Source organism: Scardinius erythrophthalmus (assembly GCF_964197995.2).
Source record: "Scardinius erythrophthalmus genome assembly, chromosome: 7".
NCBI classification, from domain to species: Eukaryota; Metazoa; Chordata; class Actinopteri; order Cypriniformes; family Leuciscidae; genus Scardinius; species Scardinius erythrophthalmus.
This window is the reverse complement of record NC_138227.1, coordinates 26791209-26863297: the sequence shown is the minus strand read 5'-3', so window position 1 is coordinate 26863297 and position 72089 is coordinate 26791209. Positions and strand designations below refer to the sequence as shown.

The 72089-nt window shown below is 39.9% G+C and overlaps 2 protein-coding genes across 3 annotated transcripts in view; one reads left to right on the top strand and one right to left on the bottom strand.

Annotated features, from left to right (window-relative positions):
* Positions 1-17491, top strand: part of st14 (ST14 transmembrane serine protease matriptase) — a 43868-nt gene extending 26377 nt beyond the window's left edge. For both annotated transcript variants that reach the window (XM_081371662.1, XM_081371663.1), the window contains exons 8-19: positions 6247-6383; positions 7701-7804; positions 8613-8722; positions 8972-9102; positions 9263-9367; positions 10134-10241; positions 10636-10749; positions 11524-11643; positions 12924-13104; positions 14200-14471; positions 14752-14888; positions 17198-17491. In XM_081371662.1, the coding sequence (XP_081227788.1) occupies positions 6247-6383; positions 7701-7804; positions 8613-8722; positions 8972-9102; positions 9263-9367; positions 10134-10241; positions 10636-10749; positions 11524-11643; positions 12924-13104; positions 14200-14471; positions 14752-14888; positions 17198-17359 (1681 nt within the window). In that variant the 3' untranslated portion in view covers positions 17360-17491. The remainder of the gene's footprint in view (positions 1-6246; positions 6384-7700; positions 7805-8612; positions 8723-8971; positions 9103-9262; positions 9368-10133; positions 10242-10635; positions 10750-11523; positions 11644-12923; positions 13105-14199; positions 14472-14751; positions 14889-17197) is intronic.
* A 6621-nt stretch (positions 17492-24112) lies between these two features.
* kirrel3l (kirre like nephrin family adhesion molecule 3, like) lies at positions 24113-66926 on the bottom strand. The gene is made up of 15 exons (XM_081371664.1): positions 66265-66926; positions 40166-40318; positions 39284-39433; positions 37180-37337; positions 35298-35448; positions 34705-34810; positions 34317-34465; positions 33622-33749; positions 31949-32075; positions 31581-31681; positions 29262-29460; positions 27439-27546; positions 27122-27231; positions 26613-26702; positions 24113-26337 (listed from the first exon to the last, which is right to left on the bottom strand). Exons 1-15 carry the CDS (start codon positions 66302-66304, stop codon positions 25840-25842), a joined length of 2268 nt encoding a protein of 755 aa, XP_081227790.1. The 5' UTR covers positions 66305-66926; the 3' UTR covers positions 24113-25839.
* Positions 66927-72089: the final 5163 nt, after the last annotated feature.

Below are 72089 nucleotides of genomic sequence, written 5' to 3'. Positions count from 1 at the left end.
ATACTTTTGGTCAGATGGTGTTGCTTTTTCACTCTAATTGTATCTTTATATATTTTTAGTTTAGAAAAGTATTCAGTTCTTATCTCAGTGTTGTTTGGTTCTTTATGTTTCAGATTTGATAATTTTCTAAGTTGTTTTCTTAATGTTTTGCATTCTGAGTCAAACCATTTTTCATCTTTTGGAGAATTTTTAGTGTATTTTTTGCCTTTCTTTTTCAATTCACTTTTATGTGCTGCTTTTTTAAATATGTAATTGATTTCATTTGTAGCCAAATTAACACCATCTTTAATTGTTTCGAATTTCTTATTAATAAATGTATTTATTAACTGTTTTAGTTCTTCAGAGCTGAGGGCTTGCACAAATTTGTCTGCGCTGTCTGAAGCCCATCTGTACCTCTGCTGGACCGGATACATTTGGCAGGTTTCCGGCCTGTTTTGTTCTGGTGTGTGATGTGTTTTGATATAGATGTTAGTTTGGTTATGGTCGGAAAGCTGAGTTTGCTGTTTGACAGTGAATGCATTGAAGGAGGATGGGTCCATGTCAGTGATGGCATAGTCAACTACACTAGCTCCAAGGCCTGAACAACACGTGAACCTCCCTAAAGAGTCCCCTCTGATCCGGCCGTTCAGTATGTACAGGCCTGAGGCTTAGCAGAGCTGCACCAACTCTCTACCACTTCTATTCACCGTTTGGTCAAGGTTGTTTCTCTGTGGAAGTTTTCTTGTGAGACTCGGGGGATTTTGGCCAAACACATATTCATTGCCCTTTGGATCTATGACATCAGGTTCAGATCCAGTTCTGGCATTAAAGTCTCCACACAGCAGCACATTTCCCTGGGCCTGGAAACGGCTGATTTCTGTGTGGACGCTGTTGAGGTATTCCTCATCATGGTAAGGGGACTCCGCTGGGGGAATGTAGATGGCACAGAGATATGTGTCTGTAGCTGAAATGCCAATTTGGTTTAATTTTAACCAGCAATGAAATTCTCTCTCTCTCTCTCTCTCTCTCTCTCTCTCTCTCTCTCTCTCTCTCTCTCTCTCTCTCTCTCTCTCTCTCTCTCTCTCTCTCTCTCTCTCTCTCTCTCTCTCTCTCTCTCTCTCTCTCTCTCTCTCTGTCTCTCTGTCTCTCTGTCTCTCTCTCTGTCTCTCTGTCTCTCTGTCTCTCTGTCTCTCTCTCTCTCTGTCTCTCTCTCTGTCTCTCTCTCTCTCTCTCTCTCTCTCTCTCTCTCTCTCTCTCTCTCTCTCTCTCTCTCTCTCTCTCTGCCAAGCACCAAAGGAATATTCTGCTGCTGCTTCTGGAAGTCTATAGCAGGCCATAACTGCTTGCGGGAAAATTAAGGAATTTGGCACACTGATAGAGGACAGTATGAACTGCCACCATAGCAAATTTGGAGTCTCTAACTCAATCCCTCTAGCATCACCAACTGTACAAATTTTCTACTTTTGAACCATTTTTCAAACTCCTCCTAGACAGTTTGTCTGATTTTGTTGAAAATTTAATCCAATCTTCTTCAGACAATGCAGGCAAAAAGTTATAAAAATCTTTTTGATAAACCCAGCCGTTATCAAATAACACACAAACTAATTAGTTTAGTTACAAATTGACTTTTGTACGTAGTAGAGATGGGCCGATTACCGGTTTCACTATAAACCACGATAAAATGTACTGACGGTTAGTAATATCGTTTAAAATTTAATTATCATTAAAACCGTGTTTGATTATCTCGATTTTAGATCCGGTTCAGCCAGCAACAGTCTCACGCAGGCTCAGCGCGCAATGTTATTTTTTATATTCAAGAAGGAATTGCGGAAGGCAGTGACCGTGCTCGGGAGATTTTTCAGCCTTTTAAAAGAACCAATTCTGAGGTGTGGTCATATTTTGGTTTTAACAAAAGTCCTGAGGGACACTTAATCGAGGATGGTCACCCTGTCAGCAGAACATGCACAAGAAAAAGTCGCTGCAATAATAGGGGGAAACTTCAGATCTGCCGAGTCGTCTTGTGTGACCATCACCGACTGATGTATAGCGAACGCAAGGCAAGTTAACTTTGACTTCAATACCAAAACTACGTCTGGGAAATAATTGCAGTAGCACCTCAATGCAGTACACAAGATCCGAGGGGAGGAGTCGGATCTTATATAAGGGGTGGAGATTGGTAGGTTTAGGGGTGGAGATGGGTAGGTTTAGGGGTGGGTTTAGGGATCAGGGGGTGGAGATTGGTAGGTTTAGGTATGTAAGTTGGGAGGAGTTGGATTTTATCCGACTCCTCCCCCTGGATTTTATGCTCTGCAGTGAGGACCATCTCAATAATTGGGCATAAAATGCTGTTTTAAGTTGAACTATATATCAATCACTTGAAATAAACGTGAAGCTTCCGCAAAGAAAAGTTTGCAGCAAGTGGCTTAGCCAAAGAAGAACGAACAAGTTCAAACAAGACTATTAAGAGTGACATTTAAGGGATAATGATTTATATTCATTATACACTTATTACACCGATTTTTTTTTTACCACATAATTACGGGGACATTGAATTGAGATTAATGTTTTAAATCTTACCTGTTTATAAATCCATTATGTACAGCGTACAAAACAATCGTTCAGACAAGATGATCACAACAATATGCTATTATCAAACTCTGTAAACAATAAATCAACTCTGATTTAATTTTCAATACAATTAAAAACGGAGACGCAAGACGGCAAGTTCTATTTGAATGAAATGAGAGAGCGCGTCCATTGTGATACATAACGTCTGTCAGAGAGTTTGAAGTCTGCCCAGATGAAGAATACAAGACAGTGCAAATTAACTGGTAGTTCCACGAGACTTTTATAGATGTTTTCTCTCAGTTAAGCACACTCTTCACATACATGTCGAAGAGCGAATGTTAAAAGGGAAAAGAAAACACTCTAAAACACGCTACAAATCAAAGTGGAAGTAAACACATTATAATAAAACAACGGTCAGCATTAGAGCAGTCATCTTCCTCTTTGCGTGATCAATCTCACTCGCACTGTGCGTGCGCGCTCACATAAAAACAGCATGCATACAATAATGTACGCCATAGAAGTTATCTTAAAGGTCCCGTATTATGCCCCTTTTCACAAGATGTAAAATAAGTCTCTGATGTCCCCAGAGTGTGTATGTAAAGTTTCAGCTCAAAACACCCAACAGATCATTTTTTACAGCATGTTTAAATTTTAATTTTTTGGGGCTCAGAAAAACGCGCTGTTTTAGTGTGTGCCCTTTAAATGTAAATAAGCTGCTGCTGGACGACCCAGGGGGCGGAGCCTCATGAGCTCGCGGTCAGTCTCTCAGGACAATTTCATCTCACAGAATGATGATAATATCAGAAACTGTCAGTAACGGTGTTCAGTTCGAGTCGGACAATAATGCCTACAGAGTCAGAGTGCTGTATAGAGATGGAACAGGTATAGTTTAGTAGTTTAATTACGGTTATTATAACGTATTTGTCATCTGCTTGTATGTATCCATTATTTATTAATAGCCTACAAGTCAGAGCTAAGTAAACACAGTAACAGTAAGAGCTGAGTAAACACAGTAAGTTATAAGAAGTGGGCAAGTACATACTGTAAACGAATTTCGGTAGAGTTGAGGGAGCATTCCTGTGGGCGGAGGTTAGGCAAAAAAACTGTTCTACTGACGTCATTAAAGAAGGAAGTAGAGGGATGTAGTCCAAGCGGGCCGTTCGATGTAGGCGACTTCTGTTAAATAAAATATCTCGCTTGGCATTGAACTTTGAGCTTTATAATTTTACAGATATTATTTATGCTCTAACAGCAACATTACACACTAACTAAAGTTTGAAACATGGGATCACGAAGAACGGGACCTTTAGGCACATCCACACTCATGTCATGAACACTACTTAACACTAGGTGGTCTTTACAATGGATGTGCGCGGTGTTATAATGCGTTGCTATTGACGACCATCATTATAAGGAAGGAAATGCTTTAAAAAGTGATAGAGCTGCTTGTTTTATTTGTTGTTTGTTGATTTTCAAATATAAAACTTGTTGAAATGTCTTCAGTGTGATTATCAACTCTTTTTGAACACTTTCATCTCGTTTTAACAAAACCGTGATAATATTGATAATCGCGATAATTTTGGTCACTATAATCGTGATATTAAATTTTCATACCATCCCATCCCTAGTACGTAGCGCTTGCGAAAACAAACGTAAGGCTGTATCTCTGCAATGCTTTATCGTATTCAGACCAAACTTGGTACGTCATCACAAGTATGACTTTGGTTTTGATTTTGAATTTTCTACCAAAATGCTGTATTTTACGAAAACATGAACCTATCGTTACAAAACTCTGTAAACAGTACGATGTCCTGAAGGAGCTGGAGAAGTTTTGAACCAGCGCCACCTAGTGGAAAAATATAATGTTCAAATTCACCTTACGGTTTGCGTAGCAATTTAGCAAATTTAGAGTCTCTAACTCAATCCCTCTAGCGCCACCAGCTGTCCAAAGTTTTACTGATGTTTATGCTAATAACTTTTGAACCGTAAGGGCTAGTTGCAGAAATATTTTTTTCCACTGATTCCTTGGCTCAAGCCGATTCAATTGAACCCAATGACGTCATTTTCCATCATGTAAATTCTTCTGCTATTTAGATTTTTTTTTTTTATTACTTTTTTGAACTCGTCCTAGACGATTGCTCCGATTTTTACGAACATTTAACCAGATCATATTCAGACCATGCCGACAAAAATGTATGGAATTCAAGTTGATTTGTCAAACCGTTCTCGAATACGGCGCAAACTAATTTTACGTAGCACTTGCGAAAACAGACTTAAAGGTATAGTGGAGGATCTTTCCGAATTTTAGATAAGATCCGCCCTCTCCACTTTTTGAATAAGTTTGATTGATTCACCAGAATGATTGACAATTAGGAGGACCAATAGTATAGGTGATCCACCTGGAAGTAAAAAATCCTCCGCTATACCTTTAAGGCTGTATCTCTGCAACTCTATCGCATTCAGACCAAACTTGGTACATGTCATCACAAGCATGACTTGAGGCTACATGCTGCATTACGGCGCAGTGCCACCTACTGGTCCGGAGATACAAAAAAAATGGCTATTTTTGCTTATAACTTCTGAACGATTTGTCCAAAAATCATAAAAGTGATCTTGTTAGATTCAGGGCGTCATGCTGAGTCAACTGATATCCAATTTTGAATCCAATTTTTGAATCCATTTTGAATTTTGTACCAAAATACTGTATTTTATGAACATATATCGTTATGAAACTCGGTATGGGTCATCAATACGATGCCCTAAAGGAGGCTGAGAAGTTTCAAACCAGCGCCACCTAGTGGCACAATTTATTTATCAAATGCTTATAACTCTGGGTGTGGTTGACTTATTTTCACGGGAGTCATCTCCTTAGGTTCCTAAATCCTTTCCGAGTCTAACGATACCAAACATGCTAGGTTTCGCCTTACTGTTTGAGTAGCGTTATGATTTAGCGCTTTAAAAACATTTGCCAATATCTTCGAAACCGTTAAACTGATCTAGACGAAACCACCGTAGGAAGTTTGGAAACATAGGCTGTTGTTAAAATGCTAATGCCCATGTGACAAAATATTAAGAGTAATTGGCAAGAGTAAGTTTTTTTATGTGTTTATACATATAAATGTCAATAACTCCAAAACAAAATGAGATATTTTCACCAAATTAGACACAAATTTGATAAAAAAATTTGGGATTTTGCCTTTTGTTGTTGCTATAATAGAATAAAACATGAAATTGCCATTGACCTCTATACAGTATTGTGATTATAAAATGTTATACTTTATGAACACATTAGCGTATCTTTATGAAACTCGGTACGAGTCATCGGCACCATGCCCTGAAGGTACTCAAAAGGTTTCGAGACAGCACCACCTTTTGTTTGAAAGTGATAATCCATAATTTTTTTTTTTTACTGTATATGATTTTTTTCAGCCATTTTGCCTAAATTCATCTTTAAATGTCTTTAATTGCTACTTGCTGCAGTTGGTCTGACACTCCCAGCCATGTTGGCATGTCTTATCCTCTTCTTGCGCTTGGCCCCGCTAATGGCAGGTCGTAGCTGTATTTATATTATATTGTCTTTCATTTTTGGAACAAATATATTGATAATACTCTCTTCACAGGTTATAATCCATACAGGTGTGCAATAATACAATGCTCTTCTATACAGTTGTCACAGTTCTGACACTCTTTCCATCACAGACAGTGTGGACTTCGCCCTCCTACAAATCCTCTTGAGGTTGATTCTTCTGGTAACATCATGCTTGTCAACCTGGTCACAGACGTGGTCCAGAAACCAGGATTCAAAGCGGTTTACTCTGCCATTCCTACTACTACTGGTAAAACTTGTAACCATTCTGTACAAATGGTTAGCATTTTATAAAGTCATCATCCAGTTCAGATTAAGTCTTTTTATACAACAGTTCTTTCTGGTTCTCGAATCTGATTGGCTGAGAGCCGTGCAATAATTCCCCAGTATCAGCGCAGTTTCACCGTTTGTATCGCTCCGCTTGCTGCGACTGTCACGGCGGTCGAGCAAATCCACCATGTTTTTTACAAATACTACTGTTGTTTTGTCACAAAATGTAGTTTTAAGAGTTTTGAAGGCTAGAATGTAGTTATTTAGACCTCAAATATGTGAGTAATATATAATCATAGTGCCTATTTTACAATGTGTTTAGGCGCTTTCGCAGATGCGAGCTCCAGGCCATCAGTGGCCGTTCAGCGCTCATGTACCTGCAGAGAACAGCTTCATCTTGGCCAGTCCTTCGGGAATTTGCTGCTGGCTCTTATGTAGATAGTGGTTAAACATGAGATATAATTAATTTGGGGTATATCAAACTGGCAATCTTTGGTCTTTAATTACGTTTCATAAGTTTATATTTATGCTATATTTCACTTAAATCCTGTAGCCCACTAGAGTGCTACTTTTGTGCGTTTGACTGAATTGTTTGCTTGTTTATTTCCTATTGTCTTTTATAATGGCTTTTGTCATTAATTTAAATATTGTTGTTCATTAAATATTTTATACAAATAATATGCTGTTTAGTTTTGAGAAATGGTCCGTTAGTGATCGTGATATGGACTTTAGTGAAAGTTACATGAATGTTTTGGCATTAGATGCTAGCAAAGATGCAGGTAATGCATTCGTTTAGTCGATCTCTCTCTCTCTCTCTCATAATAGCATAATACACTACTCTACATAATACAATAAGCTTCAATGAAGCGACTCAACATTCCTCTGTTACTAGTTCTAAAGTGACGTTTTAGAATTGGTAACGGAGGCTTGGGCTCAACTGTCAATTTGAGATTTGAATCCATGGTGGAAGTAGTTCTGCACAAAAAAAGGTTTTTAACCTCCATTGTTGTTTCTTATTTAATTACTCACTTGTGCCTTTGAACTGTTACGTAATAATACGAATAAACGTAATACCACACTTGTAGCTGTGCACGCTGTGACGGCCGAATCACAGCCGTGCTGATATACGTATATACGATATATCGTGTGATTATTGCTCATGTAAACACTCGCAGTGTCTGACTTGAAGCATCCTTGAAACTTGAAAAAGAATGTTGAATTGACTAGAAAGTGTTTCATGTTGGTTTCTTAATAACTTTTTCCCATTCATTCCCCCTCCCACCAAATTCATTTCTAGCTGTGATCTGTGGAGCATCTCTGACTGCTTCCAAAGGAAACTTCACCTCTCCGCATTACCCTAGTTTCTACCCTCCTTTGGTGGACTGCAAGTGGAACATCAATGTAAGCTTCACAACACTGTTTCACTTTTTTTGTTTACTAACAGATACCCCTTTTCCACCGACACTGTTCCGGTGCGGGTTCCCAGTCTGTGTCTGCTCGAACCGCTCCACGTATTTCCACTGCAAAAAAGGGGCTTCCGTGCCGATTCTTAATAAATTGCTGATCTTGAACGGAGCCGAGGAGTGGGGGCGGAGAAATGCTGCCGCTGTCTCACGCGCGAGAGAAGACCAGTGTGCAAGAGAGCGAGTGAATTTAGGGTTTCAGTTTCAACTTAGACCGATGAGAGTACGGGCAGGTTATGTGAGCTGCTGGTACGCTAGAATCACTCTCGGTGCTGTGAACAACAAAACAGAAGTGTAGCCTGCACAAACACCGGGACACTCAATGTTTTTTTAGACTGGTTATATTCAGATAAACAACACATAGTAGCACTACATCACCGTTCGTTCCTCAAGGAAACATGCAGCCTGTTCGAGACAGGCTCCGGTTCGCCTGGCCGAGAACACGTTCTGGCTCCAGAACGAGAACCAGTTTTGAGTTCAGTTTTCAAGTATTTCTTAATTTGATGTAATATTGGTTCTCTGTTTTTATTATTTTCTATTTTTCCGGGAAACAGCTAACATCTCTGCATAGTGTTTCTGCCTAACATCTCATTTTGTGTTTCACAAAAGAACGGAAATAATATGCGATTAGAACAATATGATGGTGATGAACATTTTCATATTTTGATGAACTATTCGTTTTGAAGTGTTTGTTGATTCATGTCTCTTTGAAAATAACCCTGAACACTGTCATGTGGATTCTGCAGGCTCCTGCTGGCAAAAGAATAAAGATTGAGTTCACTATGTTCCGTGTGAAAGAGCCGGGGGTGGACACTAACACCTGTCACAAAGACTACATAGAGGTGCTGGGAAAAAAGTAAGTTCTGTCATCTGTCCCGCCATGACAGCCAGAAAGATTTCATTGTTTCTTGTCAGCTTCCTGACAATCTATAAAATGGCATAAAGCTCAATTTACTGTATCTTTAAACCAGAGGAGCAGTCTGTTGGCCATTCTTTTTGTTGTTGTTCTGGTTATTCTTCTTTAGTTGTTTAGTTTCTGTTGGTGATTTCTTAGCCTTTGTTTTATTAACAGCTCTTTCCTTCTTCTTTTTTTTTTTTTTTGAAGGTATTGTGGGGAGAGACGTAGACTTGTGCTCTCTAGCCCCGCCAATACCTTGGAAGTGAAGTTCCATTCAGATGAATCCTACACTGATAAGGGATTCATGATCATTTACACCGCCTATGACCCTGTAAACCGTACGTAAGCCCAGTGTTTCAATATGACCATCTAAATGCAGTGATCAGTTTTTGATCCAGGAATATTTCAAACAGACAGATCATATTATTCATATCATTAGAGCTCTCCTTCACTTCTTCTTGCGTTGAGTCCTGGCTGTCTTCCTGTTTTCTTCTCCAGCTTGCCCTGGTCAGTTTGCGTGCACCTCAGGCTTGTGTATCACGAAACAGCAGCACTGTGACGGGTGGAACGACTGCGAAGACATGAGTGATGAGAGAAACTGCAGTGAGTCTCACCCCTGTCAGGATGTTGTAACATTTAGTTTATACCTTTCAATTTATTAATTAGAGCTTGAATTGGAATAGCCCTGTCTGACGGGATATTGATTTGGAATGACAGGAAGATGCACAACACAGATAATTCATCAGTCAAAATTAATGATAAATAATTGCATCAATAATTTAATTATGTTGATTTCTTCTGTAATATATAGATCAGTATCTATATTGTTTACAAGTACTGAAACAACAGCGTCTTGTTTTCTTCAACTGATAGGACAGATTCCTCCTAATTAAGTTTGGAATAAACCAATGAATATTTTGCCAAACAGCACCTCATTGTTTTCAGATAACTTAATAAGAACATTAACACCAAAATTTGAACAGTTATATTTATTGTGTATTTATTATATTAAATATTATAAATTAAATGTTAAATGTTATAAATTATAGCATTCTGAGAATGTAGGTGTTTTTGGTTCATAAAATGAACGCTATGTTTTGATCCTTTTTGAAATCATTAAATGTTTCTGGAAATAGGAAGTTAATTCATACTGAAAAAAAATACATGTAAATTCCTTAACTTCTGATTTGAATTATAATTCTGCATCCTGTTTGCTACCTATCATTAGCCATTGAAATTGGGAATACTTGGAAATCTGTTATTTGAAATAACCTTTTCAGGACATTATACATTGTACTAATATCTGACAAAGTTAGGTGATGTTTCACATAAATTTTGCATTATTCAGTATGTGTTTTTAATGTTTCAGACTGTGGTGATGAACAGTTCACTTGCAGTAATGGCCTTTGTAGGCCTCAGTTCTTTGTCTGTGACCGAGTGAATGACTGTGGCGACAACAGTGATGAGAAACATTGCGGTGAGTTTCTCCTATTACATTTCGACAAACATAATTATTTTTTTTTATTGCTCAGTTCAGCATTTACATTTCAGCAGTGAACCCCACTTGGAAACCCTGCTCAAAAGGAAGTCAATTTGAAACAAAACCCATTTAAGGATACACTAAGCATTCACACAGATCAAGCAGTGGCCTAGTAAAGCAGGATCTTGATGAGATCACACGATCAGCTGTTTTCTGGGATTCAAATAAACACTAGCTTAAGACGAACTTACCTTAAACTTGGATTTTCTTTGAGAACATCAACATATGTACACCTTTAACACTTGCTTCGTTGTTGCATACTTCAAAAGGCCACTTTCTATTTTACCATTGAAGGACACTTGATAAGGCTTTGTTTTGTTGTTCCTCCTAGAGTGTGGCATAGCTGAGGAAAAGTGCGGGGATGGCGCCTGCATCCCACAGAATTTTGTATGTGATGGGAAAAATGACTGTGCTGATGGCAGCGATGAGGTCTCCTGCTTAGGATGTGAGTGGATTTAACTTACTGATCACTGACTGCCTTTCCATAGAGCTTAACACTAGGTTGATCAAGTTTGTTCTGTATTGCATAATGTCTATTATGAGAACCAGACTTGGTCACAAGCAACAAACTTACTTACTTAGTACCGAGTGAGATTTGGGACCATGCTGTGTGTGTTATCTTAGGGTCTCTATTGTCAGAAAGATCAGTTTAGGTAAAAACTAAAAGATTGTCATCACAGTAAATGGCCAGCCACTGAAAGGGTGAACTAAAATATTAAACGTTTTAGGACATTTCAGAATGCTTTAAATTGAACTTTAATCAGACTTTTTCAGCCATTAAGCTGCTGTATTTGCATCTTCTTTTTTCTTCTAAATAATCTTCCACTGGCTGTGTTTCTCCACTTCTGTAGCTATCAAATTGACATTTACATTCACAATAAATATTGAGTACCATTACATACATTATTAACCTGCTTTTAATTATGCATATACTCTTGTGATGGCAATAGCTTCAACACTTAGGCTGAAACGGTAGTGAAATCACACATGTTGGTCTTTTCCAACTTGTTCAGCCCTTATTTACCTCCCACTCTTTCTATCCCAAAGTTGTTCATTGTTTTTGTATCCTTCAGCAGAGATAAGTGACCTATCCAACAATCAATAGGCCTGATCAATAAGCTGGCTCTTGCTTGGTCTTTCAGGTCTTTGATGATAAAAAGAAGCTGCAATTGATGGTTTATTCGTTCAAGTTTTACTTTATGCTCTCTTCCTCTCTTAGCGCCTGGTCTCTGCAATGATTTCTCCTTCAACTGTACAGACAAGCAGTGTGTAAACAAAGTGAACGCAGAGTGTGATCGCGAAAACGACTGCTCCGATGGTTCGGATGAACAGGGATGCAGTAAGTCACATTGTTTCATGTATTTTTTTCACACACAAACAAAAGTGAAGACGCTCTTTTAGTCTGGACAACACATGGGCAGTAACCATTCAACACGCAAAGTTATTCAATATTAAGAACTTGGATTAATTTGCAGCTGTGATGATATTTAGAACAACAGCACTGTTGCTCATGAGATATTTGTTAAATACATAATCGAACTGTGGTGCTCAGGGGTGTATTTCAGCTATTTCACAATGATTGGCTCATATTCCAGTCATATATTTTAAATTATTTTATTTATTTTGTTATATTTGTTATATTATATATGATACTTGTCATCGAATTCCCAGCAAAAATAATATAATTAGGGATGCATGATATGGATTATCTGTGTTGTTGTTGATTTATAAATCAGTATCAGCCAATATTTGAAGATTTAGATCATCATCTTGAGCTAATTTAAAGATTTTACCCTTAACAACAGACGGTCTTGAAGTGATGTGCTACAGTCTTTTAATTTATTCTAAGATTTAGGTCAACTAGAAGCGATTAGATTATGGCAAAACATAAGTACAGCAGCTTTTATTAATATTAATTTGAAATGCACTGTAAAATCTCTTTTAGAAAAACTCTTTTAGAAAACCCAGCCAATGGTTCAAATCACTTACAGTAGTTATAGATTTAGTCATGAAACAGTATAGATTTATAATATGTAAGAGAATACAATTACCGCCCATGCAGCTCTAGTGTCTTTATTGCATAATTATTTGAAGATAATGAGCTTCCCAGTGTTTTCACAAGCTTTTGGTGTTTCAGCGCATTTCAAAACTTTAAAAACAATTGTCATTTCCAGAAGTTGCTGAATAATCGACAATGTGGTAATTAGTGTGGAAAAAAATTCACATTAAAGCCCAAAGCCATTATACTTATTTTATGAAATTTTACTTGACATTTCTTCATTCTTTCTACTTCTTTAATATGCCTCAGGGTTGCTCGTTTCTTTTTCCTTTCCTCATTGTGTTTTTATCAGCCAGCACGGTTCGTTTCTCCATAGATCTGCCTTATGATTCTGCTTGAGTCCCGCTAAAGGCCGCCGGTCCTGTGAGTCAGAGCAGATGTTTCGAGAAACTCGAACTTTCAGTGCTAACATTTTTTGCAGCTAGCCCTCTGATCTTATCCCTGCTGGTCTCGAACAAGACCTCCTTAACCTCTCATCTCAGCATGCCAAGGAAATCTCTTCCGTTGTCTTTCTTGAAGTCTCTCTTTGTGTTTGAACCATTCCTACAATTTGGTTTCAGACTGTGGAGTCCGGCCATACAAGCACAACCGTATTGTGGGTGGGCAGAACGCAGATGTGGGTGAATGGCCGTGGCAGGTCAGTCTACATTTCAAGACCAACGGACACACTTGCGGCGCCTCAATCATCTCCAACAAATGGCTGCTTTGTGCTGCCCACTGCTTCATCCAGCCTAGTGCAGAGTGAGTCGGTTTATTGCATTTCTGTTTTATTTTAATGTTGTCTGTTAGCTGTAGTTGATATTATCAGAGGCATGAATTAAACATTTGCTAAGTATCTTTCTCCATTCAATTTTGGTCAGACTGAGCTTGTATTTATTCTCATTGGCCAGCAGGTGGAGCACAAGACATGGCATAAAATCATATTTTACCTGGATGAGTTATTCCAACATGTTTCTGAAGCACGAAAGCTGAACTGAAAGATAATTCGCTCTCCTGAGCTATGCTTTCACCATGAAATCAAAATTGACCCCATTTTACTTTGTTAATAAACGTTTCTGGTCTTTTTTTGTGAATGATGCATCAATGCACAAATGTCTTTCTTCAAAATGTAATAACTTGTTCCACCTCTGAAATGACTTTGCTTTTCAGCTGAAATTACCAAGCCCAGTTATTTTTCAATCCCTCTTCATTTACACTACCGGTCAAAAGTTTAGAATAATTAGGATTTGATGTTTTTGAAAAAAAGAAAAGAAGTAGTCTCCGATGCTCACCAAGGCAGTGTTTATTTGATTTAAAAACACTGTAAAGACAGTCATTTTGTGAAATATTCACAATATTAACCTTCCATTCATTAAAGAATTCCATAAAAATAATAAGCAGTTTTTAACATAATAAGAACCATTATTAAAAATTGAGCACCAATAATAAATGATTAATGAGCACAAAATCATAAAAATTTAGAATGATTTTTGAAAGATCGTGTGACACTGATCTTTAAAATATATTCAAATAGAAAACAGGTATTTTAAATTATAATAATATTTCACAATATTACTGTTTTTACTGTATTTTTGATCAAATAAATGCAGCCTTGGAGAGCAGAAGAGACTTCTTTTAAAAACATGAAAAAAATCTGAATTATTCCAAACCTAGTCCTATAAACACAGCTTTTCACAATCCTGACTGTACTTTTTTTTTTTCCTCATTAAATCTGATTTCCTGTCAAAATACAGACTTGAAATGGCGTTCAAATCCATTTGATGTTGACCTTTCAAAACATCTGATTTAAACAACTAACCTCCAAAACAACATTGTGTTCATTTTCTCTTCCAACAGCTACAAAATGACATCCAACTGGCTGACGTACAGTGGTCTGCGGGACCAGAACATCCAGGACGGCTCTGTTCAGCAGCGTACTTTGAAGACCATCATCACCCACCCAAGCTACAGTGAGATGACCTACGATTATGACATCTCCTTGTTGGAACTGAGCCAGCCATTGGACTTCAGCAACACCGTGCATCCCATCTGCCTTCCAGCATCGACCCACGTTTTCTCGGCCGGCAGTTCCTGCTTTGTGACGGGCTGGGGCGCGCTCCGAGAGGGAGGTGAGACAGCTTGTGTGCCTGAGGGCTGCCCTTTGCGTTTGGAGCTCCGCTTTTTCATGAGATACCTTTGGAATTGTGCCTCACAAGTTTGACATTTATCAATCCCTTGTCTCAATGTCACTTAGCACATCTTTTGTTATACGATTTTGTTATTTGTGGAATCGCATAACTAATTCTAATCATTATAATTAGTTATGTTTCAAATTATGGCTGTGAGTAGAGATGCTTTTTGGTATTAGTATGGTTCTCATAGGACTAATGATTTATGTATGTGTTGTAGGAAGTGCTGCAGCAATCCTGCAGAAAGCAGAAGTTAAGGTGATTAATGATACAGTATGCAACATGGTGACCGAAGGTCAGTTGACCTCTAGAATGATGTGTAGCGGCTACCTCACCGGAGGTGTGGACGCTTGTCAGGTAAAAAAAAATTTTTTTTTTTTTTTTATGAAATCACACTGAATCTGATATTTTCATTTCGATCTGGGTTACTTACAGTATATGTACTGTACCGGTCAAAAGTTTAGAAACATTACTTTTTTTATGTTTTAAAAGAAGTATCTTATGCTCATCAGGCCTGCATTTATTTGTTTAAAAATACAGAAAAAAAAAAAATTGTGAAATATTATTACAATTTAAAATAATGGTTTTCTATTTGAATCTACTTTATAAAATATAATTTATTTCTGTGATGCAAAGCTGAATTGTCACATGATCCTTCAGAAATCATTCTGATATCTAATTTGATACTCAGTTGTTATCAATGTTGGAAAAAGTTGTGCTGCTTAATATTTTTTTTGGAACCTGTGATACTTTTTTCAGGACTCATTGATTAATAAAAAGTTTATAAAGAAAAGCATTTATTCAAAATAGAAATCTTTTCTAACAATGAACAGTAGTGTATATTGTTTCAAAAGATTTCTATTTTAAAGAAATGCTGTTCTTTTTTTTAACTTTTTATTCATCAAAGAATCCTGAAAAAAGTATCACAAGTTATAGAAAAATATTAAGCAACTGTTTCCAACATTGATAATGGATCAGAACGATTTCTGAACGATCATGTGACACTGAAGACTGGGGTAATGATGCTGAAAATTATAATAATAATCGATTGTCGAGTTCACGCGCATAGGTTTAGTTACCTATGATCACGCGCGTGAACTCGACAATCGATTACTATGGACTTCGACCGAAAACAGCCCCATTTAAGTCAACAGGGTACAAATTTTAAAAAGAGGATAACACGGTGTAGGCAACACCAATTTTTGTCGTTGTTCTCTGTATTGACAGCACTCCAAATTTACAAAAAAATGAGCTCAATGTTAAAATTGACCGGAGTTCTCCTTTAAGGGCTATTATCCCAATATTTTTCCAAAATTAGCATTTACAGAGTTACAATAATAACACCCTCAATGCAGCTAAAAAGCTTTCTAACTAAAACATGCGCAAAGATTACACATTTATTGAATGGTAATGAATTCAAGGTGGTTTAATAGCCATTTAGATGCATTGTCAAGCCTTTTTCATCCTGTTCTATTCATTCAGAAACACCTACAGTACAAATATGACATGAGCATAATGCCATCAAAGTGTTCAGCTAATGTTGTTGTCTTCCTGCAGTGTGTGTACACCCTCGTAGTGGAGAAGATTAATTATTCTACCTTGTTCCTTGATATTTAAATGAGCTGATTTCCATAATTTCTACTTCTATCTCACTTGTTATTCATCTTGCTTTCCCCTTCTGAACGCTCTGTGCGTCTCTCTTATTCTGAGTGTAATCTTCTTTTCCTCGCACAGGTTCCGGTCCTGGTCTTGTGACTCCTTTCTGTCTTTCTCTCCAGCTATAGGAGCTCATAGATTTTACTCTCACACTCTCTCTCTCTCTCTCTCTCTCTCTCTCTCTCTCTCTCTCTCTCTCTCTCTCTCTCTCTCTCCTCTCTCTCTCTCTCTCTCTCTCTCTCTCTCTCTCTCTCTCTCTCTCTCTCTCTCTCTCTCTCTCTCTCTCTCTCTCTCTCTCTCTCTCTCTCTCTCTCTCTCTCTCTCTCTCTCTCTCTCTCTCTCTCTCTCTCTCTCTCTCTCTCCTCTCTCTCTCTCTCTCTCTCTCTCTCTCTCTCTCTCTCTCTCTCTCTCTCTCTCTCTCTCTCTCTCTCACACCTCCCAATCAAATATGCTTTATTGCCACGTCTTGTTTACATTGCAATATTGGCAAAGTAATTAAGAGCCGAATTGTATTACACACAAAACAAATCATTCAGGAATAATAGTAATGGAATGAAATGACACAGTAAATAAGCAGCTTAAATTAGAGGTACAAAATAATAAATGATAAGTGATTACAATAATAATTAAAATGTTTGCAATTGCTTCACACACCCTCCTTTTTTCTTTCTATTTTCTCACATACATAATCATCACTTCATCTCCACTTTTAATTTCAAGCAATTTATTTGCATGATTGTTTTATATACAATATTGCCAAAGCATTGATATACACAATAAAAAAGTATCCAGTAATACTAAAATAAATAACCACAATAAATATACAATACATTAAAATAATATAAACATTCATTAAGGAACATTCTCTTGAATGGATCAACAGGCAACTCTTGAATATGGTGATCAAATATGTTTTGTTACATAAGTCCTCCATGCATTTTGGTCTTTTTCAAACAGTTTTGGAAAACGTGGAATGATATTTTAAAGTGTCTTTCTTTTGGCTTCCGTAGGGAGACTCGGGCGGGCCTCTTGTGTGTCAATCCGATGTTGGCATATGGTTCCAGGCAGGCATAGTGAGCTGGGGAGAAGGCTGTGCTCGGCGGAACAAGCCTGGCGTCTACACGCGTGTCACCAAACTACGGGACTGGATCCGTCAAATCACATCCGTATAGTGGAGCCTGGACCTGCAATCATACGACAACCAAAGCAGAAGAACAGAAATATTCAGCTCCGTGAATATTTAGTACAGTATGTCAGACCACCTGGTTGTTTTCGTAATAGCATTTTCATTCAGTGTGACTATTCGGTTGGCTTATCAGTGAGGTTTTTCATAGCTGTATCAATCTAAAGTTGAGTTCATCTTTAGTCAACCAAATGAAAAACTTCATAAAATACATGCAGATACAACTCTAATGAGTGTGTGTGTATTAGTGTTGTCACGATACCAAAATTATTGTTTCGATACCGATACCAAGTCAAGTATTGTGATTTCGATACTTTTTCGATACTTTTCCTGAAAAGGGAGAAACACTCTCAAATATCATTGCTGTGCTTTATTTTAAAACCGGGACAACATTTAATCATATAACACACTAATAAATTAACATATGAACAGCAGATATATTAAACATTTGAACAAAATATGAAATATCAAAATATAAAAAATGAATTAGAGCAATGACATTCAAGGTAAAAAAAAATATACATTTAGCAGCATTATATCTCATTTATCATAAGAAACACAAGAGCTTTATCTTGATTCTGAACTTTGAATAAAAATATGAACAGCGATTATATTAAACAATGTTTAATATTGGTATGATAAGCCTTATTGGTGATATATTTGACGTGGGGAGAGAGTTGTGGAAGGCCTATACTTCATGTTAAACATAAAGACAACGTCGGCAGTGTTGACGGCAAAATAGGCTACAGAATAATTCGTTCAGTATTGAGAGGTGCAATATTTGAAAATCGATCATATGTTTTAAATTACATTTTATATTGTATTTGTCAAATCTTTCAAACATCAAAATGTCATTGATTAATATGTATTTGTGTCAAAATGACATAGAAACATCTTTTCCTATTCTATTTTGCCTGGAAACGCTTCCAACACGTGTGCGTGTCGCGTGAAAAATAGATTTCTAGAATGCACGCGTTTTCCGCGCGTCTCGAGCTGCACCCAGACGCGTGTGTCACGCAGGCAGTTAACATCATGGGAGCCGAAATAAAAACGGACACGACACGCAGTGTGTGTCAGGCCTTTACAAATCTGGAACGCGGTCATTCTTAGAAGCGATAGCCTACTAATAAATTAAGGAATCGTGACGTATTTCATTTCCGGTTTTCTTTTGAAGTATCGGTGCACCGTGCAACAGAGAAAGGTAGGCAACTTACTTCCATATGTCACTCCTCATCGCGTCATCTTTTTCTACGAGTCGTGGACCACTTGTGCTCATAGACAGTATGTTAACGATTATGCTCGCACATGCAGCCATCTCTGTAGTGTTTTGTCACATGACACTGACAGCAGCAGGTTCTTTGCTGCGTGCGTCAGGCAAAAAACACAGACGTCCATAGGGAGGCTTTTTCATTTTTTTTTTTTTAAGTATCGATACTGATAAATTTAGGTATCGTGACGTTTTTAATTTCCGAGTATCGCGATACTTTTGAAGTATCGATACATCGTGCAACACTAGTGTGTATATATATATATATATATATATATATATATATATATATATATATATATATATATATACTCACTCATAGTTGTGAACATTATAGTTGTATCACTGTGACGCACTGTTACACTCATTTAGCGTACCAACTTTCATTTGTTTAAATCTGATTTCTTGAACAGTAACTTCATAAATGGCACTTAGAGATCAAACAGTCCTATAATGAGATTGCCAGCAACTTCTGACCTGGTGGAATTCATATTTTCATCTTTATGAATTATGTTCTGTTTTATACAAATCTTTTAACTTTTTCTTGTGCTCAAAACGTGCCTTTATTCCAAAGACTGGACTTTAACTCTTCTCAGAAACAATGACTCTTTTGTTTCAGACTTTGGAGCAAGATTCAGTCCCTACAATTCTTTTCTCTTTTTTTTTATTTTATTTTTTTTAGTGAAGGTCAAAAGCTTCTTTGCAATCTAGAAATTTCTGTAAGCATCCCACTCAGGCTGACCTTCTTTCCTCACATCTGTGTGATCTCGGGACCTCAGTGGCAAAGCTCTAAAATGGAGGATTAGGTAAAAATAGGATATTTCCATCATCCATTTGCCAATACAACCAAGGCCAACATAGGTCACTAACTTCTGCTGCATGTTTAAGTTCCGGCCAATCAATGTCAAAGCAGTTGGCTGAAACAACCTAGCAGGATGGTCTCTGCTTCAAAGAGTCCTGAACATATTGAGGAATCTATAACGCCGGATCCTCAAAGACTTGGCAAGTTTCTTTCCCATGGAAAGTCCACTTGCTTAAGTAGGCCTAGGAATTTCAGGCTTTGTAGTGATATCATTTCCCAGGAGGTACAAGAGACATAAGCTGTATTTTGAGGGATGTCAAGCAATGGATTATATATTTATGTACTACTCGGGTTTCATATAGCATCATGATGTACAATTTTACCTGTTAAAGGGCTTTTGTTTTTAAATTGTGAAAATTTCCAACAGCTTTTTAAATTGTTTAATTACAATGATTTTATATGGCTTTAACTGTCTGGTTGACTAATATTTGTAAATATTTAACATGCTTTTTAAATGCAAATTTAGCAGATTACTTTTTCTGTTTAGTTTAAATGTGTTTTCTGTTTAAACACTATGCACATGTTTTAATGTATTCAAATTTCCCAAGAGTTTACAATGTTCTCTTCACAATAAAATACATGGTGGTTTTACATTGTCATATTTTTTTTTTTTCTTCAGAATACAACATTTTTGCCTAATTTCCATGTAATTTCCCCCTGAAAATGCAAATGTAGTAAAAATAACAGAGAACTGCTTTATCAATATTAAATTAGCTGGCCTTGGCATAACCAACATCATATCAACATTGCCTTCAACAATTATTTGCCCATAAATCAGTGGTCTCCTAATGGAAAAGGGAACGTATATGCTCTTTTCAGTTGATAAGATCGAGAACCCAAAGCGTGACTTTGTTACAGTTGTGAATGTACTTAGTTTTGACCTTGCACCAATTAAAAAGCTCTAAGTTTAATTAAGCGTTGCACTGCACTGCAACAGTTGTTTTAAATGGTTGGCAGAGTATTGAACTTAAGCTAATTACATGCCAGATTTGACCTTGTATGAGCTTTAGATTGGTGCTCAACCTTTTATATTATCTCCAATTGATGTCATAACAACTCTTGCACTTAGCATATTGCACAGTAATATGGTATCTAGGCAGCTAAAGGTATCTAGGCAGCTAAAGGTCACTATCACTTGATTGAAACAAAGAATTTTGGTAAATAAAATGACTGAATGAAATCCAGCTAACCATTAGTTTAACCAATTTTCCCACTTCCGTTAGCTTACTGTTTATGTACAGCCTGACAATAGTTCGCGTCGTTTTAATGGTGAGATTCATCTTGCGTCATAAAAATTCAAATGTATGCAAATAACGTGAAAGTTGAGGTGGGCATCCAGCACGACCAGCAGAGTTGCGTGTTCGGTGAGTAGATTTTTATCTTTTTAAGTTATTTGGTGTTTTTGATCAATTTCATTGTTTTTAATGGATAAACCACGAAATATGGAAATCTGTACTAACAAGACGTTAATAATTTACCGATACACCTCCATAGGATAGCAGGTTTGGCGCTCCGGTCAGCGTTACCTCAGAACAAGATTGATTTCTTATCCCATGTGTGTCATGAGATTAGGGGACTTCTTTAGGGCAAATTAACTCCTTATTCATGGCAGTCAGGGAAAAATGTCATACCTAGGGAGTTTAAATTGTGTGGAAAAATGAATACAATTTTGAAGAGTAGTAATTTATTTTTCAAATACAATGTTTAAACATATTGTTTTATGACTATTCTATCTGTCCAATAAAACGATACGCCTATAAAATGATTATTTCACAGTCAGCTGCAAGTTCAAGTACTAGCCCATTAAAAACCTGGCAATTTGAGTGATTTCCTTTACAACCTTGAAAAAACATACAGACAAATGGTCGCTGTTGTGTCGAATTCTGTGACCCAGGCAGGCACTGTACTGACAAATTGCTGATTTCATTTTTATTTTTTTATTTTTTGTTCCTACGATCTAACTCAATAACAAATAACACATCATACGTGGATAAATAACACACCACCCACAACTGTTTAAGTTTAAATTTATCTTGCACTATTCAGTGTTACACTTACTTATACTGACACCTGTCGCACGTGTGCATGCAGCATCGTGCAAAAGTAAAGGTTTAGTAACTGATAAAAGTTCAACTAACTGATGCGACTGTTAATGCAGTTAAATTTATTTAATGTGGTTTCCTAGAATGGGCAATTTTCATGATCAACAACATTTAGTAAGCACACTGTAACATTCAGTGACACATGCCACTCAAATGCAGGTGTGCCACAAACTGACCACATGTTTGGAAAAAAATATTACTAATTTGTAAATACCTTAAAACTGATTTTTTATGTATTTAGGACTTTACGTCACAACTACACCAGTACAGCTGCTCAACTAATCTGTCTGTCACTACTAGAGGTACCACAACATACAGCGACACGTTCCCCATCATTGTCAGTGGCACATGATGCAATCCATCGGCACGTTACAAGTTTTAGTGGCACATGTCAATGAAAACCGGATGTGCCACTAAGCATAGTGACGTGCGTAATATGCCATGCCACTTAATGTTAATACCCAGCAAACACAGAACGTTGGCGCAACGTACCCAACCTTCTAACAACGTTTTAACAACATGGCCAAAAGGTTGCTATAGCTACGTTGTGTGGTGAAGGTTGTTACAGCGTTGTCACAATGTTGACATTGAACCACCGTTCAGGGCCATTGCTTAAGGTTGTGCCAACGGTGTCTTGACAACCACTGGGCTACATAATGTACTCGTCACTGCCCTGAAGCGCGAAAATCAGCATTTTAAATCCCAACCACCTGTTGGGCTCATTGTGTTGTCTCGTTCTTCATTGAGCAAGGATACATGAGTATTGCGTTTAATTTAACCAGCCTCAGCTATCAAACACAACCTACAACTTTAATTTCTAATGTGATTAATGTAGCCTCGCTTGCACTGTTTTTCATTAGATTTTTCCGCTATTTATGCTGCCTTCACGTGCTATGGAAAAGATGATATTTTCCACTTGTGAACTGGTATTTACCAGTGTGTTGTGTTCAAGTGCTTTTGTTGTCGTAATGTAGTACCCGCAAGGTCTGTGTCAGTAGAGTATCTTTTTTATCTTAAAAAAAAAAAACGGAAATGTGGTGCTTTCTGATCATTAAAACATAATTAATAATTAAAAAAAAATAAAACATGACATAAAATGATTAAATATGAACCAAGGAAATTGCGGCAAAGTTGAAAATTGAGTGTTAACGCATTATATTACAATTGTTAATGACACAACATTGTATAAGCTACAAAAACTATCCGCTAACGGTATTCACAACTCTTGTGTTGCTCTCCGCCATTTTGAAAAGGTCAAAGTTTATCTCATCTCGCCAACTCGTGCATCAAAATATTCTACGAGTTGCCCAGTGGAAAATACCACATGAGGGGGTGTTCATGTGCATTTTCCATGTCGGCTTTTGGTATTTACCATAATTACCATAGCACGTGAAGGCACCATTAGTCTCATTCGTTTCTTTGCTCCTCTCGTCCGGCTTTCGGCTGTCTGCCATACAGAACCGGTTTTGTTCATTAAATGTTCTGATCTGCCTTTGCTTTTTATGTTTCATTTATACTTAAAATAAATTTGTATATTCGTTTATTTCTTTTTTTTTTCTTTCACAAATGTATTACTTTTGGAAGTGCAATTTGATTACAATATGCCGTTTTAATAAAGTTGAATTAACGAAACCTTATGTCATTTTTACTCTTCAAAGTGTACACTTGGTCACTTGCAGGTGTTGATAGCCCCATTAAATAATAATATAGATAAACAAATGATAAAAAGTATATAATTATCTAACAAAATGCTAAATGGGGGATATAGCAGCACATAAAAATATTGTCAGAACGTCGTCTCTCAGTTTGCTGAATGTCGCGCACCAACGTTGCTACAGCCCTGTGGCGTCTTACAATTCTACGTTGTTACAATGTTGCGAGCACGTAGACAGCGACGTTGCCATAGAAGAAATGCAACGTGCCACAGACGTTGCCACAACGTAAATGTGTTTGTTGGGTACCTCCTCTCTCCATTATGTATCAATGCACTCTGTTGGGTTAATTGTGTAGGCCTATTTTTGGCAGTGATAGTTTGCAAGGGATGATGACAGCTGATGGAAACATGACCCTTAATTTACCAGAGTAGCCATCCGTTTTTGTTTTGTTTAGCCATTTGTTTAATGCTGAGTACGTGTTTATGTCTTCAACACTCCCTGCGGTGAAGCTCAGCATGACATGATGAAATCTGAGAGACTGGGTGACATGACAAGATAATGTTGTCACACAACACCCGCTCCGTCAGCGCAATATTTCGTTGCGTTGGGGGAGACGGCCTGTGCCTGCTATGTTTGATACGCAGACAGCGGGAGGCTTGGAAATCTCATCCGTCTTTATTAAAAACCCTGCTGTCGCCGCGGGAATAAGAGAATCAACATAGGCATCACTGCTAATTTATGTATTCATCAACTCGGCAGCCCCGGTATTGTTTGTCCTCATTCCCTCATGACATTTGACGAGACCCAGCGATGTGTGCCAAACTCACTCCAGTCAGAGCAGATATTATTTGAAATGGTTTTATTTAAATATAAATATGTGTACAAAGTTACAAGCAACAATAGCTCATTTTTTAGCAAATAAAATCATTTGAACATTATTAAAAAAGAAACAGAAGGAAAAAGTCAATTAGTTGTGTAACACTTTTCACCTCTCCAAAACTGATAAGTAACATGGGGTAAAAAACCGTTGTGAACCAAATAAAGTCAACTCAAAGATATAGATATATGCACTTTAGAATATAAAGGTACTTTACAATAGAGCAGCTTACACGCTGTACATTAAGGCTTATATAAAATATAAAAATAAAGACAAGCAATGTTTTGTTTCACGTATCTTACAGTTCAATTTGACTTTTTTTATCTTTCCAAATGGAGCCAACCATTCAGGCTTAAAGGAAAATGGCAGTATGGAAACCTCCAAATGCAAGTCTCCATGATCAAATTGACGAAGGGTGCAGTAAGCGATTTCTCACACAAGGAACAAACAGATGAGAAGAAATGCTGAATACGTTCACGTACACACATCATCTGCATGCAACAGACAGGAGTGAATTTCCCAACAATTTGTACAGTCATTGAAGTGGCTCTAAGTGGTTATGGACAGTACTGCATTTTACTTGCTATTTCTTTTTCTGTTTTTTTTTTTTTTTCTTCTTCTATGTAAACATGTTGGTGCTACCTGACGGTGTCAGCAATGTCAGCATGACATAACAGTCACCTTGGCACACTCTGTATTTAATAACATACAGTGGTCACATAAGGAACATTACACAAGAGTGTTACTGCACGCTGCAAGACCGTGTGTTAATTTAGGTTTGCCGTACATGGCTTGGCTTAAGAAATCATGGTCCCGAAATGGGCTCTACTCTGAACTCTGCAACAAATTCTTGAGAGCATCATTTAAAAACACTGCACCTCTAAATTAGCTTCTTTGGGGATTGGCCAATCCTGGTTCCATCAAACAGACAGAAATACATTTTATGGATTTTGTACGCTATTTTTTTAAATTATTATTTCTATTTTTTAACCAAAGCATTCCAGATTCCAGTTTCCTGCACTGGTCCATTGAGACTTTACATAAACACTCACTTGAGAGCCCAACAGCAGTGCAGATTGCAGATAGAGCTTCTAAAGAAATATCTTAGGGTGAGCGCATGCGCTCTGCCTTCTTCTGCTCCCCTGCTTTGTGGATTGAACTTTGAGCCACTTTGTGTAGGCAAGACATGTTGTCATTGATACACAAATGTGCTTACAATTCCATCAGCATGCCAACAAACACATTTTTTTTTTTTTTACTTTTTTTTTTTTTTTTTACTTTTTATTTCATGTAATTTTGATTGTTTCAGCATAGTGTCATGGGCTTGTCCCCATTTACAAAGGTTAGTTCATGAGGGCACTTCACAGCACTGCTCTCTCTCCAAGATCTAGAAGAGTTAGTGCTGGAGAAATTTTGCAGAAATACAGTGCAACGAATTGACGGACAGTGTTCATTTCCCCTAAAGTTCAGCATTTGGGCGAAGAAAATCAGTAGCTTGAAGGTGACTTCTAAGCTCAAGTGGCACGTCGTAGTTCTTTCGAAAGAAGTTTTTCATCGATCCAACATTCACTTCAAGACAGCAATAAAGCTTTTCCGCCTCTTGTATCTCAGTTTAAAGTTTGCTTAATCCCTCCTGAAGCCAATTCAGAAGAATGTCCTTGTGACACTGATCATGCCAGACCCTCAGCAGGGCTTTTAGGGAGCCTTCACACATGAGTCTGCATGCGTTGCTGCGAGGGCCGCCCATAGTCTGACTGCTGTGACGACACCTGCGAGGATGCGTATGAGAAACGGGAGGAGCTAGATACTTTGCTGGCCTGGTCTGAATGCTCATATCCGTCAACCTTTTCGAAGGAGGCGGGTTTGACGTAGCTTGTAAAGGCGCGACCGTAGGTGGCGGGCAGATAGGCAGAGCCTGCATAGACTGGCTCCTGGGGGTAGATGGTGGGAGTTTGCTGTTGTTGCTGTGGTTGTTGTGACTGCTGTTGCTCATAGGTTGTGCGTGTGGCAGGGGTTGTGGCGTAACGCTGGGAGAAGTCATAAATCCGAGGCTGAGTGGATTGTTGGCCGTATAAGGGGCTCGGCGAGGGAAGCTGAGAGGGAGTGTAGACTGGGCGAGCATTAGGGACATATTCGGAGAAGCCAGTTCTCGTGATGTTGCGGTCCTCGTGAGCCCGCACATTGTAGTAGCCATTGGTGGGGTCCTAGGAAGAAAGAAAAAAAAAAACCTTGTCAGAAAAATTTAAAATATTGTACTGAATTAAACACATGCAATTTATTTCAGTTAGGTGCTAGCTAGAAGTTTGTAATTGACCAATAACTGTAGGCTTTCTTGAACATGATCCAAACTTGAAGTGTAATACAAATATGTTTTCAGCAAGTTAGCGTTATTAAGTACAATAGTTTCCTCAATCCTTTGAAACAACCTTTTGCTTTTATCAGATTAACCATCAGATTCATGCTTTGTGAAATGTAATACCTTGATATCTGATCTCTCATCCTCCTCCTCCTCCAGTAGGTCGCTGTGCTCTGTGCGAGAAGTTCCTGGAGACTCACTGCTGTTGGGAGCCTGAGAAAAGAACAGAAATTTGGGTTAGAGACTGTTCAGTGTCTATGGTATGTTAAATGTCATACACTCATTATTAATAGTGTCCCTAGCTCCTGGTCTTATTGTAAACAAATTATCAGTAGACATTTTTAATAAGTAAAATATAATAAATGACTTTACATTTTGGCTGATGTCACTATAAGGCCTCTCATTTTTCTCGACATATTGTTTTCAAGACAAATATAGCCTAGCATTTTGTTTTCTTAATGCATATCCAATTTCCCTTGGAAATATGCAACTATATTATAGAATTAAAATGGGCTGAGAACCCTGTACTTGTTTTTCCTGCAGTATGGCACTTGAAAGGAACGTGATGTAAAAGCTATTCCTATCTATAAGAATATTCTGAGCATTTCTGCATTGTTTTGAGAGGGGCTTACCATAGGCTCCTTCACATCCTCCTCATCGTCATTTCCTCTTGCTGCGTTGTGGTCACTGTGTACGATTTGTACGCGGATGTCGCTCTTAGACAGACGTGTGCCCTTTTTGCCTGGGTGAGGAAATAGCGCAGTGTATAGAGATTAATGAGGTGAACGGTGGGAAGATTTCCAGAGAGGTGAAAAGGTCAACACTGCTCCAGGCAAAGAGGTGGCCCCATAATTAACCTCTGTCTAGTTAGTTTGTTTGATTTCTACTGTATCATGTTTTTTGAGGAGGGAATAAGAACTCTCAGATAACATCTGACCTTTGACCTCACCTTTAGCAGTGTGGCGGCAGCAGATGGAAACCAGGGTAATGACACAAACGATGAAGACGCAGCCTCCGCCCACCGATGCTCCAATGATGATTAGCAAGGGGAGGGCCTCTATAAGGGAAACAGGTATTCTATTAAGCCACTATCTCTCAAATTGCAGAGATTGAAGACAACCCAAATTCAGGCTGCACATGCATTTCACAGCATTACAAGGTCAGTTACAAAACAAGTGGGTTTAATGATTTTATATTTCGATTATATTGGTCACATAGCTTAGTTTGTCCTTCTACTTCACTTTTTATCCTGCCATAATCATATTTAGAGGTTGAAAAAATGTCACCATACATTTTAAAGATCCTAAATAGGGTTCATTTTCTTTTCTTTTTTTGCTTTAAACTTTGGGGCTAAAGTATGATTCAGACATGTTCTTGACAGTTATTTGTGAGATGATTTAAATTTCATATTATCAAAAGGTATGCCAGTTCACCAGGTGATTCAAGAAAGGCTGTCTGCTTGACAAATGCGTTCTACCAGGAACTCTTTTTCCAAGCCACGTCCAAACTCAAGCGCAACATATAGAAATTCATCTAGTGTGATCCGCAGTGGCATCACAGGACCCAGCTATTGTCTCTAATCTCTGGTGGAAGAGGGGTAACCAGACCTGACATGCAGCGAGGCAGCCGACAGTAATCTAATTAGAGATTCCAGGAGATAGCACTGTCTGCCTCTCCAGAGACTTGGCTCTGCTGCCTTGATGCAAATTGCTGGCGAAGACCTTATTTTTGGTGTCTCCCAGTACAAAGGCTCAAGCCGTCTACCACGCTCTTAGTCTTATTTAAGCAAATTTAAGATGGTGCATTGTGCATACAAAATATAACGGCCAGTGAAGCGTCACATACCCATGTTGTACATTAGGTCTTGATTTAATTCATTCAGGCTCAAAATCTATATCTTTGTTATGGAACGAATGTATTCATTAAGTCGACCATCTCCTGATTAAATGATATTGATTTGGTGGTGTATAATTAAGATTAGCACAGGGTTGCAGGGTGTTTTGAGATGCATTCCCTGCATAGAGCTGACTCAAACTGGATTACAGCTTGTCATGACTAATCTTAAATAAAAAACTCTAAGGTGGACCAAACCTACAACTTACTGTCAGTGTTTTAAAATCAACCGTCCTTCAATTATTTAAAGCAATGGTGCCAAACAGAGCTTGGCCCATACTCAAATCTAAAACCCCATGCCACTTTTCTCACTTTACTTTCAGTTGTTTGCTTCTCACCCCTCCATTTTGACTCTCTCAACCCAACATTTCTCAGAAAATCCCCCCAAACATTTCCTCGCTGATCTGCACTACGAGTCAAAAGTATGGACACACTTGACTGAATTTATGATTCTCAAGTCTTCAGAACTTTTTGGAGCTAAAATGCATAAACGAAGAAGCTTAAATGCATAAAATTACTTTTTAGACAAATATAAAGTGTGCCTATGTAAAACTTTCTTAACAAAAAAATAATCAATACTAATTTCAATTCAATGTTTTTTTAAAAGCATCTCAGCTCAGAGATGTAAAAGCATGGGCTGTACACTTCAAAGAAGCTAAAATATAAAATAGTTTTGATTTATTTAACATAAATAATTCATTTGATCATTACATCATTCCCATACTTAATTTCATGTCATTTCATAATTTAATGACCACTACCATTCTAAAAGGTGAAACAAAGTAATAGTAAGGAATTAGGTGTGTCCAAACTTTTGACTGGTACTATATTACTTGAAAGGATGTTTTAAACAGGATAATTTGGCATGAGGACCCATACCTTGCTCTTCAAGAGTGACCAGTGCTGTGCCTGTACCGAAGCGGTTCCAAGCAGTGCAGTTGTATCGAAGCTGGAAATCTTGTGCCAGGGTCTCTGAGAGGATTAGCGAGGAGAGGACCCCTTGGTCACTGTTTACTGTCTGCACGGAGAAACGACCAGAAGAGCCAGATGACAAGATCATGTCCCCAAATGTCCACACCTGAGGAGGAAGAGACAACAAGTTGTAAGGCACAGAGACAATCTTTTTGTACAAAAAGCATTCTCGTCGCTTGATAAACTTATGGTTGAGCCAATGTAGTCACTTGGACTATTTTAAACATTGTCTTTTCTAACTTTCTGGGCCGGCAAGTTTCGATCCCATAGAAGCCTATGGAGGATCCAGCTCTCAGATTTAATCAAAATTTATTTGATTAATTTGTGTTCCGAAGATGAACGAAAGTCTTACGGGGTTGGAACAACATGAGGGTGAGTAATTACTGACAGAATTTTCATTTTTAGGTGAACTAACCCTTTAAGCAAGCATGAAATGTTTACAACCGATTACAACAGTTACAACTGATTTTATTGATTTGATCATGAAAAGGTAAGAGGGATTCTTGATGTCAAGCAGAAAGTTCGTAATTTTTATTTATAACACGCACTATTGAATCATTTACAATATGACCAGGAACATGTATTAAGTAGGGATGTCCCGTGCTGATCTCAAGGATCGGGATCAGGGCTGATTAAGATTTTTTTTAACTGATCGGTATCGGCTATCCTAAGCCCGATCCTTTATTTTAAAACGGATGCCAATGCGGTGTTGTGCAGTAGGTGGTGATATGCATTTTCAAGTGGGTTTTCCAACTGGAGAGAGAGAGAGAGAGAGAGAGAGAGAGAGAGAGAGAGAGAGAGAGCATCTTATTATTAGAAGTATAGGTCTGTGTGTGTGTGTGTGTGTGTGTGTGTGTGTGTGTGTGTATAGGCCTATACATATAATTACTGTAGTAGTAGTTATATTGGAATCACCCAGTTGATTTTGATAATTGAGTTTTTTACCATTTACATTTGAGCCCTGAGAAACTCTCTGCACATCCCTGTATACATTCGATTAATTTTAATACATCGAATGTACTTGAAATTTGCTCCAAGCACTAAGAAAATACAAGTATCAGATCGGAACTCTAAATCGGCAGATATTCAATATTCGGATTGGATCAAGGGGACCTGATCTGAAAAAACCTGATCGGGACATTCCTAGTATTAAGTGAATGGGGTCCATTTTGATTCCAGGTTGACTTAAAACATCATTATAAATTCAACCCTAGTCCAACCAGCACAGCAACAAAAGTGGCATTTTGAGCATAAAAGAATTAAGGACATGGATATAAACAATTGTCAACCCAGTACTAGACATTCAGTGTCTTAAACTCAGTGTCAGAGATTAGAATTTTTCTTGTGCTCGCTGTCATGTCGAGTTGGTTTACCAACAGTGTTGTGCCTCGGTTTGCGAAAAAGAGCTTTGTGAAAAAGCGTGCAGGGAAGACAAGTAGCTCCTGTCTAGCAGAAGGTCAGTCTGAAATCTCAAAGCTACTCAGAGAGAGAGAACAAGCCATTGTTTCTTCACTTCACCTTTCTGGCAAAGAGGTGAAATAGCATCTCAGAGAAGTCTTCCTTGACTGGCCTGAGGTGAAGGAATAACAGGCAATAACACCCTGAATCCCCACCTGTCACTGTTTCCAGGATTAGATTTTTTTCTTCCTCTCTGATTCCTTCTTTGCATCATTGCTTTTAGTTACCCTTGCTTCCATCTGTCTCTGTGTATCTCTATGCTTCCCCCTTCTTCTCGCTGCCTCTCCAACTTAGACCCTAATTATCCACTGAAATGCCTTCCCACGTACTATGAGGTCATGGGAGGTCAGCAGTGCTGTGCACTAATTGCTCGTCGTTGAAGAGGAGCCTAGAGGGCTGGAGGTCTTCTCTGCAGACCCTGGCATTAGTGCAGTTCGCCTCTGCACGCTTGAGGGTGGAAGAGGTGAGATACAGGATCAGCCCTCTCATCGAGCGCTCTCTAATAGGGGAACAGGGCTGTGTAGCTGCGCAAGTGTATATTTGTGTGGGTGTCAGATATGGAAAGACAGGGAAAGAGAAACAGGAGCAAGGAAAGAGAAGATATTGGTGGAAGGAGCGGGGAAGGGAGCTTGAGCGTGTGATGTGCACACATAGAAAGCACCTGCTCAAGGGAGAGGCTCACAAACAAGCTTGTCAGGAATAAGGCTAGACTAAGCATCAGATAGCTAGCAAACACACACATACAGAAAAAGGAGAAAGTATACTTACGATCTTGTCAGGAGGAGGGCTGCTGCCCACCAGACACTCCAGTTTGCCCTTGGAATGCTTGACGGCCTGCTGCGTGGCCTCAGCCGTGATGATGGGAGGGCCTGTTGAGAAAGGGTGCTAATGAAAGCAAAGAAGACACAGAGCTGATGGTCCTTGTGCACTCAAGACTAACTACATGAGTCATGCACATAAAGCTCATAAATTAAGAAAGCATTTCACTGATTAATAGTAAAAATTACAGCTTTTGTTCCAAACCCTAGTAAAAGAATCCAACTCAAAGTTTTGGAACAGAGCATATGGATAAAATCTGGAAAGTACGAGAGGGAAAAAAAACAAACAAATGAAATAAAAAGACAGCATTTGGTTACCATTGACAGTTAGAGTTACATCTCTCTCGGCCACACCAATTCGTGGCACGATGGCTTTGCAGGTGTACGTCCCAGAATCCTCTTGGGTGACTGCCTTCAGCTGCAGGGTGTTACTATTGCTGAGCACCTGTTAAATAAAATTAACAAGAATATCCTGTGTTCAGATATGTTGCTATACCAAGACATTTATCATCAAGTGACCACAGATATAAACATCAGGTAAGAGCTTTCCACAAACCACATGTCAATAATTTATACCAACAGATTACCACACACCAAATATAACTATACACTTTCTATCAAATATCTGTATGATAGTGCCTGTCTATATGTGTTTGTAATATTGATGTTTTTCACTTCCTGTTAAAGTCTTATCTTTATAGCAAGTTGTGGAATGAAAATCATTACAGCATGTCAATATTTCCCCAGGATGATTGGGAAGATTGTGTAGACACACAGCATGATTTTTTTGTTCCAGACAGATCAAGCCATGGCCCTCAGAGATGGCCCCATTAGCACCAGTCATCCATTTTGTAGTTTGTGGCTCACACAAGAGAAAGACCAATGCCACCAATACCAACGGGAAAGCATTGACTCCGCCTGTAATTTCGTCTGCAGCAATCTTAATTACTGTCTAAAGCGCTCCAGCCTGGGTCCTCTGAGTCAACCCACTGCTCTAATTAAACCTACGACAATGGCAGTGCAAAAATTTCCGGAGTGTGAGCAGATACTTGTGCTCCTTCGCCTCTAGTGCACACACTGTGGTCACTTGTTAGAGGCCATTGATCATTAGAGCACCCTCTTCCCCTTCCCCTCCTTCCCCTCTCGACGCCGCCAAACTGTGATTAATCCGTTTAGCACTCGCCTCGATTTTTCATTCGCCGGCACTCATCGAATTAGCCAATTAATCCATATCTTGTGGCGATGAAGTAAACGCTCTACTTGTGGATCAGATCGGCCCATACTCAGAAAGGGCAGGGTGGAGGGATGTAGTCATGGCAAAATTAACTGATTGCCTCATCAGAACCTTCTGGCTTTTCAGCCTTAGCCTCCCACTCTCTCTTTCCTTCCTCTCTCGCTTTTTGTTTGCTTTCTCAGGCTCTTTATGAAATCTGATTAAGCAGCAGCAGAGAAACACTTAGAGCAGAATAGGCTGATGCATTTCACACCCCTTCTGGAGCTAAACTTTCATTTTAGGCTAGCAATCATTTTATCCATTTGCCATATTCTTGTAAATGCACCGTAAACAGAAATGCCATCCATTAACCATCCAGCTCTGAGCAGAAAATCATTTGATATTTTCTGTACAGACAGGGGTTAAATTGGGATTTTGGAGGTGGGGGAAATCTGGTGTTGATTCTGGTGCCATAAACAATAAGATATGACTTGAACATTAATATACTTGTTAATGTAATGAACCTTTTTTGAGTTAATACGTACTAAATGGAGATGGAATATGTGTATTGGATCAAACAAAAACTGGGCTGGAGAAACCATGGATTGTCAAACAAAACAAAAGGTGTTCTGAATCATTGCGACCCAATCATTCCATATCCTAATAGAAATCAAATTAAATCTAAAACTTGTAGAATGATTCAAACAGGACTGCTGTGGCAGTTGTTGAACAGATGGTATGCCATATTTAGAAAGAAGAAGAGAAGAGGTCACCATACCACACTGGATCCTTGTTTGGTCCAGGCCAGAGTGAGGGGAGGGTTGCCCGTCCACGAACAAGTGAAAGCAGCATCCATCCCTATGTCCACTGTCTGGGGTTTGGGTTCTGTCAGCAACCTGGGACCAACTGCAAATGAAAGATGTGGATTCATATTGTGTTCTTGTACATTTCATTACAGTGTGTTTTTGTGTGCACAAAACAAGAATGAAGCCCATTACACTGTTCTCATCTTCAGTCTTATTAAGGGAAATATGCTAGAATACAAGTAGGAAATAAAGGTCATTTCAAGAAGAGATTGTGGGAGGTACGTATGTTTCTATATTTTTGAAGGAAAAGATATGACTGTGTATTGTTTACCTCTTTTGTATATGAAAATGTATAATAAGGTAGATTATACCTAACACTGCTGTAAGACTGAAAATATATCTTATTTAACAGATACTTCATGTTTAAAACATCCACATGAAGACCAAAATACATGGCCAAAAAAAAAAAAGGTGGGTAGTTTATCTAGTACTTTTAATACAATGCTACTTATAGTACAACATCTACATCTCTAAAATACTTTCTTTTTTTTTTTTCAATTGCTTTCTGTAATTTGAGGGGGAAAAGACATAAATAGAGATTTAAATGTCATTACACAGGCAGGCTGACCAATAGAGCTCTTTTTTTCTTTGGCAGAAAAGCACTTACATTGTACATCCACCAAGGTGCTGACATTAGTACTTCCTACTGAGTTGGACACCTCGCAGGAAACTGGGTCTGTGAAGTAAGAGTGATCTACGGTCACCTCGAGGCTGTCGCCATTGGCCTCTGAGATAGGAATCCCACCTTTGGACCATCTGTTTAAAACATGATGATGAAAATGTATTCATTTATAAGATTCACCATTAATCTTCTTAGTGATGTTGCTACCTTTACAATGAAAACTATTATTAACACCAAACATTGAAGCAACTGTGCACAAAGCATTTGATCTGTAAATTATAACCAATTTGGGGTTTACCCTCAAACCCAAATCTGATGGAGTGGATAATCTGGTATTATGCAGTGAGTCTGTTGTGATATTAAATGTGCTTACCTGTAACCTGTGATCTCAGGGTTGGCAGAGGCAGAGCAGATGAACAACACTTTTGCTCCCTCCATCACCGTCTGAGGCTGAACAGACAGAGTCACAGACGGAGGATCTGGAAGGAAACATGCAGGATTAGATTCACTGCAGCAATAGAGGCTTTACAAATCCTTCCCAATGACTTTACTGCCAAGCTCCAGGTGTGTAAATCTAAGTCACAATCCTTTTTTAAAATCCATTTCTCCATCCAATTACACATATTTTTTTACCATAAAAAAACCTGCTAATCTAGAGACAATTGCACAGTTCCTTGCAAACATATTCAAACCAATTCACACATTTATAGAATCACTAATCTTATTCTGAAATATTGCTCCCCATTATATTTTTAATGTGACAAAACATTTTGTACATACTAAACTTTTTCACTTTAGAAAACACTAAGTAGCCATTGTTGTTTTCAAGTATTCAGTATACAAATAAAAAAAAAACATGTGGCCTCAACCTGCAAAATTAAAGCACCACACGTTCTGCATCACAGACAAGACTATTTTAAAAAAAAAATATATATATATATATATATATATATAAATAATACTCACGCTGAACATTGATGGTAACCGAAGTTTGGCGACCTGCAGGGGCAGCTGGGTTTAGGACCCTGCAGGTGTAGGTACGTCCAGAATCGCTGTCCTCAGGCACCATGGGTAGCAAGCTAACCGCTGTTTCTCTCTTTCCATCCTCCATCAAAGTCTGAAAAGACAGTAATACAGTGTGAAAACAGTTAAAAAACAGAGACCGTATCAGTACTGGTGGAACAAATTGCTGTAGTTCTCTGAAAATAGAATGCATCAATGAAATGTTCTGAAAAATAATGTCTTATGGCAGCTCTTAACAAAAGTAATTTCTATTACGTGCAACAGCCTTTGAATTGAAATAAGAAGAGGCATTTGACAGACAGCATGGCTACTGAAATGTTATTTCGCCCTAATGGTCGGTGTACTTCAGATACAAAACACAGCTGTTTCTCTCATCTTGTTATCACTGTTAAAATCACACAGACATGATAATCCTAATCTAATTGTCCTATATTTCCTGATGCAAGTCCTAATTTAATAAGGAATTCCCATGATGCCAGTAATCCCATTTGAGCTCAAGTCTGTGCCAGCACTGTAGGTTGAGCATTGCAGAGAATTAAAGCTGCCATCAGTTTAGTGAGGCAGGTGTGCGTTTGTATTTTACAACGCTGCCGGGACCATTCTGCCGTTAGCTCGTTTTCCCAAAGATCTGTCTATCAGCTCTTCCTGGTGCACATCATCTTCGGAATCTATTTATTGTGTGAATCAATACATTAAATCAATACACCTAAGTAGGGAGAGGTGTACAGTCTAGGTTAATTGCTGCCCGATGAAACTACAAGACAGCCTTAATGGAGGATGAGGCGGAGTTTTAGATTTGGGACGTTTGGAGGGGGGAAGGACACAGTGCTGTACTGGGGCAGGAGCATTATGGGAAGACAGCTCCCTGGAGAGCCTGGGGCGAATCGATGGCAGGTCACACGCTTAACCTCCGACACGCTGAATGCATTTTCACGCTAGATCGAGTCACGATGCCGCCTGTCATCAGCCTTCCACTCACTGTCCTTTTATTATTGCTCATCTGCTCTCTCCAACTACTCTGTCTACCTTTTTCACATTCCTTCACTTTGTTCTTTGTGTCTTCATGTGGCTTTCCATTTCTTTTTTTTTTCTCCAGCTTAAATCAAAATGGCTTTGAGTTTTCTACCTCACTCTTAAACAAGCTTCTACCGTTTTCATTTTTCCCTCATCTACTTTCAGAGTTTCATCTATCTTTCTTTCTCTCTTGCTTTCCTCCTCTTCCCTCGATTCACTGCTCACTTTTCTCCCTTTAAACGTGTCATTTAGTGTCATTTAGCGTGGTCAGAGAGCATGACAAATGTGACACTTTCGCAGTTGCACCCGGTTCATGCTCCACCGCACTTCCCATTGTGTTTCGGCATTGTTGTGGCTGATTTCCCCTCCTCTCCCACCCTCTCTCTCTCTCTCTCTCTCTCTCTCTCTCTCTCTCTCTCTCTCTCTCTCTCTCTCTCGCTCTCTCTCTCTCTCTCTCTCTCTCTCTCTCTCTCTCTCTCTCTCTCTCCCTCCTTTGCTCTTTCTCTCTCAGCGGAAACTGTATCAAACGCTTATGCCTGTCTGAGCTTTGACATGCTCCAGTTATGCTCGAGTATTAGAGCAACAGCGAGAGTGAGAGAAAATAGAGGCACAAAAGGAGGCAGCTTGCGGTGGGGTGATGAGGATGAGACATACAGAGATTGAATTCGAGAGTTTTCGCAACTTTGCTTGTGCACTGTGAGATAGAATTAATGTGAAGGACAGGTAAGAGGCAAGACAGATATCCTAAGTTGTAATCAGCCATAGTGACTGTCATGCCTGTCAGTAAAGACTGATGTGTCCACAGCCTCACCTTTGAGTAGATGGCATCATGCATTATCTCTCCATCTCGGTACCATGTTATTTCTGCGGCAGGTTTGGCTCCAGATGCCCGGCATGTCAGGTTATGAGGGGTGTGAGCTTTCAGCCGAACAACTGGCCCTCCTTCTACTACAGGATCTGAAGGTGGCACTGAAAAAAAAAAAAAAATTATTTGGGAGAAAAAACATGAAGGGCATATTATACTTGCTTTCACTGCCATTTAAAGCCATCAAATGTGGATATATTTCCTATATGGAAATTCCATATACACTAGGGCTGGAATGTTTTTGAAATTAATATTTTGCTGGCAACCAACATGGTTAATAAACATAACAATGTTAAATTCACTTTTAAGTGCCCTAAAGACCAGTAGACTATCCAGTTCAATTCAACTCTATCAAAGAGAAAATGTAGTGTAAATGTAAATGTTCAAAATGTAGTGTATTTTTAAACATGTATAAATCCATACCCTAACCTCTTCCTGACTGCAGTGCTGAAGCATTTAATTTAGCTGGTTTGACCTATACAGAACAGGCTGGTAAATGGACAGAGAGATTGAGAGAGATAGGCTCTCCCTGAAAAAGGTTAAGACAGTACTCATGCCCTTTTAACATGGCTGAGATTTGCTATTATGAGTCTATTTACAGGCACTCTGCCGCAGGCCCGTTTCATCTGAATTACTGATTTGTTCATTTGTTTGCATGCCTGTGTGCAAGCCTTAGGCAAATAGTGTCTGCCACCTTTGATGAAGGTGTCCATCTCGCAGTACGCACAGAAACGCGTGCAAAAAAAAAAAAAGAATCTTTCTTTGGTACACTCTTCCGTCTGTCCTGCTCCTTTTCTCTGAACCAATTTCTGTTTTTGTATCAGAATTGTCAGAGGTCTTTTCGCTGGTCTTGCCCAAGCGTTAATGGAATCCGTGTGCGAGGTGATTCTAATTTCCATGCGGATTCCCTCGACTGCACTCCTGCCGTTGACTTTTTTGACTCTGTTGGATTGCTTTGGTCTCATCCGGCTGCATTGATTTCCCCACATGCCCCTACATGCACGTACACACATGATCGCTCACATATAGGTACACACACACCTCTTTCCCTTCATGCAGGAGCTGGGATATTCGCTACACTCTAGTCTGGGAATTCAAACAGCACGCCAAACATCGGCAGTGTGCACAAAGGCTATTGTTGTAGCCCTACTTTTCTTTGGTGAGTCTGTGTGAGTGTGCCAACTCTGTTCAATTAGAGACAGAATTATTGTTATTTTGCAGTAACAAACTTGGGCTTTATCATTCTCATAGCACTAATTCTTTAACGTCCCATATTTTTAGCCCATGATATACTTATGCTGTGGGGGAGATCTGTGTTTTTCAGATACTATACAATGCAGCTTTGTCCAAGTTGGGCCACCAGGTGTCAGCAATGCAGCACTGAGCTGAAATCCCCAGTGACCCAACACCCCCCCCCACACACACACACACACCACACACACACACACTCCCTCAGTCCCCCCCACATCCCCCCCCACCCCTGTCGCTAAATGCCGGAGAGTATGTAGATCAATCATATTGCGTTAATGTAAAAGCAGCCCTGTGGTTGATGAATTCTGTGAGTCACTGTAGAATGTGCTAACTGTGCAGACTTTGACTTTTAACCATTCACGCAAGTCATTTGTGACTGCTGCAATCACATTTCCTTGGCCCTTCACTGTGTTAAGTGTCAGAAGGCTACAGAGAGAGGGGTAAAGAAACAGTGAGGAGGGGGTGGGACATTTTTTCAGGGTTTATGTTGACTTGGTTTGATAAAAAAAAGAGTCCTGCTGTGGCGTGATTTAAAATTGTGAATAAAAAATGAAGGAATGACTTACGATTGCATGGGGGTGGGATCTCTGAAGTGTTTATGCGGAGCAGAGAAATTTGCAGTGTTACGAATTTGAGGCAGTATTTTAAATACTGTTAATGAAATTGGGGACTATGAGGAATGCTCTATTCCCCCCGCTTTTAATCAGTTGCAGAAGAGTTATATTGCAGTGGTTTCTTCTCACTCTCAATCACACTCACTCATATCACACACACACACACACACACACACAGTTCTTACCCAGCACCGTCAGTTTGGCTCTGTGTGATCGCAGCCCAGCCTGCGTGGCTTGACACTCGTAGACTGCATCATCGCCTAGCTCAGCTGAATCGATCACCAAGCTGTGCTCACCTGATAGCGGGTCTCCCACCAGAGAGTAACGTACCCAACCTGGTCCACACAAACAGCACTGTTAGAGATATGCACCACACATATTGCCATCACAGGTAGGGCTAGTTTTGAGATCCAGTTCTTTGTGCATTAGCGTCTTTGTGTCACTTGGTCAGCTTGAACATGTGAGATGCCTCGCTCATGCAGCCAGCATAGCACACAGAGATAGCCTTAACTGTCCAGGTTGCTAATTTCAAAGCTGCTGGGGAAATCATTTTAAATGTCAGTGCGTGACATGAGCGGTGATTGATTCTCCACCTCAGCCTGAGCAGACGGCTGAAATGATTAGACAAATTAAACGCTAGTTTGCATTAGCCGCAGTGTTTGTTTGCCTTCCCGTTTCTTCACTCAATAGAGCCTAGGAAGTAAGGCTGTGACATTACTCAAACACACATTCACTGCAGAGGAGGAATACTGCCCTTTGAAAAAGATGAAGATAAGAGGACACTAAGCCTTGGTAAATGGACTTCAATAAGCATTGTGTATCTCCTGGGGGAACAGCATCATTTCTGCCTTGCTACTTGCTCTAAATTTGGTTGACATATAGGAAACTGGGTTTCTAGCTAATTACAAACCAGTGCACCATTTAGAAACACCTTGAAAATTAATTACGTTGACTTCATTTTTTTCCTTTCCTTTCAACTCAATTTTTAAAAGTGACTCGATGAAAAGCACTGTTAAATGGAATGACTTTTAACCTCACTGTTCGTTTAACTTTTGAACAACTCTTACCAGGTAGGTCTCGTTCACCACCTAATGCCAGGCCATCTTTAGTCCACTGCACCATGCCCCGATATCCCACAATCACACAGGGCAAGGTTACTGATTGGCCAGCAACAACTACTTGGTCCTGGGGCTGCTGGGAGAAGTAGGCTGCTTGAGACACTGCAGGAGAAAAAAAAAACGTTGGTTGTTGTTTGATGTTGTAAAATATGTATAATAAGCACGCCATATTCCATTATCTTCTTTGACTTGTTCTTGAAAGAAACACCATAAATGTGAGTGCTGCCACCTAGTGGACCCTGCTGTTAATTAAATTTATATCACACATTGTAAAACTGAAGCATCCTTAAAGGGCACCTATTATGACTCTTTTCACAAGATGTAAAATAAGTCCCTGATGTCCCCAGAGTATGTATGTGAAGTTTTAGCTCAAAATACCCAACAGATCATTTTTTACAGCATGTTTAAATTGTAATTTTTTGGGGCTCAGAAAAACGCTCTGTTTTAGTGTGTGCCCTTTAAATGCAAATTAACTGCTGCTGCACGACCCAGCGGGCGGAGCCTCACGAGCTCGCGCTCAGAGTCAGGACAATCTCATCTGATAATATCAGAACAGAAACTCTCTGTTGCGGTGTTCATTTCGACCAGGAGTCGGACAATAATGCCCACAGAGCCAGAGAATATATGCTGTATGGACATAGAACAAGTATAGTTTAGTTTAATTATGGTTATAACTTATTTGTCATCTGCTTTTATCCACTAATACAAGCCTGCTGTAGCAAAACCCGTCCGAATGATGACTAAAATATACTGACGAGTTCAGTGAAGTTTATTGTACATCACACAAAAGATGAGCGTTAGTTTTACTCCAGAGAATCACAGTAAGAGCTGAATAAACATAGTATAAGAAGTGCGCATTAAAGTCTTATCCATAAACTCTCTCTCTCCCTTTCATTATCAACAACATACACAGCGAAGTACACAAAACACTCGTTACAACCTTTTCAGTGGGTGCTAAATAAACTGGTAAACCTTATATCCGTAAAATGACTCGAAGAGCTGTCATAAAGAGCGCGCTCGCACTTTCATTTCTTCCGTGTCCAGTCACGTTAGGCCTGTTGCTCCGGAGAGTGTAAGCTTGATCACAAACAGTACAGATCCATCCTTGAGTAGCAACGGGAGTAAATGAAGACTGCTATGTTCATTCTTACATCCATCAACAACACACCTCAATCGCTTAGGAGACATTCTTGTCTACAGCTGCTCAAGCGTCGAACAATGGCGGACTCTGTGTCCAGCTCACTCAGGGGCGGGTCTATGCTCAAACTGAAGTGTCAATCAACAGTCGTGGGAGGGGCCTGTGCAATTCTACGTCACATTGCGCCGAATCTGAGAACAGCTCATTCTGAGACAGTGCTTATGATTTATTGAGATTGTAAAAAAAAACACTGGGTGGATTTTTTATCATTCTAGGGTGGTGGTTTTGCTCACACACTTAAAAAGGCATGCCCATAGCATTTATTCTCTTCCAGTCATATTGTGTTTTTCTTTAAATGCAGAAGTGGCACCTTTCTTTGCATCAGTCTGCCTACAAGGCTGGCTCTCTGAAATAGACCAGTAGCTAGTTGGATTACCATGGTAAACTACAGTAAGACTCTCCCTCCTAATGCTGAAGCCTATCTGTCATTTTGCTCTAACCAGTCCACTTTCAGGTCAGTGATTTTGCACAGGGAGAGAGATGGCAAAGCACAGAACACATTAGTGCGATAGTATATTAGCGCTGAATCAGCAAGAGCCATTCCAGCTCGCATTCACCATCTCTCTGCAGCTGGTAATACTCTTCCAGTTACACAATGAAACACAATTTTCCTTGCAGTACCCATGCACTGGGCTCTAGGAACATATTACTCTTTTACACTGATCTAAAACCATTTTGCCTACCCAACACACTCTTTTAATTGAAGTTTCACGACTGGTCACACAGTGTGCTCGGTTTTTTTTTTTTTTTTTTTTTTTTAACCAAGCCCAGTGAGTGGCAACTGATTGATGCAGAAAAGACTAATATTGCATCATCTTCCGGTTGGAAGGAAAAAGGCACAGTCCATAACACATTTTACAACAGTTTGATATTCTGAACTTGGCAAGGGGTCTAGGCGTCAGCTGGTCATGACTTATTTAACTCTTTCCTATGCCCATATGGCAACCTGCATAGAATGACATGGAAAGCAATGCCCCGTTGAGCCAGAGAATCTGTTACTTCTTCCCAGGGTGGGGGAAGTGCTGTTTTTTAGTAAAATTGTTGGTTAAACAATCAAAGGAGCTTTCAGCGTCCCATGAGAGCTATCCGTCGTGGGCTAAGAAAGGCACCTGCCACCGCACTGCCTTCCCTCTATTTTGGCTTTGCTGCTATCTTTCTTTCTCCTTTTTAAACACTTTTTACTCTGTTTTTCCTGCCTGATTTGCATATAAGCTCTCAAGATAAATGTGTCCAGACTAAACAACAAACATCCATCTCTCTCTCACTATTCCAATCACTTTTATATACACACATGGTCTTCTTACACACATTTATGTGTTTCTCCATTGCAAGAGCTTTATGATTGGATCTGGTGCATCATGAGCCCTCTTGAAAGTAGAAAGATGGCAACCAGCCAGAAGTAACTAATCCATTCACATGAGATTTCAGAAAGGGTGAGGGAAGAAAGAGCACAATTTGATGGAGGTTTTAGAAGGGGAGGGCTGTTACTGGTTCTTCAAAAAGAAAAGGACCGTCCCCTGATTTTTTCTGCCTTTCCTTTTCTTTGCCCTTTTATTTCTGTGTGGTTTAAATAGGAGAATAGCGTGCCAGTGGTGGATAAAGAGGGGTCTATTCAGCTGGTGCTAAACCCCTCTGAAACTTCTCTCTTTGGGCCAGGGGTGTTTAAACAGACAGGGTAGGGGGCCCCACCCCAGGGGGGCCAGCAAGATGGTGAAAGGAGGGCAACATACGGTGGCCAGAAACACACTATTGTCCCCTTGTCCCTTGGTTTTAATAGGCCTCTTCATTTCCAATCAATCCTGCTAAATGCAAGTTTAATAGCTTTTCAATAGCGGCTTTCCCCCCCCTGAGGGAGCCCAGGATTTTCTTTCTCCTCCATCCTCTCTCACTCTCTGTTGTTCTCACTCTCTCTCTCTCACTTCATCATTCTCACTGCATTTCTTTGAGCTGAAAAGGGGCTTCCGAGCTTGGCTGACAGAGTTTGGTCAAGACTCAATTATCCACTCCATCAAGGGGTGCAGCAAAGACCATCCACCCCCTAACCTCCTACACAACCCCACACCAGTATTCTCTCTCAAAAACATAAGCTTTCTTTCCCTCCAAGGCAAAGGCCAGTGCAGATTTCAGGTATTTTCAAACTAGCTTTTTTCTCCCACTAGTGCTGACAGTCCTCTTTTCTTCTCTTGAGGATGGACAGGAAAAGAAATAGCAATAAAATGGAAGTATACTTCCTTGTCTTTTTCTTGTACTGTCCCAACCTTTTTACTGGACAGACGCATTAAATAGTAGGTAAAAACACAAATCAAAGTAGCCAAATTTTCAAAAACATGCATCATGCCTGACTCTGCCACCTGCTACCCTAATATCACCCTGTATCCCACAAGTTCCCATTCCCATGGGAACTGTTACTGAGAGGAGGATACCAAATGCTCAGAACTAGTGGTGTCTCTTCCAAAGAGCTACCAAGTTTTTTTGCATCATGATTAAATGAGCTAAATATGAGATCAAAAGTGCTAAATATGACTCTTTTGTCAAAAACAAAACTCTTCTTGACATTATTATTAGCGGCAGTATTTCTAAGCCAAGACTTTAAGTGTATGTTCATATAGAATTGTTTTTTTTTTTTTGTACACTTCTGCCATCCCTGGAGCGCCACTTTTATGAGATATTGAGTCTTTTTACAGATACTGTAATTGTGTTGTGCTTCTGGGATTCTCCTTTTTGCATCAGGTACTGGATGAACATCGATTGCAATTAAAGAATCTTGCCCCAGCATCTAAATGTTTACGAGCGGTGATAATTCATCAGGATGAGCCGATGTTTAAGGGCTTTTGTACATTCAATAGTTCCTCTTTAGACCCCTTACTGAGTTGTGCCTCTGTGCATGTCTTTAATCACTCTCTCACACACAAGACATTCACAGCTTGCATTCAGGCCCATTTACAAGTTATGCACCTGTATCAATGCACGCACTTGGCCTTATGAGCAAAACCAAAAGCATATTTATTACCCTTGCAATGCATGTAGACATTCACACACACAAACCCACACATATAACGAAATGAGTTCACACCACGGGAGTGATTCAGCGCTCTCCAAATCTTGCTCCAAGAGAAGCTCAACAAAATATCACATCTGGTTAATGAGTCATTTCAAATTGGAATAATTCCTCCTTGCTGAATTAGCCAATTCTTTAACGGCATGTTAGCGGCTTAATTACATGAGTTCATTCCTGACAGAGAAGAGAGGGATGAAAGCAGGAAAAGACGAATAAAAAGGAGGAGGTGTTGAGATGAAGAGAAGCAATATAGTTGGAGAGAATTGAACATTTTTATAGGTGGACCCTTTTGAGGATTTCTAAGCTGGTCCTGCTTAGAATGCACTCATGGAAAGAACAAAAACTGATTTTACATTAACAAAAGTTAATATATAAAATATAAAACAGGATAATAAATATGGTACTCACATGAGCAGGTCAGACAAAAGGCTTGGTATTAACATGGCTGTCTGGCTCGTGCAATGTCATTACAATGTACCATAACAAATAAAGAGGTGCGTGGGATAAGACAGAGAAAGCCGTCTCTAAAACCTACGTCGTGATTTGCTCCACAGTGTGTGGCATCTGTGTGTGCCTGTGTGTTTACGCGTTCCCCCTTCCCCTAGTAACAAGGTCATAACACACTTGGCCTGATACACTTTAATCCGGATTTTTTTCAAAATGGAATATCATTTCACGGCACTGGATGGAAGCAGAGAGGAGTGTGTGTTCATGTGGTGGCGTAAATAGGGCAGGCGTACTGTGGGGATTGTGGCTCACATTTAGTTGCTACTTTGACACAGTGACTTTGTCTTTTTTTGTCACATGTTAAGTGCAACTGCAGCTGTGCCTGACTTGATCATGACATATTAAAGAGCTTTGCTTTTTTTCTCTCACTCTCCCCTAGTTTCTCCAGGCTGTTTTTAGAGCCCAGGATGTGTCTGAGGAGAGAGCTATGCACTCTGCCTCACTGGGACGAACGGACGAACAGATGTTAGCAATGATCCCTCTCTGGTCTACCCTCACTAGGGACAGCGGGGAGTCTTGATGGTATTAGTGAAAGTCTATGTTCGTGTGTGTGTGTGGCACTTGGTTTCGCCCCTGGCACAGTTGCAGATAAATCAGAATATTTATCCCATGTCAAGCCATATTTAGCCCTCCCTCAACCTCTTCACTGTTTGTTCTGACAACCCTGATTATAAACAGTGAATATGTTGCAGGAGTGTAATACAGATCACATGGATTCATGATCATGCTAAAAATCTATGTAGATAGATAGATAGATAGATAGATAGATAGATAGATAGATAGATAGATAGATAGATAGATAGATAGATAGATAGATAGATAGATAGATAGATAGATAGATAGATAGATAGATAGATAGATAGATAGATAGATAGATAGATAGATAGATAGTTCAACAAATGCATGTAAGACACATTTGAATACAGATGTTATATCTCAATCCAATTAATTCCATTTTCCTGTCCTGTAAATAATATAAAAGCCACAAAAAAAATAAAAAAATCACTGAAATGTTCAATTCACCCTTACCGTAGCCTGCTGTTCTATTAAGTACAAACACCACCTTAAGCATTGTGCTCATGACTTGTCAAGAGGACAGATTGGAATACAAGACAAAGAAAGGTAAAGGCGTGGATGAGTGCAGAGGAAAAAGAGAAAACTAGTGTGAAAAAGTAACTTGCTGGAAATAAACAGGGCTGGCTAAGAGCGATCCATTGTGCCTGCTTCAGATAAGGCCACTAAACCCAAGCTGGAAAGAGCTGAGCTCCATTCTGCGCCATGGAATTATCCTTTTGTTTGGTGTGGGTAGACTCTCTATTGTTTCATTCGTATTGTGGAGGGTGAGTGTGTTTGTGTGCGTGTGTGTGAAATAGTTTACGCAGATGTGAAGATGTGTTATACCAAAGTCCCTGTAACATTCTCTAGGCTGCATCTCGAAAAGTCTCCCTTGTAAACATAGCCGTCTCCTCTACCTAATGTCCAAACAAACTGAGCCAAGGGCCACTGGTATTTGTTTCTGCGGTTTCAGAACCTGCCACAATTCATTCCTTTTTCTTCTCCTTAGTTCTTGCCTTCCTATTTGCCTGGTTTCATCTTCTGCACCTTATCTACTGCCTAACATTCCAGTCGCATCTTTCTCCCCCTTTCCTTTTTCACTTTCAGTGTTGTTTTCTGTCTAAATTGCAGCCTAACAGCTTTTTAAGAGCTGTTTGCAGGGGTTTAATCCTCCTAGCCTCTTATTCAGTCTGCAGTCTATTGTAAGCATCCTGGCACAGTACGAGACCCTTTTCAGGACGACCATACAGCTCATCCATCCATCACACCTTCTTCCTCTGTCCTTCCCTCTCTTTTTCTAGCCCCTCCAATCCCTTTAGTAAACCCCCACTTTCTCTTTTCCCTCCATCCCTCTCTCTTTTCTCCTGTCAGCCAGGCCTGATCCCCGGCATCAATGCTGAGCAGGGCCCTTTTCACAGTTACATAAGGTGTGACAAATTGTTGATTTGCCTTCTCCATGCCTGTTTCTGCTCCTCTCTCCGCATTCCAGACACCCTGTCCCTTGCTCGCACCCTCCCTATCCCTGCCCTTTCTCTATTTATCAGCATGAAAATTGCAGGGGTTCAAGTCAGCCTGTCGACAGAGAGAGTGAAACGGGGATGATGGGGGGTCTGCAGCGGCAAGAGAAACTGAGAATAGGACATAAGAGCTTCCAGCAGGGGTGGAGAAGGGAAGAACAAGCTTCTGACAGAAAAGAGGACTCAAACAAGCCTATGCTTTTCAGAGGGAATGAAAGAAATCTATAATCAAGCTTCTCACCCTGCAGTTATTTCTCACTCTGTCTTATTCTCTTGTTAGTGGTGCTTGCAGAATTTTTCATACTTAGGGTTAGGGAATTGAACAAGCCCCTAACCTGAAGTATTAAACCGACTATGGACATGAATGATTTATATTTACATTTATTCGTTTTGTAGATGATTTTATTGTGTCTTGAATCATGTGCCTTGTTGAGGATTGTTGTGCTATTACTTTTCTTAATCTTGGCCTGAAACCAGTGGTAACAATGACCACATTGTCAGATTGCGTCATCAGAAGTCCGATAGCTAAATCTTGAAATGAGAATGATACTGAAATATGCGTATGTGTGTGTGTGTGCCGCTCAGGACCTCTGCATGCAGCAGAGGCTTTATCTGTCACACACTCCTCTATGCTGTGCAGCATCTCTGGTGAGCGTCAGAACTTTTCCAAGTGTCATTATTCCAGCGTTCCCATTCTCACTCCCCCACTTCAGAGTCTAAGAACTCTTCTACTCACAGACGGAAAGCTCTCCGTTAGGAACACAAGACGCTGGGAGGAAAAAAAACTAGAGAGGGAAGGAAGAGGGGGAGGATGAGATTGTCTCTACACATCAGCCAACTGTCTTGACAAGATGTTGATTGAGCCAGTCTTGTCATTTCATTCCTGCAGGTCTCCTGGTATTTTCTGGAGATGGGTATTGCTGCTTCTCTTCCTTCTCTCTCTATCTACACTTTATCTACTTTTCATGGCGCCTTTGTCTAATTCTCTCTCTCTCCTATACAGCATGCAACAATCTCTCTTTATCTCTCTCTTACTTGTTCTCTGTTGCTTGGTGTACAGTATGATCTAAGATCTAGAATGCTTTTAAATCATTAGCATTGTGAGCTCTTTGAATAAATGTGTGGGTTGCTGTATGCACCAACACCCCCACAATAATGGAAACATCTACAATTGGAACGCCTCCGATGGGCCTAATTCACTGTGGGAAAAATGAATAAATACAATAAAGACAAATTAATAAATAAATAAACAACGCTTTTATATGCACTCTCATTTCATTCCTCTGGCTGCGAAGTCCGGGTAAACAACACTGAGAAAAAGCAACACTGTAAATATGGCAAGATGATTAAAAATCCATAAAGTCAATGAAAAGATCACTTTTAAACGTGCCCCCCTTACTCGTCTTTGTTGATCACTCTGCCCTGCACTCGCTTTCAAAAGGCAAATGAAATGAAAACTAAGAAATCTAGCACTTATACTGAGCTATTGGGATGCTAGGCTCAATGCCCTGGGGTGTCAATTAATTTAGTCTGGGGATTTGTGGCCTATACTTCCTAATTGAGCCCAGTGGAGGCCCCTGTGGCTCTCTGTGATAGGAGGAAGTGCGTTCTATAATTAATATGTTTTTTTTTTCTCATACTGTCTTTATTATTATTTTTCTTTAATGAGGAAGTGATGTTGTAAATGTATGCATCTCATTAGAGCAAAGAGGGCCATGCACTTTATTGGTCTAAATGCGGAGAGGAAAGGGAAAATAGCTGTAACCTCAGTTGTTAGTGGCATATTGAAGTCTCTGCATGCATGGGATTATGCGTGTTGGAAAATAAAGAGAGATGGGTTCAATGAATACCTTGTTAGGGTTGTTCAATGTGTGTGCTTTTTTTACCGCTTGGAGGTTAATGTGGCGCTGGCAATTCTATTGAAGCTTTCTCTAATTTGATGTTTTTTCCTCTCTCCTCGAAAGAGAGTCTGACCATGGCTAAGGGTTTTTTTTGAAGACCACCAGTTTGTTTGATGTACAAGAGATTTAATTTCTGTTCCATTAGAATTTCCCTTTTCCATAAGAATTTTGCTTTGTTTCTTTCGACACCTATGTGGCGGTGACTTCTATCCGCATCACGTAATAGTATACAATTAAACAAACAGCTCCTTCATCTCTCTAGGAAGGGTGGCATCAGCTGAAACAATGAGCCGCCTCTTCGCCGTTGAAAGAGCTGACCCATGCTCACGGACGGTCTTCAAATCCACCGTGATTAATCGATGTCTTTGGTTTTCACAGTCACCACATTTTGCATTTCCTTCCTCTATCAAGTTAAGGTGGTTGGAAGTTGGGTAGTTTAATTAAAGGCCGTACTGTCTTGTTCATCAGATTAGCCTGGTCTCAAAAGTGTTCTTTTAACATGACTGATGACTAAAACCCTCCAGAACAAAAAATTATGGCTTGGCAAAGGAGGATAGAAAAAGGATTGAAAAAATCTTACCTGCCGACCTCAATACATCCTGGCTTGCTTAGCGCAAAAGAAGAGAGGGAGGGAGGGAGGGAAGAAGGGAAGAAAAAAAGTAATTTCCTGAAACTCCATTTCTTTGGTGGTGATTAGCAAAGAAGCGTAATTAGGCTGAAATGTGAAGTCAGGATTTTTTTTTTTTTTTTTTTTTTGTCTTTACGGATTGAACCACTTCCTCTGGAAAAATCTGGCCCTGATTAATGAATGAATGATTAATGAGGGAACTAATAAATCAATTAATTATTAAGCAAGCACTCTGAACAAGAGAAAAGGGAGGATGAGTAGTTGGAAGAGAGTGTGAAGGGAGCGTTGTTAGGGAAGCCACACACACATCGTCTGAAGAACCTTTAGCTGGGCATAACTGTGGATTCCAGACAACAAGTGTTAGTTTTAGCCAAAAATGTGGCATACTTACATTCGTTTTTACTGATTGGTGACATCGTGTTACAACAAGACAACAAGTTGTAACCCTGAAGCACAGAGGTGGCAAATCTTCTTTCCCCACTTCATCCCTCCTTCCAACTTCCTACACCCTCCCCACTTAACTAGGACACTCTATCAATCTTTGATAATACTTGGCGTGGGCTGTGGCTGCGAGACCAGCGACGGGAGAGTTGAGGCAACACAGCATGGCGTGATGTATGAAATGTGGGCCGTGCCAGTAACAATGATATACTGTAGCGTTTTCCAGTCAAGTTTGACCTTTTTTCCTCCGCTGATATTAATCGCTGCAGCGCCAGAATACATGCCTGATCTATTTCTCCCCCAGGAACCCTGTGCACTTTACAGTGCCGCTCATGCCTCTCCATGTCTTTGCTAAGCTTTCTTTATCTCACTTCCTTCTTTCTTTCGCTAAGACTACCCCCTGTTGAAACGCACCTCACCAGGATGCGCCACCTAACTGTTATTTTATGATTGGATAGGTTTGTTGTGGCCTTTTAAAAAATGTGACATGCCCCTGTAAACCTTCAACTCCCCCGTGCACAAGACCCAGCTTAAACATAAGAGAACTTGCTTTGTGATAGCCAGAGATATAGATCTCTATGCTTTGGCTGTGGCATTATTAGCTGAGCATCTGAGCAAAAGGAATAGACACAGAGCTTTTGAAGAGAGTCTCCTGGGGGCTTTGGAACTGGGCAACCTACAGAAGAACTCGGGGAAAAAAGGGAAGGAGCCTCAAGGCTGTTTGGCAGGATTGTTCCTAGTTAATGTGATGGAAAATGCCAAGTCCCTCTCATGCTCTCTCTTTCTCCTTCTTTCTCTGTCCTCCTCCTTTTCACTATCTTCTTGTTGACTGGTGCTATGCTGCCAGTGTGGAATTGCAGATTTCCCCAGTCTCAATTGAGTGAAAAGGGCTTTGTCCTTCCATTTGGGGAGGATCATTGACCAGAGCTTGGGACATATGGTCCCTGTGTGCTGGTCCCTGCCTAGCATTGCTGAAGAATGTAGTGGGAGGGACACTTGACCTCCCCACTCTTCGTTTAACACCTAGAATGCCTAACCCAGCTAGTGGCGTGATGAACTTAAACACTTCATTGTGTGCTTTTCTTTCGTTAGGGATTTTTTTCCCTGCTGTCATCAGCTCTAAAAGTTAACTGACCATGGGAGGAGTGCTGATAGCGGTGGGCGGGAAGCAATACACAGAAGGACAGATGTGGATGTTTTCACAAATTCTCCTGCTAATAACCCACCCACATGTGTCGCGCCAGCCATGCACCAACGCTCTGTTCTTCCTAGCCTTAAGCTCTGTTTACACCTGATATTAAGATCCATTTGGGGGATCCTATCACAAGTGGTCAGCTGAGACACCTGGTGATAACTTGCATCCAAAATGCAAAGAGAAACAAAAGAAAGTTGTGGATAGATCATCAGTCAGATATATCTTTTCAAAGCCAAATCTCAAAATGTTTTTGGATCCCATTTACACCTCTATTTAGCACTGTCCTGTTTCAAACGGATCCCCCAAAGGATATGCTAATGCCAGGTAAACTGGGCCTTACATTTTCTCTCGCTTCGTCGTTCACTCTTTATCTATTCTAAAACAACTCGCAAATAAATTTCTTATTTTGCATACGCACTCCTTATTCTTTTATGATTTAACACATACAAATACACACTCTGTTTGGCTGGACAGTTAAGCAGACAGCAGTAATAGATGGACGCTGTCTGGTTGTGGCAGTATCTCTAATGCCCAGGCCCATATTGGAATGTCTCAGCGTGTTTTCCTGTGATAAGGCTTTTAATTAAGTGTCTAACAAGGACGTCTGGGGGTGTCCATCGAAGGGACATGGCCACCTGTGTACAAGACCATTATCCAGAGAGACAGAGGGAGAGAAAGAGAAGAAAGAGTCTGTGTGTGAGAGAGAATGAAAGATAGGCAAAAGAAGAGAAATTCAGAGAGAGATGAACAAAGCCACACACATACATACTGACTTTCCACTCTGTAGGAATCTAATTCCCTGTATGTTCATGATTAGGACACCAACAGATCCAAATCATGATTTAAACACCAGATGCCATGACTGCTTACATAAACAAAACTTTATTAGCAGATAAGGGTCAGTTTCTGGGCTACTTCAGAGGCTGGTAAACAAGTGAGGTATGTGTCCTTAATTCATTACTCCTGTTCTAAAGTACTTTTTCTAGTTAAAATTACACTTATGGCAGTCATTGTTGGTGTGGCCACTTTCGTCCCTGTGCCCCCTCACTTCTGGTTGAACAACCAAATTCAAATATTCAAACTACAATTTTTATTATGATTTCTGAAACTAGTGTAAATGTAAGCCAGTTCTATGATAGTTTCACAGGTTCCCCAAGGACTGGCTCCAGCATCAGCACCATTTCATGTACAAAAGGGTACATAAGGTGTCGCTATCGATCATTACAACATCTAGATAATCTGGAGATTGCTTGCCTGCAGCTCGGCAGTGTTCCAATGCCGTCTTTACAGGATATGGGTTTGGATCTTAGGAAGCTCAAATCAATTTCTATAGATTTAGATTTTTTTTTTTTTTTTTTTTTTTTTTTAAGAAAAGAATAATTTAGCTCTTGGAGACTGAATGAAATAGAAAAAGAAAGGGTGTCACCCCAAAAGAGATAAATAGAGGGGGGAAATTTTGATCTGAAAATGTGAATGAATGCATACTCCACATAACCTATTATAATTCAACAGACATAAAATTGTTTTTTCAATTGTCCCTGATGAATAACTTCACTGTTTTTTTTTTTCTGCTTTTTGCTGGCCAATCTGTTCCACCTCCTCTTGTCCACTCTCATCCCCCCATCCAAAGAAACCACTCAATCTTACTTCTGTAGGGAGGCCTCCTTTAAATCTTAATTAAAACCAACTCCAAAAGCCCATCTCCTCCCAGGGGCAAGCTTGAAATCAGCTTAGAACAATCAAGCTTACGGATTAGGTTCCATGGGAAATGAGGAAAAGAAAAGGAAAGAGAGAGACACAACACAAAGAATAGGAAGATGAGGTAAAAGAGTCCCCCCCCCCCCTTCTCTCAGGCTAGCGACTAGAGTCCAGTCTTGACCTATCGACCCCACTTTCTTGCAAGATTAAGCTGCTAGCGATGCTCCTAGAGAAGGTAAACATAGGTTAGGAACAATGGCCACCAGGCGAGATCCTTATTGGATTTTAATTAAGTGCCAGTAGAAAGTGTTAAAGAAGGACAATGGGACGCAGAGGGGCTCCAGTGTTCACAAACCCATACAGCACATTTCTCATGCTTCACATTTTTTCATGCACTTTTTCTTTTTTGTGTGACCCTTGCTCCAACTACCCACCTTTTCTTTTTCAGACAAAAAAAAGCTCCTTAGCCTGTTTGCCCGCTCGTTCACATTGTGAGAACAACAAACAGGTTTTCACTCCCGCTCCTTAGAGAACTATTCGTCACCCGCCTCGTTTCACCACGATCCCAGGTTATCGCTCTTGGGCTCCCTCTCTCTCTTAACAAGGTGAAACGAAACTCGGTCCCCTGAGGAGGCAGTGCCAGTGATAAGGTTAAAATGGGCCGAAAAAATGGAGGCGATTATTTGATATTGGACAGATTGAATTATCTAGATTGAGAGTGCAAGAGAGGAGGGGATGCTAGTTTGGCTCCGAGAGCAAAAAGAAATATAGTGTGAGGGAGAGAGGGAAAGAAAGGAAGAGTGTTGGACAGAATAATTTTTCTCCAGCATTGCCATTTGTGCCAATGAGGACCAGCCTGATATTAATGACCACTCACCTCTCGACCAATGGAGGAGTTTTTACCTCTTAAGGGGCAGATTGTGAACGGTGCAGAGTAGGCTGTTAATTTGACAGAGAGCAAGTCAGCCCATGCTAGATTTGTGAAGACTGAGAGAACTCTATACAAAGACTGAGAAATCCCTATACATTCATTGGACTTTCTGGTGTTCTATCTATGAGATCTATAAGGTTCTACAACTACTAATTATACTGCTTACTAATGAAAATAGAAAAAGATTGAACATAGAAAAAAATCCAAATACACATAAACACCATGCGCCTGGCCAGAGGCAGGCCATCATCACCTCAGCAGGCACCAAAAGAGAGCTGTTAATTGGTGTGAAAACACACACACTGACTTGTGTTGTGGGTATTCGATGAAGCTGGCACTTGTTAACAGGATACACTGAATCACTGGGAGAGATAGAGTCAAAACGGAGAGTGTTTTTGAGAGGAGAGACCCCACCTACTGCTAATATTTGTGATTTCTTAGCTTGGATCTAAGGAATAGGGCTAATGAGTTTGTCCCACTTTAAACTATAGTGCTTTTTAAAAATCAGTGATGGCATCAGATTCAAACTCGCAGGAAATTTCCACTGACAAATAACTACACTTCACACCTTCATGCTGACATGCCTATAGTACACCTTTGTACAATATAAACTGAATATAAAAAGAAAAACCACGCTATATTTTTCCCTACCGAGTTGAATCTGATTCACTTTTTATACTTAAGTGAGTCCATTAATAACATTAGCAAAACAAAAGAGGTTTCGCACCAAGCTACTGCGTCACACTGGGACAAAAGGCTGAGCCTTTTAAGGTTCCGCTTGACAATTCAAGACTCTTTCACGGTGAGTTTGTACCATAGATTTTTCAAATGCCTGGTAAATGAGTGAAAGCTTGCAGCATAAGGACTGTTACAGGGCTAATCACTAGCATGGATGATCTCTGAACCTTCCTGTGGCTCTGTTGAAAGGGGGTTTGTGTTGGCCTCTTTGCCACTATGTTACTGATCAGTCTGCTTAAGTAGCTTGTGATTGAGGGAGTCCATTAGAAGCCTATCCATCACCTCTTCCCAACAAGCTGAGTGAAAAGTGATGACATCAGACACTCCCCTGCACCAGTATCTAAGCTTACACATGTCCACATTCATCAGAATAGTGCCATTTTCACCTTTTTATAAAACAAATAGTTCAAATTCCAAATTCAAATTGACCCTTTGTCAAGCTCTGCCCATCTTGGTTACGGTTGCTAAAAAATCCCATATGAATAAACTGGGGAGTTTTGTGAATTTTGTATACTTCCAGTAGAATGTGCTCATAAAGAGGTAAAAGTTTTTACACAATTTAGGAACTGTGACATTGCAAAACCTTTTTTCGGTTATTTTTTCTTTAAAGAAAACTTAAAATTACAAAAAAAAACCTGCAAATCAGAACAGAGACAAATGCTTCTTACAGTCAGCCAAGAAGAAAAGGCTCATTTGATCATGATTACAACTGATAACATCAGTTTAAGTGAACAGAACACATTTACTGCGGTACTGTGAGCTCTTAAATTACTATCACACCACAATGACCTGAATCAATATGTAAAATTATGTTAAAAGAAAAGAATGCAAATTAGTATCATTAATTTACCTCTGAGCAAATGGAGGTGTTCGTATAGATATTCTACACAGTTAATTGATAATTAGAGCTGGCGCATTGTTCAGTCCACAGTATATACTACTCCAGATCCATTAAAAAAAATTGTAAAACAGACAAAGTTGGCCCAGCAACATTACCGTATACCAGAACATGTTCATTTATATTAATATGATTAAAAACTACTTATTGAACAGTGTCTCCAAAGCACACTTTTTGCTTCTTTTTTTTTGGCCATTCTAGTAGTACAAAGCTCAAAAGAGGCTCTGAAAAAATATTCCCACAAATTCCTCTGCCTGTGAAATCCTTTCATATCTAAACAAGCTTTCTCAAAGCTGCAGCTCCACCAAAACTCAACAAAACATTGACTTTGGAAGCGAGATGTCAGTATCATATGAAAATCTTACACATTTGTGCCCTGTTTTCTAGGGGGGCTTCATAAATCATCACTAAATCTCCTCGCAGTGGGATGCAGCTCATAGAGAAAGCTGAACCCGTATCTTCAGGCAGGAGAGGATCTCGCTTCGCCTGCTGCTGGAAGTGAGAAGAAGCTATAGAAGTGCAGTTCCAACAGGAACACGCTCCTCATTCTTTCACCTGCTCTGAGGTGGCTCTGTTTGGGAATGCTTGAAACCAAGCAGCCTGCTGCATACAAAGCCAGTCTGGAGCCCAGAGCTAGAAGACCTGCTGTGTCCTCCAAAACCAATGCATCTTTTTCTCAGCATACTGGTGAAGCTGTTTTTGTCACACACCAGTAATATACACAATCCATTCGAGAAGAAAGCTTAAACAAGTGACTTGAGGTAAAGTACCAAACGGATTGCATTTTCCTGCTTTCTCCTTCTCTCTTCCACCCATGAACCAACCCACACTTCCTTGCCTGCTTGATGGCTTTTCTTATTTATGTATTTGTCCTATACTATTATGCTGTTCCTAAGGGTGGCATGCAATTTTGCCCCGTGTCTGAAAAAAACTAACAAAAAACATGGATGACAGCACAGGATACAAATAAGGCTCCAGCTCACACTGCATCATGGATACTTTCCTGAAAAGATTAGCAAATTTGCTTACCAAGATGAATTTTAGATCATGTGTTGGTCTATCAGCATCGCTAGCCAAGTTTGCTTGTGAACAACATAGTTAAATATATAGACACCACATTCACTGAAACTCGTGCTAGTCTAAGCTGGTCTTTTCAGTGGGACTATGGAGCCCATTTTGTTCTAATCTGCATAATAGGCATACTTATGCATGCAAATGCACAAAAAATATCACTTTGTGCTGCGGCTGGGTAAAGTTCTAAAAAGCTCAGCCAGTGTAAGCATATCACTTTTTTAGACTTCATTTGTCCATACAGACTCATTATTCACTCCAAGAGACATTATGTTTAGCTAGCAACTTTTCTTTCTTTGTCTCTCTTTGTTCCTTGTTCCCTTTGTCTTCTATCTCACTTCCTCCCTCTCCTATTTATCTCTGTCCTTATCTGTGAGTGACAAGCACCCCACACCAGTGTTTACAGCAAGCCAGAACCAGGGAGAGAATTTCAAAAGTAAACAGCCAATATCCTGCACAACAACGCTGAGGTAGCTCTTTTCAGTGTGTATCGTGTACCTGTCCCTGTGTGTGTGTGTGTGTGTGAACTTCCTCTTCAACTCCGCAGAGAACGGTAGAGTTTGGATGCCTCACCCAGACAATAGTCACAGACCATTAGAGGTTTCTCTGTCTTTCTCCGTGCAGGGTTTGGCGCTGTAATCCGTTACAGCCCTCCCACAGCAGTAGAGCGGCTGGAATGCATCAATCAGGAAGGTCCAGGGGCACTGCCTGACATTACCTCATCGTCTGAAAGAGGCTGTGTATCAAATTCAACCCATCAACACCCCCCCCCCATCCCTTTCATTCACCCAGCTCTGGCCAACCTGTGCATTCAAAGCTTGTCTGCTTTGTGACGGCTTCATCATTGCCCCCAGGTGTCCAAGTGCCCTATCCAGCCTCCTGTGTCAGACACTCACCTTTTCATCTGGTATGTCTTTGTTACTATGTTTCCTACTTTTAAACTGGGAGAACAGATGAAGGGGTTCCTTCACACCAGTACAAGGATATCCATTACCTTCAGAGCTAAGATGCTGGAAGTTAATCTGTTTGACCCCCCTCTTTCCTCTCTTCACTTTCTGCCTTGGCACACCATTTTATCAAGCTGCATGAACCCCTAAGCCTTCCACACCTTGGCTAAACGGTTCTCTCACTTTCTTTACCACCATCTTCTCTACCTTCCGAATCATTTGATCGCCCGTTCTTTTTTTCCAAAGGCACTGGCTTGTTTCAGATAACTTTGGATCGCTCGATAAAATTACCATGTTTGGACACATGAGTGACGGCGGAAAGCTTGTTTGACGCGCCTTGACTGACACCCCTCGCTTGATAGCAAATTGGCCAGCTTCTCCTTCGACCTCCCACTGTGGCATTCAAAGCCAAGCCGTAATATCCCAGCAATCAAGAAACAGCAAGAGAAATAAGACGATTGGGAAAGAGAGAAGGAAAGACATATATGCTTTTCTCAATTTCTTGCCCAGCTGTCTGAAAACTAAACAGAGATGCCTTTCACCCTGATGTGGTGGGGGAGCTTGAGTAAGGTCTTCTCTCCGGTGTGGAGTATTATGGTTAACGGTCGGGCTCACAATCACAATATTTGCGCGTACATTCCACTGGGGTTTCCAGAGGAAGAACTATTTGGTTAAGGGATGTGAGTGTGTGCGCGACAGAGAAAGAGAGACAGACGGATAGAGAGAATGAGCTCGCAAATAGCTGATAATGAGGGTATTCCTGTCTGCATGACAGTCTTTATGCCAAAGACTCAAGTAGGGCTGAGTTCTGATCTGAGATCTGATTTAATATGATGCTGTCTTACAATGGAAGCAGGTATAAGATCCTATCCTGATACAGAATCTAGGCAGCATTAATGGAACTGAAATCAGTGACCTACTAGTGCAGGGGTGTCAAAAACACTTACTACACTTGTTATATTGTATGAAATATAATTCTGTTTTAGTTAAAACAGGACAGAAAAGCTTTAATTTGTTGTGCTGGATGCTATGGCGAACGTCTTAAAGTGTCAGTTTGTGCTTTATTCTAGACTTTATTAGCTCAAAAAATGTTTAACAAATACAAACTGGCCTGCACAATGTGACTGTCAATATCAGTGTTTTAACTGAATATATAGGGAATCAGGGGTAAAGTTAGATCCTGATGCATCACATGTAATAGTATAATCAGACTGTGGCTTTTTTGAGAGCTTTTCTGTCTCTCTCAGGCACACAATGTCTTCTGTGATGGAGTAATCATTAATTAAATAGTCAGACTTTGACTAATCACCATACAAAGGCCATGTAGCTTTAACCACCAGACACTCATTTCAGCTGCCCCTCTGGCACAACCTTCAACTGTGTGTCTGTGACAGAAAAACAATCAATTACTGTTAGCTGTCAGTCCATCTGAACTTCCATGACTCATTCTTTAATGTATGCATGAATCCATAACTATAACAAACGCAAATCCCAGAACAGATAAGTAATAAAGGAGCATAATTTCAAATCTAGCTCAATGATTTGCAGTACAACATTTTTCCCCAAACGTAAACACAAAAATCTAATATTCAATAAATAAGCAGACAGATAAAATTAATGAACAGTTTTATCGCAGAATTGGATTTTCCCACCGCAGAAAACATCCTCTCCTATCAGGGCTATCTTTAAGGCCGGGCTTAGGGATCTTGGCCCGAGAGGATAATTTGAGCCCAGATATTGCAGCAACATGGAAGATAAATTTCAATTTACTGTTGCTTCCTGTGTCACAGCAAGAGATATGAAATTTTTGCTTGGAGGACAGGAGGTGATCGTAAAATAGAAGCCAATGTGCGCTCTACCAAAGCCCAGCTCATTCTACACACGCCTGTGTCAAAACACTTCCTTGCTTCTGTTCGTACCAAATTGTGATACATTTCCCCTAGTAACGAGTGACACTTTTCGCATTTTGGGAGAAAAAAAATGCAAGCAAAGTGCTTCTTAAAATAGGAAATGAGTGTTTGAAATTGTGTCTTTCCTTAGGCATTGTTTTAATGATTTTCTCCAAATTAACTCAGGCTCCCCAGCCTCACCCCTTTGTGATCTCAGCAGTAAACACCCTCTTTTTTCCCCTGTATGCAAATATCAGTGATTATCTGACCCTATTGCCTACTGTATCTCATCATCAGAATAAACATCCCCAGAGATGTGGATACATGAGATAAAATTTCAATCTAGGAGTCACTCTCAGCCTTGAAAAACAAACTGTCCATTTTAATGTAACTGAAGACCCCCGATGATATAATTGCTCTCTTTTTCATTTTCTCCTCCAGAGGAAGAAGTCAGCACAATTCCTCTTTGTCCACTCACTCGTCTTTCCGCCCAAGGAAAATGAGGTGAGGATGTGGGTGGATGGAGACGAGGTTAGAGGAAGAGAGAGGCTGAAAAAACAATGGAGATGGAGGAGATGGCCTTGTCCCAGAGTGAGGAACAACTGGCCACCTATCCTCTAGGCTCTGCCATTAGCCGCGCGGGCTGGAGACGCTGAGAGCTGATAACAAATGCCCCCCTGAACGCAATGCCAAGTTCTTTATCTATGTGCTCCTGCATGGGCAAGCAGATTACAGCCGTTCCCTCCAAAACCTTCTCATTTGCTTTCTCTATTCCACTAATTCACCTAAATATCTTTCTGTGTGTGCCTCTGTCTGTTGGGGGGGTTGGGTGCTGCGGAAAAACGTGGGTGAGGGTCGCTGTCTTGTGTCTGTGAAAGATAATTAGACAATACGGCTGTGTGTTGCAGAAAACAGAGAGAGCCATTGTTTCAGAGCCCCCCCCCCCACCCCCCAACCTAACAGCTGTACGTGTCATCAGGAGCACGGTTTGAACGTTATGATGGGCAAATGGGGGCGCGGGAAAAAATGAAAAACAAGGAGTTGTGGTCTTTTCTCCACAGGAGGTACTATAAAAGTTAACTTACGGATTTCTGTTTACCTGCAACAAGGGTTTTCTTTTCTTTTCATTTTTTACTGTAAAGAGAAGGTATAGCATTATCCTGGTCTCCTAAGTCCTATTCACAAGCTTGAATGTCATTCAGTCCCAGCAACACATATAAAATTCCTATGCTAGAATGTTGTCTTGGGAGAAAATCTCGCGATTTGCTCTCTGCTGTAAACAAAACTGACCTTTATGTTGAATTTGTCTCCGAGCGCCAACATCTCCCTGTAAAAGAGCCCAGAGCACTCAGCCGCTCGCAGCCAGTCCATCTCACTCCGTTCTGCAGAGTGCAAGCGCATCAAAGCAGGCCAAAACTCATCCATATCTATGCCATACGAGCGTCTCCTAAATAATGCAGCAGTCTTCCCGCACCAGACAGATTCTGCTGCATCGGCGCTATTGTGAATCGTGTGTCACTTACTCCCTCTAACTCGAGCGCACACACACTTATCACTAAACTTCCTCGCCTTCCAACTTTGCTAGTCCTTTTCAATAAGGAAAAACAGGTAAAGAATAGAAGCCCATTTCTCCCTCAGAGTTTTAAAAAAGTCACAATGTGACTCGTAATTAAAAATTTTATCTTACAATTTCCACTTTATTTCTTGGAATTATGACTTTATATATTTTATAATTGCATCTTTTTTTTCTAAGAACTGTCACATTGTTTCTCATAATTGTGACTTTGTATCTCACAATGTGACTTTATTTCTTATTTTTAAACTTTGTCACATTTACTCTGTTATTTTTTACTCTGATTACTCTGAGGTGAAAACAGGCTTCCACAGGAAAGAAAAAGCAAGTGAAGCGAGAAGAAAACAGAAAAAATACGAGATTCATTCTCTGTATTATAACCTCTACATTTTATGTTCTGCTTTTCCAATCTTTACACTAGATGCAGCTTATCCGACACCTTCCCTAACACAGACACACAACCTCATATTACACCCCTTTACATACAGTACAGTACAAACATTAAGCCTCTTAACAATACAGACACGTACATAAAAAAGTCATTTTCAGTCCCTATAAGGTCTCCTAAGACATTCAGCTCATGCATAATACAAAAAGCTCCTAAAACAAACCCAGAAGGCCAGAAATACCACCTCACAACCCCACTCAATCTAAGCGCCCAGCAGTCCCCATCACTAATGGGAGGCCCTTTGTGCAGGTCAAACTATCTGTCCCTCTAATGGAGAAAGCTAAAACACCAAGACAAGACTGCAGATATGCAATGCTGTTGGTTGAAGTGTTTACATGTGTGCGGCTGAGTCTGAAACCCAAGCCAGCTAGATGCCTTGCAGCCCAGTCAGTCAATAACTTAACAGACAGCAGATTTGTATGAAGGCACCGACTCCAGAAACTGGTTTCAGACAGGCTTCCGAAGCACCATAATGACGCCTAATGATCTAGAACAAATTCGAGTGAGTCTTAGACTAAGTATTTAAAGATTGTAATTATTGCTCAGTAGACATTTATGAATAGACTTTTTCAACACCACACACACATAGGATTGTAGGATATCACAGATATCAAAGTACTGCCTTTAAAAACTGAGCTGCTGAAGTTATGTTACACAATTAATAGATTTAATATGCCATACCACCATTATAAATTAAATAGTCAATTTATTAAATCATATAACTGATGATCAACCCTACAGAGTGGGAAAGAAATAAAGTATGTGAATGAGAGTGTGTGTTGGGGATTTAAAATGATAAAATAAAATTAATAAAATAATAATGCACAAAGGGACAGTCAGTTATGTATTTCTTTTGCTCTTTACAAGGCAAAATGACTAGGGAGGAAGGAAGCAGTAGGCAAAAGTTTTATGATCTTAACACACTTCCTTTGAACGCTGCCTTCTGGGACTTGCCAACCCCACGCCAAAGTTTTTTTTTTTTAAAGTGCTGGAGAATACTTGGAATACTGATGGCACAGTGCAGCATAATTCCACTGGGAGACTGAGGGGCATTCCGAGAAAGCAAATTATGGCTGGGAGAAAGAAGCGGCGGAGCTTTGTTAAGGGCATGCACATGAATATCTGGCACTAGGGGCTGGTCTCTTCAAGACTCTGTCATGTTCTCTGCTTCAATCCCCTGCTCTTTTCTACTAGTTCTGAGCCTTCGTGTTGTCAGACACTCTGAAATCGTGTGTTTGTGTGAAAGAGAGAGAGAAAGAAAGAAAGACAGATAAGACAAACAAGAGAGAGACCAAGAGATAAAGGAGATGTGTGTTTGCACCTACGTTGGGGTGTGTATATATATCTGGGTGAGTGTGTAAGGGAGCATGTGTGTTTATGTGAAGCAGGACAATCTTTCTCTCGCTGCGCTATCTATCCATGAGCCATTATTCAGAGACGGAGCTGGTGAGTCAGATGCGAGCTGGTGGTGGTTTTTCAGAGTGTGGCGTGCTGCTTGTTTAGATGTCAGGTGAGATGAGTGGTTCAGGCCGTCCGGGAGCCTCTCTGCTCCTCCCAAAGCAGCTGCCACCAGTCTGTCAAAGAATTGCTCTGCTACATCCTATTCTTCCCTCTCCCCCCTCCTTCTGTCTTACTTACACACCCACTTAATAATGAGAAAAACATCTAGAGTGCAGCCAGGGTCACATTTCCCCCTTTAACGGGCTAGAAAGTCCACATAAAAAGCTCAGTATGCTACTCGACTATCTGACAACATATCCTAAAGTTAACCTGTTATTGAGCAAAATTCAAACTCGACTGAAGCATATTCTACTCTTATGCCCATGTATAATTATTACAAATTTAGAGCCTATTTGCGAACCAGGCATGCATATTTCTGTCTAATATATATTTTCCCTCCAAATTTGTGAAGGTGCTAGGCATTTATATTCAACATTTAAATTTAATAACCGCCTCCATCCGTGTCAATACGGCGGCCTCATTTATCAAAGAGACAGACAGAAAGCGCAGCTTAACCACCAATAAACATTTGTTTTTAATTCCGTTTACTGGAGCGCCGACCGAAAGCGCTTTGCCTCGCTTGCAGTTACGCCGTTAATTGGGAGAAGAAACACTTTTGGATCTGAGAGGGCCGGGGGATTTTGAAGCCTTTATCTCGAGCTGAATCAAAGCCGGCGTTAATAATACACCCAATGAATAAAATATTTGTTAAAAGGCGTGGAAACAACAGACTCGTGGTAAAAATAGGCCAGGCTCGAGGATGCTGTACTTCTCCGCAAATGAATCAACCTCTCTCAATCAAAGCACACAGAATATGCAAAATACAGCGCCGCCTTTGGTGTAAAATAAACAGCACAAACTCGAATACAGCTCACAACAACTATGCTACTTAGGTGGACAGAGTACTTAGCTCTTAAAACAAACCTTGTAGATTGTGCACAGATGGACTTTTTATTTTATTTTTACTAGTTTGCAAAGAATTCAAATTCCATGTTGACATGCATTTTTATCACTTTGCAGACTTTAATGATTCTCTAAACAAATACTTTTGAGAAAATAAGTATTTGAGGGTAAATGTAATCTCAGATTTTAACCAAATTTAACAACAGAAATAAATGCATTTTGTTTCAAACCTGTATGAATTTCTTTCTTCTGCTGAACACAAAGTAAGATATTTTGAAGAATGTTGGTAACCAGACAGTTGATGGACCCCAATGACTTCCATAGAAGGAAACACAATAGCCTACTATGGAAGTCAATGGTAGCCTGCATCAACTGTTTGGTTACCGAAATTCTTCCTTTGTGTTCAGCAGAAGAAAAAATTCATACAGATGAAACAACTTGAGGGTGAGTAGCCTAAATGATGACAGAATTTTCATTGAACTATTATTTTAAATCCTACGGACCCAGGGGCGTAGTTTGTGGGGGGTTGGGGGGGAGATAACCCCCCCAATATTTAAATCTATGCATTACAACCCCCCCGATATTTATACCATGATCACATGAAAAATATGCAGACCCAAACTTCAACCCCCCCAATGTTCAAACCAAATCTACACCCTTGTACGGACCTAAGAACATGTTAAAATAACACTTCTTGGCTCATTTCGAGTATGACACGACAAGTAGACTAATAACAATAAACAGATTAGCCAGACTGATTCCGCTAAAACGTGATTCACTAAAGAACCGGCTCAATACAGTTATTTGTTCGAAAATCAAGAAACATTTGTCACGCTGTATTTTTGTAATTCACACAAATGAACCGACTCATAAGAGTCGTTAAATTGAAAATCAAACTGTACTGGTAATGCTGCATGCTTGTGATTCGCTAAAACGAACCGGTTCGTAAGAATCATCTCGGGAATCGAACTACACGTTGTTTATGACTCACTAAAAAGAACCTATTCATGAGAGTCATTCGTTAGGGGATCGGACTGCACTCATCGCGCTGTCAGTGTATAGTAAGACATTCCGTCCGTATCGGCGGTAAAAGCATGTTCGAGAACGTTAAAAGAATCGAAAGTCATAAAAAAAAAAATTCGATTCCAGCATTTTAAAGAATGGAACCAGTCCGTTCCAAACCCTATCTGCAGCGCTGCTATCAGAAACAAAGAGGCAGAGCACTGAGTGCAGCAAGCGATAGTCAGCTCATTCACGCTCACAACATATCAGGATAGCGTCAGATGCCCACGGCCACTACAACATAAAGTACAAAATAATGAATAAATCAACACAGCGACGAGCATAATCTTTCAGATCGCGCGCATTCCCGGCTCCCCTTAGACTGCATTGAGAAATGTCGCACCTCTGCCCGCCACCATTTATATTTATTTAATGCTGTTAAATTATTCTGTTTGAGAGAGGAGATTGTGCCTTCCTCATGGCGTTGGCTGTGAAATTATTAAGAGGTGTTTCTGTTTTGGAGACTGTCATCAGCACATCTCCAGTGCATTAGACCTCTGTGGCTTTTAACACACTTTCCAAAACCCAGAGGGGTGTTAGCTGATAGCCATTATCGTGGTCACACCTGGTTCGTTCTTTCTTCAACTTTTCTCTTAAGTCGGCTAGACGATCTCAGTAAATGGGGCACTGAATATATCAACCTCAAGTCAACATCTGTCATGTACAAAACAGCATCAGCCATGTACAGTAATGCATTAGTCAGAAACGCAGCCACTTGTTCCATTGTAGGCTACTGAATGATGTTTTTAGCGATTGCAGCGAACAAAAAAGTTCCCAAAGCGCATCTATTCTATCCCTTACATAGGCTTTAAAAACACTTTTGAACGATCAAGTTATTTATGTGCCAGAGTAGTTCTACATATCCACAGACAACAGGTGTATAGCTATAGCCTAACTAGAATGTGCAAAACATAAACTGCAACACTTAGTTAAAAAAAAAAAAAAAAAAAAAAACATGGTCATGGATGTAGCCTACCGTTATTAAGTACTTTGCAGTATCACGCGTATTTCAGTATTATGTTATGTACCATAATGCCATCACTGTGCACTGCTGAAGTAATCTTCTGTAAGAATACAGAGAGCTGTAGCCTACAGCTGCATTATGCTGGGGTACACGCCTGTATTGGACAAGTTTAATTTCCAAATGAGCCTTGTTTCCATTTGGCGCAGTGCCACTCGCCCAACATATCGCCAGGGTCTTACTACGACCTCATATGTCACAAAATGCAATTATGACACAACTAAAACGACTGCGTTAACTTCAAAGCGGAGCGCGCTGAGATATAGATAATCGCGTTATGATTAGGTTGACGCAGCGATACAGAGTACGCAAACAACCGATTTGATCATTACAATAGTTAGGCTACTGAACTATAACAAAATGTCTTACCTGTTCCTAAAAGGCACAATGCGATGTAAAACACCAGCATCTTTCCGGAGTCTTCAACACTTGTCCTGCAGTCCAGACTAAACGTGTGCGCACGAAAGCTCCGATTGGACTGACTGTGGAAGCTTTTCTGGTCCTCGCCCTCCTCTTGAATACGGTAAAAAAAAAAAAAATGTAAAAATCAACGGCAGATTATGTTAACCTCAGCTCGGAGAGCTGAAAGTCTCTACTGCCATCCGAACACAGTCTATGCATCAATGCGTGTTGGCTCTTTAAAGTTTAGAACTTTCTTTAGATCGTTTCCATGTATTTCCCTACTATTTTTTGGTTCAGATCAAGTTGATTTAATGGGTAGGTCTTGCATCAATCCAAGAACTTGGAGTAAATCCTCCGTATAGGTGATAGAAAAATCTCCGTTTCTCGTGATCAGCGGGGCTCCTCCGCTCGCCTGTGCAACTGAGCGCGTTTCAGCACCACAAGCTCTGTAGCGCACATGAACGCAGGCTCCTCTTGCGCACAGTATCCTCCGCACTGCTCTGCTCGCTCCGCACTCTCTTGTTATGCAGCGGCAAGGCGAGGATGCGATCCGCACTGACTGTCGTACTACTGACTGGATGATGGCGCGATGAATAAGACAGGCGCTTTTTTTTTCTTTTTTTTTGACTGGGGAACATCGAGTTTGAGAATGAAGTAATTCTCAGTCCACAGGGACAGCCGTTGGCCTACGCCCCCCGGGTCCTGCGATTGGTTAAGGGTTTAAACTGGGGGTGACTTGCAGTTGGGGGGGTGTTTGGTTGTTAAACAACAGGGGGTGCTTGGTTATGCGCGCCTCTGAATGAATAAACTGCTGGGGAAAGTAAACAGGTGTGCCCCGGAGCAAACAAGAGTCTACGGAACAGATGATCTTAATGGCGTTTCTTTAAATAATGACTCAATATAGCCTATGTGCAATGTGATTTAAAAAAATATATCAATGGAACGTATTCATAGCTAATAATCTTATTTATCAGTTTATTTATACTTTATGGATTCGGTCTATATGCCCCACATATGCACAGCATGGAAGGGAGACTTGCAAATATGTTCCATTTTATTTGATTTTTTTTTTTTTTTATTCCTTATGAATAAATTTAAACTAAACAAAAAGATTTATCGTATACTATTTATGAAACCACAAAGCTGAAAAAGTGAGTATGCACAAAATAAGGTTAATTGTTATTATTTCCCAAGGCGAAAAGTAGCTTATGTAACCATGCCTTCTGGTTGTATGGTCTCAAAACGAAATATCATAGCGTCATCATATTCACGTGCTGCTTGATAGTGATTGGTTAAACAGCTGACTCAGCTGCAAATACTGAAATAAACTGCAAAAGAACCAATGGTGAATTTCCTTGACGTGTCAATCAAAATTGCGTTATTTGCATGGGCTTTGTATCACACATAAACAAATGGAAAACAGGCAAAATGCTGCAGTAAAGCACTAATTTCAATCATGTCTCATAATTGTGCTATGCAGTCTTTTGATCAGGCTATACTTCGACTAAATATTTAATAGTAACCTAGGCTACGGTTCACTGCGATTTTGTGTCATTTTCGCTTAATGGCGTGGTGTTGCAAAATAAAGCCAGATTTTCCAACACTAATCAGCGATGTTTACGTTGGAAGAAATCCGTATTTCCCTAAAAAAAACGAAGGCTATAAGTGACGAAGTTTCTGCGACGTAGCCTAGACACAGTGTTGCGCTTTCCAGCGCGTGGTATAGGCTATCCATTCACTCATTTTCAGGGCTCTCAAGTTTTACCAAAAGCTTGGAGTGAGATCACATGCCGTTAGGGGAGGAGCCCAAATGGAGCCCCGCCCCCATATGTCCCCGCCCCCCAATTTGACCCATTGTTCATAATTAACCAGCCCAAATTGAAATTATAATTGGTAAATCTGATAAATGACAGAGCAATTCATCACATCAAATATACTCTTTAATGTTATATTTCAAAATTACAAATAAGTTATACAAAAATTACAAAAATATAACAAATTGCTCCAAACAGTTTGAAAAAACAAATATTTTTGCATTTTGAATGTGTCTAGTCAAAATGGTATAATTATTTATTGTGTGGTGCATGGGACATTGTGAACAAATAACATATTAGAGTATTATTAAGGTGTGTGTGTGTGTGTGTGTGTGTGTGTGTGTGTGTGTGTGTGTGCGCGCGCGCGCGCGCGCGTGTGTGTGTGTGTGTGTGTGTGTGTGTGTGTGTGTGTGTGTGTGTTTACACAAGAGTACACACTCCAGCTTATGAAATGTGTTTTGTGTTTGAAAAATATAAAATGCAATGGCAATGATTAATGTATGTTTTGACAGGATATAAAATATAGCCTAACCCAGAGCACTCTGCTTTAATACATGTAGCCTTAATGTAACTAGAAAGACTATTAATACAGTATAATATATAATTTAAAATAAAATAAAATAAACAAATTTAAATGTATTTAAAATAAAATGAAGAAATACATCTTCATTCCTTCCCATACCCACTAACATTCCCTTAGTTTAAGAAAACGTAAGCTAGCCAAACGGAGCCAAAGCTTCTGGCCTGGTTCAAGTGGTTGCAGAGTAGTTGTAGAGTTTTTGACTGCATCAATAATAATGTAAACGATGGGCTATATATTAAATGTTCTAGCCTAAAAATGTAAGACGAGCTTTCTTCCAACTTACCTTCTCCATCACGACGTGTGTTCACGCGATGTTGTTGGTTACCTAGTAACGAACGTACGGTGGCCGAGAATGTTCCGTCAACTTCCGTGTGTTCGCGCATCTGTGTTGCCTTGTAACGAACGCAATTTGGCCGAGATACGTGCTGGCGGCAGGAAACTTCACTTTGTGTGCCTGCGCCTGGTATATAACGTTATATATAAAGCTCGCAGGACAACTTGGTTGACATTGCCTTTTCAGCGTGAGAAATACACGGTGTGGCGTGTGAGCGTGTGAACTGGTTGAATTGCGTGTGTCTCACGCCCAATGCGTGAGACTTGAGAGCCCTGCATTTTCGTTCGCCCCATATAGTGCAATAATCACTGTAGTAAATTTACTTCAACATATTTATTTCCAGAATTTACTGTTTTAACACATCAGGTCAGGTTCTGTATACCTTATCAATACTGTAAACGCAGATATCCATGCAATAGAAGTTTTGTTGACTGACTCTGAATAATGAATGTGCGAACCTGTGAGTGAATTTGGACACAGCGAATAATCCAGAACTCTTCTCTGAGCCGATTCATAACACTGAGAACGATTCATTGCAGGAATCGGATACCGCCAAATGTAACGCCACAATATGTTGCAGTCTTCTATGTCAATACAGCCGACAAGTTGATTGGGATACGCCGTTTGATGATCAGTTGGATTCACACTTGTTCAAAAAAGTACAGCACTGATAACACATATAGGCTACTACACTTCCATAGGCTACTGCTTATCTGCGCACGTTGCTCGCCAACTTGATACTAGTTTTAGAAGTATTTCTTAGAATTCCACCATTACAATTTCTCACGTGGGAAAAAAAGGCTGGAAACTTAGAAACTGTGTCAGAGAGACGAGAACTGTAAAACCAGGCATGCTGATGGTTTTGGTCTCCACCCCGTTAAGATTTATTGTAGGTGAGGGGATCAAATGTGAGACTGCCTCTCACAAGCACATGCTGATGAGAGAAACAGCTTGCTGGACGCGCAGATGATGGGATTCCTGTGAGTTGAAAGGGACGAGGTTGAGTAAAGGAGCAATAGATGACCTCTAAACAACAGGGTCTCACATCTACTGTGGGTTCAGAGTAAACATGGACAACCACTGTGTGAAGTTTACCAAGTCTTGACAAGGTGTTAGCCAGACGTGTAAATTAACAGCTACTTTCTGCAGTCAAGGCGGACGTATCTACTTAGTAGTGTTCTTACTGCAATTTACAGCAATTTTGTAACCTCACACTGCGGGTGCTATAACCCACCCCAGGCCTCTGAACACTTAAATAATTCATGTACTTATTAGAGGGGGGTTTAAACTGTAGATTTATTAATAATGAATACAGCTTGATATTTACTAAACTGTTCTTGGTTGGGGGGACAGTTAAGATATCGTTTGCATGGGAATTGTAAAGAAAGTCATAAATAAAGCATGAGGTGAAGTTATATGGAAATGTGACTCCCCAGGAAATGAGAATATTTTAACAAAATATTATCTCAGGCCCATTTGACCTGGGGTCAATTAGAAAAGAAACGTCAGCGTCGACGAGGACGCAAGGCTGAAATTAACATTGAAGCTTTTCCCCCTCCCGTCTAATTTGCAAGGCTGATGCAAAGTTGAACTGAAACAACTATTGTCGTGAGATTGCGGTTTAATTCGACGAGGCGCTAAAGTCGATTACGATCCCGCTCTGAGGAACAAACACGGCTTCCTGTGCATTTGTAGACAAACTAAAATGGAGAGCATTTTCTTGCTGACTTGGACAAACTGTTATTGTGCTGTTGCACAAAGGTTAAAATGTCTTTTCGTCAGTCTTAAAATTGTCTCCTCTACATCCCTTAAGTAAATATTGTATCACTTAAAGGTCAGCGCTCCTTCTAAATGTATAAATCAGAGCTGGTTTATGTCTGTTTCATCCAAATGTCACAGGATATATGCTATTAATAGTCTCGGGCATATTAATGTCAGTCTTGAGTTTCAAATTTCTCTTTTTATCATCCAAAATGACTCAGCAGTATAAATTAAGTGATGGCATGTAGAATTCTATTGTTACTTTGAAGTCAGCATGAAATAAAAATGGTTTCTTTCTTTCGTCAAAATGTAATTAATGATCTCTGTTTCTGAAATAATGTTCCTTTTTTCATTTGTTAGATATAATTATTCCTTTTTTTTCTCAACCCATTCCCTCCAACCCTTATCTATATCCAACCTATATCCAATCAATTCCCAATGGATAAAATTAGTTTCCATCGTACTTTTTTCATTGAATGTCCTGTCACCCAAAAATGAAAACTCTGTCATCATTTACTCACCCTCATTTTGTTCCAAACCTGTATGAATTTTTTTAACCAAACAGTGGATGGACCCCATTGACTTCCATAGTATTTTCCCCCCATACTATAGAAGTCAAAGGGGTCCATTAACTGTTTGGTTAACCACATTCTTCAAATTATCTTCTTTGTGTGTTCAGCAGAAGAAAGAAATTCATACAGGTTTGGAACAACTTGACGGTGAGTAAACGATGACAGATTCTTTTTGAGGGGGGGACTATCCCTTTAAGTAAACTGGGTTGCAAACTCCATTTTATGTTGTCTTCTCTTTTTTGTTCTCCACATTTAACATAGTGCACGGCAAGCATATTATTTTCGCCTTTCATCATTAAAAACATCAGTTCAGAGTTTAGTGCTGAGCGGTCCTCGGTCTGCTATGGTCAAAGTTCTCCTCCCTTTACATCAACCATATGGAGAAATTACAGCAGCTTTTACTATAATTGTGTTATTGAGTACAGCCTTGATCTGTGTCAACCATAACTCTAAGTACTGCTACATGGCAATAACTCTTTCTGCCTTTACCTATGCCAGGCATATCAAGCATTCCTATGATTGTGTATATCATGCATTTGGTTGAGATGCATATTAGCACTGCTTCAGTATTGAGTACTCTGTATCATCTTTATCCGACTGTAACTACAGATACCATCATTTAAAGAACAGTCAACAACATGTCCTTCATCTCAGTATCAAAATACCAGGCAGGCCATTATTGAAAGCAGAGTTGGCTGAAAGGAAAGTACCTCAGGGGAAGTTCAGGA

Coding starts and splice junctions, on each gene's coding strand:
- kirrel3l (XM_081371664.1), bottom strand. CDS start 66,304: ATGCTGGTGTTTTACATCGCATTGTGCCTTTTAGGAACAG. Junction 40,319..66,264: donor ATTGTGCCTTTTAGGAACAG/GTAAGACATTTT, acceptor TTTCTCCTGCAG/TGTCTCAAGCAGCCTACTTC. Junction 32,076..33,621: donor CCAAACAAGGATCCAGTGTG/GTATGGTGACCT, acceptor TTTATTTAACAG/GTGCTCAGCAATAGTAACAC.